This window comes from Rhea pennata, chromosome 13 (assembly GCF_028389875.1).
Source record: "Rhea pennata isolate bPtePen1 chromosome 13, bPtePen1.pri, whole genome shotgun sequence".
In the NCBI taxonomy this organism is placed as follows: domain Eukaryota; kingdom Metazoa; phylum Chordata; class Aves; order Rheiformes; family Rheidae; genus Rhea; species Rhea pennata.
The window spans coordinates 4,047,648-4,111,345 of NC_084675.1; the positions used below are offsets into that span (position 1 = coordinate 4,047,648).

Sequence of the window (63,698 nt, forward strand, 5' to 3'; positions counted from 1 at the left end):
TGTGTCCCCAGCCGGGCCCTCGTCCTAATTCAAAGCAGGCCAAAACTATGAAAACAGGGGAAATCCTGCCAATGCCTTTCTGGAGAGGCAGGAGCTGCTGGGAAGCCCCAGCTGCTCCCCAGCATGTTTGCCAGGGGGAAGGAAGCGATGCAGAAACAGGCTTGTTGGTGGAGCGCTGCGGGAGCAGCCTCCCGGGCTGCCGCGCCGGGCGCAGGACACGGAGCGCCCGCCGTGCTGGCGCGAGGGAGCCCCGTCCCTTCGGATGTGCGTGGAGCAGAAGAGGAAACGGCAGCGCATTTGCATGCAGCGGCTACACCCTGCTGCAACCAAATCACCCGCCCTGGAGAAGAGTTGCCCCTTGGGTCCACTCCCTAATTTATGGAAGCAAAAGCAGGGAGGGGATGGTGAGGAGGAGGAGGGGAGGGAGAAGCAGGCATGGCCATTATACATGCAAATAGAGCACTTGCGTGCTGCTTGTGCACTTTCCCACCATCAACGAACTGCTCGTTACTCTCTTCGTGGGTCCTGAGAGCTGCGGCAGCTCTGCCCCCCCCCCCCCCCCCCGCCAGGCTGCAGTTTTGCGTGCCCAGCAGTCCCCGCGCAGAGCGGTGCTGCTGCCTGGCTGGACCTGCCTGGGCGCCCGTGGGGCCGGCCGGTCCCTGCAGGGACCCCGCCTGGGGCCGCGTGCCCTGGTTGGGCTGGGGAGCAGAGCAAGCGCCTCTCCTTCCGCCTTCCCCAGCCACCTGCCGAGGCTTCCTTGCTGCAATGCTTTCCCCGGAGCAGCTTCCCATGGGGCTGAGCTAAGCCAAGGTGCCTGCAGGCTCAACCCTGCCGGGGCCAGGACCCTCCTGGGTTTGCCTCCCATGCTGACGGAGGAGCCCCAACGCTATAACCAGAGGATGCACTGAATGATCCTTCTGCTCTGACTTGGTCCCTGCTGGCTTTTGGCTAATCCCATGCGAGAGGGTGAGATTTGTCTGTTCCTCTGCATCGGGAGCAAACCTGTTGAGCAGCTTTGCTATTAAAACAGTGACTGCAGAATGAAGCACTGGGAGAGCAGGATCCGTCCGCTTGCGTCTCCTCCAGAAAAGCTCGGTAATGAACCAGTCCTTTGTGCGTAGTGGGAATGGAAACAACAGCCCTGGAGTCTGACCCCAGACAGTTGTTTTCAGCAGAGAGGACCAGGGAGGCAATTAATAATGCTTAAGTGAAAGAAATAAAATAGCAATACTGTATCTAGAAATTCTTCTGAGGGCCAGAGGCATGACAGAAAGATATATGCTTTAGCATTTCTGTCAGAATAAATGACCCTCCTGAGAGGAGTATTTTTTGAGACTTTCTGCCCCACTGGACATAATTTAAGAAATGCATTACCACTAAAAACAGCTAATTTTAGCCAGCAGATGAGTTGCAAAGGGTCATATTTTTCCTCCTGCACTTGAAGGACAGCGGATATGTTATTAGAGAACCATAATGCAAACAGTAGTTTCTGATTAGAAGAGAGCATCGTCAGCGCTTCTCCAATTAGGCATGGGCATCAAGTTCCCCGGCACACAAATGGGTTGTTAGCAAACCTCTGTCTCCTCTGCTGGGAACAGTGATGGCTTGCGAAAAGGCAGCCTGCCTATTCAGAGCTGCTGTGAAGTTTCTTGGCAAGAGCCCACTCTTCAACCCCTTCTGTCAGTGTGCTCCAGCCCTGCTGTGAAGGGACCACCGCTAAGCATAAGAAAAGAGGGCATTTGTCACATCTCCTTCCAGGCCTGGCTCTTGCAGAGAAACGGTGTGGTGCCAGTTTCCTATGATGTGGATGCTTGTCCCCTGAGAAATGAGCCAAGACCTCCGTGTCCATCTTTTGGAGACTACCAAATGGCCATCTGAGATCAATTATCTTGTCATTACTCTTCCTGATCAGCACTGAACTGGTGAGCTACAAGTGAAAGTCCGTAAGTTGGGTCCCCAACAGTGTGCAGACCTGTCGAGCTAGCAACGAGGAGTGTACTCCATAACCTCAGCGCACGCAGTCCTGCACTGCCAGCCACCAGCGGCTATTACCTCAGACCCGAGGGCCAAGCTGAACCAAGCTTGGAAAAAGAGGTGGCAGCCTCTCGGCTGTTCAGCTCTGTGATAATGGGCTGCTGACTGGAGGAGAATGGCTCCTGTTAGTGACAATTTAAAACTATTTTATAACTTGAAATGTTGTTTTAACTTTGCATTTGAATACCAATGTCTGGTTGCTTTGTTGTTTTAAATTATTATTCATAACTAGTTAGTAGCTGAAATCATAGCTTTATTTATTGAAGATGCTGAATATGTAATCCCGAGGCCATATTTATTGGCCTGTGTATATTGAAAGTTCATTATTTAGATGAGGATATTTAACACAGGAAAAGATACAGCCTTTTTAAGTAAAAGAATGTGGCCTTGACGGGAGCGTTTGCTGCCTGTGAGTCTGTAATTACTTCACATGATTCAGTTCTTTAGCTTAAATCTGGAAGATCCACAACTCCTTTTCTCATTCAGATTTATGTGTTCTTGCATAACTGCTTTTGGGTAGTGTACAGGGAACAATGGGATTCATCATTAATCCGAAAAGTGGATTATTTCAAGATGGCTGGGATGCACGCGTAGGTCTGACACAGTTTGGGAGAGCTGCTTTAGGAGGTCTGGCATGTGCTGACACTGACCTTCAGGTGCTGCAGGGTGTTGTGTAGGCATGTAGATTTGGGAGCTGCCACTGCTGAAGGGATGCTAGGGCTTCTGGCTGTGGTATTTTGAAATGCAGTTCTGGACCGTCAGCCTGCTCGGAGATGTCTCAGGACAGCAGCCAGCGTAGGCAGGCCGTTGGTCCTGCCCTCTGTCCGTGGCTCCCTTCTCCTGAGCGTGGTCGCAGGAGACACGCTCCCTGAGTTTACTACTGTTTAGTTTTCAACCTAAATATAGACCAATTGTTTCTCCCCTCAGAGCACTAGAGAACTTTATTGCAAACTGCATTTTCCAAAACCTTCTCAAGAGGGTAATAGTTATCACTGAAACTCTTGTTCCAGTGGATGTTTTTGTTTTAAACTTCCTTACTCCAGTATGGGTGGGATCTAATGTCAGCCCCTTTCTGATTATTTTGATTAAACTACCCGATGCCAAAGGACTGTACAGCAGCCAAGGCTACTTGGGTGTTAATAGTTTTGCACAGTAGAAACCTGAAGACGGCTATTCTGGGTTTTCAAAACCATGTGGCTAAGCCTACACTGTGTTGACATAAGGGGAAAGCTTTTGGGGAATTGCCACAGCTTGGAAAATAGTTGGTCCTTTTTTTTTTGAAAATTCTGGAGTTAATAAAAACAATATTCTTTCTGATTAAAACTCTTTAAATGTTTACTTTATGCTTTTAATTTCCATATAAATCAGTGCCTCTATGGAATTATTCAATTGACACAAATTTGTTCCACCTAAAATGAATAGCAAGCCTGAGAAAGCAATGGGAAGCTGAATTCATCATTGCATGACTTCCACCAGTATATATTTCCCCCTAATCAAAATGCATCCAGATATTCAATCCAAGGAAAACATTTCAAAGTTTGTCATATGCCACAAGCTTCCAAAACTCTGCTAAATCTGATAGCAAGAAAATATCATACATCTTAGTCATTCATATATGCTATGGAAAGATAAATGTAAGGCTCAGCTCTTACCACAGTTGCAGCAACCTGTAACTGGGGTCCTTTCCACAAGATTCATGAGCTGGTGGAGCAGTGGTAGAAGAACATTTCAATAGACTGTGTTACAGTCTTGGGTTTCTATGTTTAAACAAGCAGAAAAAATACGCAGCCTCTCAGGTCTCACTTCAGGGAGGGAAAAAAAGAATTGAGGTGCAAGCTTGATTCTCCTTCAGGTCAATGGGTTTTAGGCATGTGCTGAATAAAAATCTTCCTGGGCTGAGGCCACACATGTGAGCGCAGTGCAAAATGCAGGAGGAGCCCCAGTCATTTGAAACATATTGACAAGTTAAAGAAAATGGCTGCTTTAGATCTATTATTTCTGTCTTCAGCAGTTGGGATAAAGCTGTGCTTGAGAAGTCAGCTCCTCAGGGTGAGGACAGTACATCTTGCAAGAAAGGCCCACAAGAGTAATGATACCTAAGAAGAAAAATTAGGCTGAAGCTTATGTTTCCCTGCTGTTAGAAAGTACCTTTGAGCTATGTGCAAAGTGTGTGTTATTCTGCTCAACAGATTACAGAAGCTTGCCAGCTGTGGGCATCTGTCAGGCTAACAACCCTGTGACTGCAAGGGGTGTTAACTTCCTACAGTACTTTGCTAGCACCACTGGAGTGTCTTCCTCATGGGCTTCCAAATAAAGCTGAACTGAACATCAAGAAAAGTGGTGATGGGAAAAGGGTCTCGGATGGAAATGTGAGGGCTCACTGGAGCATGAGTTGGTGCAAATATCTGCAGAGGCTTTGCCTGAGCAGCAGCTCTTCTGTTGGTTCCCAAGTAATCAGCAGTCTGAGTGCTTTCTGACCCAGATCACTGTTTTAATCGCTGCTGCTGGCTCAATATTTCAAGCATGTACATAACTGCTCTTTTGAACCTATATCTGCTCACAGGTGCTCAGCTCTAGTTAGGAGTTAAACTGAAAAGAAACCAGAAAAGAGCTAATGTTACTTGGCAGTAACATGCACCAGCCCTGCAAGTCCTGCAGGTGAGTGCTTGTCACGGCGAAGGCTTGATGTGCTCAGAGTGAAAATTAGGTAGTCAAAAAGACCATTAAGAAATTGATTTACTCAGAAATATCTTTAAATGGAAAATATAGGAAATTAAAGGAGGCAACCTGTTCTCCGCAAGAGTTTGAGTTGCTGAAGTCCTGGATAAAATGAGGAGAGGATAGTGCATGGAATGCAACAGAAGAGAACTTAAGGCTGGGCTGCTCCTATGAAGCTCTAGGCTAAGCTTCATGTGGTGGGAAAGGCTGGGAATATAACTAGCTGCTGCAGGAGATAAAGGCTGGAGACTCAAGATCTTTGAGTTGTGGTTGCTGCTTTGTCTTATGCAGCTGGGCAGGAAAATAAGCTACACCTCAATTTCCCTACCTCTGTTTTCGGGATGTTGGGGTTTTTTTGATGGTCTGTAAGTGTCTTCTGAAGTCTTTGAAGAGACAGCAGGATGAAAATGCGGGCAAGTACTTTTTGGAAGTGTTAATGAAGATAGTGCTGCATTTTAGTCCCCTTTTAATCTTTCAGCAGTCATAAGTTCCCTGGATACATACGTTTTGGTACAGAGAAGAGTGTAATCAGCTTTGCATCCTACATTGCCATGAGCACTTCCTCTTCAGTTCAAAGGCGATTTGGAGACTTGTCTTCATGTCTTTATTTGTGTACACCTCTGCTTTGACTGTGCCTGAAACCTGGCTCCTTGTGCTTAATTACTTGGGGCTCATGATCCCGTTTTCTCACTTGTGTGTTGTGGCTGTGTCATTCCTTCAGAAAAGCTCCTGTTTGTCATTAAACACCATTATTTGTGAAACACAGTGGAAGCAGCTGGTGTGTGCAGAGGCAAGTGTTGTGTTTAGCTGCTTGCCTCTCTGCTCAGGACTCTGCAGCTTATCATCCCTGGTAGAGTTTTGCCTACATAAGCATGAAAAGGTGGATTATGGGTGCTTCAGAGAAAATGTGTGGAGCAGACTTTCAAAGCACCTTGCACAATCCTCATGTGACACAATGTGAAAGATGGCATATGGGCCACCTTTCAGTCATGGCATAGTGCTTCTGGACTTCTGTTAGACCTTCACCAATGAATTCATTAGTACTAAATACAGTGTTTCTCATAAATGCTGGTAAATGGGTACTTCTGGGCCTGGGTGGGGACTGTAATGGTGTGCGGCTTTGACTCTGAGCTCCAGTTACCTAAAAACCAGACTAACCCAACCAGCTTTGATTTCATCTTGCTCCAAAGTAATTGCTGAGTGTTTCAGAGACTGTAATTGAAATTAAAATGAATAGGGATTCTTTCAGTGGATAGAAAGTGGGAACTTCTCCCAGCTTCATGGTTTTGGGGGAATGCGTTTCTTGGAGATGCTTTCAGGTGTCTGGCATCTCCAACAGGAGACAAACTCAGCCTATGCGCTGCGTAGCCCCACTTCCACAGTCTCTAAGGGAGACGAAGTACACAATCTGATCTCCTGGCTGGCTGATTCAGAGAGGCTGGTGGTTTGTTTTGCAAGGGCCGTTGCTACAGACCATTGCTTGTGCTGACTCTGCACAGTGAGCAGGTCATTAATCCTGCTGCGGATCTGGCAGTAAGGTAATTCTGGGGTGCCATGAGACGTTGTCCTTGGTACACGTGCGTCCAGATTAATAGTGAAGCTGATGGTGTGAATCTTCTCGATTCGTATTGGGCTTTTACTGTAAGCGGGAGCCTAAACTGAGTGTTCAAACATAGCCCTTCTAGACCCTAAAACAGTAGCACAATGAGCACACCTGGTTTTCATCCTTGGGAATTAATGTTACTTGGGTTTCCTGCCAGATAAAGACATATTAAAAGGCAAAACTCAGAAATGGTAGTACACTCCTTGTAAGAGCAGAAAAGAGCCAGTAAGATACCGTGGACAAGAGCAGAAAGGAGCCATTAAAATACCACAATAGAAAACAAAATGAGAGCAAATCTGGTAGAGGCCAGGATCCAACACAAGGAAATCTGAGTCTGCGGAACACAAAGTGAGAATGGAACTTGAATTCATGGTAGTTTCACATCTAGAAGCAAACCAAAGAAACAAGCGAACAATTTGGTGCTACTGAGAAAATTACCATAAATGTTAAGGATATGAAAACAAAGTCTACAAGATGATCTTTTCTCAGGGGTGTGGGGGTGCGGGGAACCTACTTCTGCATCTCGAGATCGCTAAAGCTTCAAAAGAAGCTTAAAACTGAGTCAGATTTGCTGGTCCATGAGAAGTTGGAGGAAGCTGCTATCACCAGAGCAAAAGAAGTGATGGGAGACACCCTGTTCCTAGGGCTGTGAGCTGCTTCCCTAGTGGTGTTAGTTGGGCAGGGGTAGGATGTTCTGATCCATCTTCTAATGCTGCCAAGTGGCTTCCACTGACTCAAAAAGGATTTCTGTTTGAGTTTCTGCTATTGAAATGTGACCTTGAAAAAGAAGGAACAGGAAAAGCAAATAAATGGGAATCCCAGTTTTATGAAGTACTTAGACATCTGGTGTAGCTTGGAAATGGAAGGAGAACATTGAAAAGGAGATCTGAAATGAGAACTGCGGAGGAAGAACTCAGAATCCAGTCCTTTAGTCCTTTTTTTTTTTTTTTTTTTTTTTTTTTTTTTTTTATTCTTCTTCAGAAGACAGTATGGCAAACTGCTAGGTAAAAGGGATGTATGCAACCTTGGATCAGAGAACAGAGTGGAAATCCCCTGGCTGGAGAAAAGAGGAGAATGAGGTAGCTGTAAGGAGGACCTAGGGTACTGTGCTCAAATACACCTTCACAGCCACTGATTGATGTAGTTTTTTTTTTCCCTGTTCTTCTCCTGCTCTAGGGTGTACGTGTGAACTTTTCTGAAATTATCAAGGGGAAAGAATGACTTGGAAGAAGTCAGGAAGGCAGGAATGCAGAACTCTAGTGTCATCAGCCCTACCCAAACTAGCTTTCTATGAGCATGTCACCAAACCTCCATGTGCCTCTTTCATCACTTCTGACAGATGGGGGTAACGATGTTGCCTCAGCTGAAATGGGCATGTTAGCAACATTCTGCTTCAGCAGTTACAAAAACCCTCTGTTAAGGGAAGAGCGTTACTGCTGTTGTGTGTGTGAGTGACTGGGCAGAGGGTGATTGGGAGGAGCCCTGACAAGTCACCTGGCTTGTGCTCTATGTCCAGTTCCCTGCCCTTGGCTAAGGGCCAGGATGGTTGCACTCCATCCATTTCCAGCCTACTGGTTGGAAATCCAACAAATCTATCCAACAGCCTCCTACGATGAACAATAATTTTGGCCAGGGAATCTGCACCAGGTTTTAACTCTTTACAGTTCAATGCTCCCATGTCACCTAATCCAATCTCACTTGTTGTGACTCAGACTTGCTGCTGTTCGTCCTATCCACTATGGAGCGAGGTGTCTGCATTTTTTATGAGGGGATACGCACCTATCTTGCTTGCCTGATGGTTCTCATTGGAAGAAGCAGCTTTCTGACTGCTTACAGCTTTGCCAATTCTTACCTATTTAGGCTAAAGCTTTTTTTTTATGCCAGGTGTTTTTCTCAAGCTGTCTCTCTGTCCCTCTCTGCCCTTTTCTTCCTCTCTCTTCGTTTTAAAATTCAGCTAAAAATATAAGCTGTTTGAGAGGGAGGTTAGGGTGATTGGCAGCGGGGCGGGGGAGGGAGGGGGAAGCATAGTGCATGGGAGCCACAAGCTGCAGCCAACAATGCTAAGGCAAGAGATGGGACGTGGGGAAACTTCACCTTTGGAGCTCTGCATACCTTTAGCAAGGTACACTTGTCAACCTGAAATACAGCTTTTGCATCCAAAAAGTCTCACTCAGCCATAAACCCATTTTGATGCTGGATTCTTAGCAAAACGACGTGTGTGAGATCACTACACCTTTTTTCCCTGTTCCCCCCTGCCCCAACGCTACAAATCCTGGAATCCACAGGTCATCTTCAACCAAACTTGCAAGCAGGAAGGGAGGAGGGTTTTGGAGAAGGGTCTTTGAATGTCCTTAAATGCAGCAGTGTGGGTGAGAGGGCAGAATGGTGGTACAAATCCTTAGGAAACCGGTGCACATTTGTTTTGCTGCTTCCTGAAGCAGCTTGGGCTTGTGCAGAAAAATGCTGTCACTTGTGAATGCTCCTGCAAGCAGGTCTGCTGCTGTGTTTCAGCTGTGCTGTTTCATCCTTCAACTTTCAGGGGTTCTATGTTTTGTGTCTTTTTTCCTCTTCCCCCCCTTTCTCAGCAGTTAAGACTTTGTTCAAAATTGAGCATCTCTGAAGAAACCAGCTCTGGCTTCGCTACGCATTAATCAAAGCTAGATTATGGGGTTTGAGCAGCCACTGGAATTTCTTTCCAGCAAAATGGTGGGAGTGACCTTTGTTTCCGCTTGTTTTGCGGGTCAGTCTCGAGCTTCGCTGGATGTCTGCAAACGCTGCAGTGGCTGCAGGAGACCACAGAGGTGACTGCAGGGTGACGAGAAACCTTGGCTTGCCGTGGGCCTCCCTCCCATCACTGCTGCTGTAGCATGAGCTGAGAGATGTTTTGCTCATCTCCTTTTTTGCTGGTACAGGAGGAGCAAAGCCCCAAAACACAGAGAAGAAATTACAGTGCTAATGACTTAGAGGGAGGAAAAATCCCCATGTAATAGGAAAATCCTATGGTAGAGAGCACTGAGGAATCTGGCTTGGGACACAACCAAGGAAAAAGGGACAACTGTAAATACATCCTTCAACCTGGAACATGCAATCAAAGCCTCATGGGCAAATTCTTGTGCCCTTACGAAGTCAAACCGAGGCCTGAGACTGCGTTTTGACCCAGGGTGTGCCTGCTCGGATTGGGTTGGAGGATTGGAGACATCCTGATTTCTAGGCAGTAAGAATGAATAGCTGAAGCAACACAGGAGATGCACCAAAACAAGGCTACTACCAACACCCTGCCTCTTTGAAATGCCTTCCAAATTCTCCAGGGATAAGATCAATGTGCACAAAAACAATAACAGCACTGTATTAAAAGAAGGTGAAAAGGCAGCTCCCTCAGCCGTACACGCCCCAGGAACGGGCTTTGCTTTGCTTTCTTGGAGCTCACATGAAGCAAGTGGTGTTAGGCAAAGAGCCCCAAAGCAGCAGCTGGATTTTTTCTTTTTCTTTTCTTTTCTTTTTTTTTTTTCTTCTTCTTCTTCTTTTTTTTTTTTTTTTTTTTTTTAAAAAGCATTATTTCCTTGTGGACTTGTTTTGAGAGGCAAATTTAAATATTGCTGATTTCCAGTGTCAGCCTGAGCAAGTGATTTAACCTCTCAGTGATCCAGCTCTTAAATGGTGGCAGCTCTTCCTATCTTTGAATATCTAATAAGACAACAGGCTTCGTGACTTAGTCTCCTGGTCCCTGTGCTCATCTGAGTGGAGCCTGGCTACCCCCAAAGCATGATAAATAGCAAAGGATTCATTTGGCACAACATGATGTGATTGCATGGTGTGTTAGGTGTATGGAAATATAAGCATATTTATGATTTATTTATGCATTTATGATGCCTTTAGTGTCTAACAACAGAGCGGAGCTTTGTTCTGTTCTGAAATGCTGACTTTCAGCCTGGAGATGATCTTCTTTTCTTTAGGAAGAGTAAAATTTTATAAAAACCTGTTGCTTAGAAAGTTGATGTTTTTGCTGACTTTATTAAGACAAATCTAAAATTGAGAGTGTCTAAAGTGCAAGTGCCTGAGAGGACTCAATGGCAGTGGAAAAAATTTAACTTCTAACTTCAGGATAAATTCCTAGAAACAGAATGGGTTTTTAAATAAATAATTACCACTAAGGTTAATGTAAGTTGTCCTGGTAAATGCCCTGGAGTTGTGTGTCCCAGTCTTCTAACAAAACATGGAACTTTGGAAGGGAAGAATTTTTGTGCTTAGACTTTTCTTTCCAACTAGCAAAACATTTTCAGCTGAAACGTGCCCATGGCAAATCTGCCCAAATGTGAAGTTTATTTTTATTTCAGTGCACATGGCTTAAGAACCTTGATTAAGTTGCAAGTTCACTTCTGCTTTGATCATAGAGAAGGTAGCAAAGCTTTATGACTGCAATGCCTGTCCATCACTGCATCCACAAGAGAGAAGTTAGAGCCAAAACTTACAGGAATAACCTCTTTTGAGTCAGACTTGCTTGGACGTTATCTATAACAAGACTGAACCACCTCTTAATAGTTGTGCTGAATATAAATCAAATACATTACAGACTATAGTGCTAAGCTTACTCGGTGGCTTTCACATGAGAAAGAGGACAGAGACTTGGCTGGGCAGGAGCTACTGGACCATATGTGTTTGACTATTCCTTACGCTCTGTGTGTAGAACGACTTAGTGTCACTCTGATTCCCTCATGCTGAAGAACCTCAGCTGTCCTCCATGGACAACTTCATACTCTCTGTGAGTTGCCAGAGTGCTATAACTGGGCTGTGCTAGGCCCGAGTAACTGAAACTGTACCTATCGTCCGTTCTTGTGTCACTTTGTGGAAGCCCTTAAGATCTAAAAGCCTGCAGGGACTCTACAAAGAGCTACGAGATTGTAGGTCTTGCTTGGCCCTTTTATGTCTTGTCCATAATATTCTTTACAATGTGTAAAAGGCTTTCTATTATAGCATCCTTTCCCCCTAAAATGGGTTTATCTTTAAAGGAATTTTTACTATGTTAGGAAATACAATGTTATGGTGCAATGTTGCTGATAGAACAGTAGATAAGACATAAGAAAAGCTGTACTTGAACAACATATACAACTTAGTGCCATTAATGTTGTATACATGTGGGGAAATGGCATGACAGCATCTTCAGAACTAACTTTGCACAGACAGTTTTTAAACACTTCCTTTTATGTATGTAGGCTTGGGTGAGTCATGCCTTGTGCTCAGTTAAACTTTCCCCTCATTGCTCAACATCATGGGCAATGACAGCCCCTGGCTCTGTAAAGCGCTTCATCTGTACATCTTTGGACACGTGGTTGGCGGGGAATCGAGGCACAGGAGGTGAAGCGGTGTGCCTGGAGTCACTCAGCATGTCAAAGGCAAAGCTGGATGAGGTACCTAGTGCTGTGCTATGCTCGCCAGGTGATGGAGGCAGTCTAGTAATATTTCTTTTCCCAGTTTCTGTTGCTTTTAGTAAAATGAAGAGGGAGTTTCAATGTGAAAATTGCATAATTCCATTGCCAAAGAAGAAGATGGCACAGAAGCTCTGAAATGTATACCTATATCACTCATTGATGTTTCTAACAACAAAATTGTATGAAAATCAAGTAGTCTTCTGAGATTATCTGTTTTAGTTCTCTGACAAATTGTGTAGTTCAGCCCCAGCTGCATCATCAGAGGAACAACTGGTTCTGATGTTCTCAAGTTCGTATTTCATGTTGGTTTCTAGAAAAGGTCTGCATTTCTCTGCTTCACTGAAAGAATTTGAACAGACTTTGTTTATGATGCGTTTTCCTAAGACGGTGACAGGCTCATTAACCGGAGGCCTTCTTTTCTACATCAGACTCATTCTACCTTGTATCACACTTTATTTCTGTAGTTGCATGTGCCCCTGATGTTTCCATGGCCTTGTTTTTTGTATGCAAGTGTCAAAGACCATATCGAGGTGGGTGTTATACATTGTACAGGCCATGATTGTGGGGACATGCAGCACATGTATATTATTAAAACAAAAGCTATTTCTTTGTGAAGCATACTATTAAATTGTCATTGCTCAAAATCAGAAATAGGCCTGAGTGCAGAACTTGTCCTTACGTAGTGTCCAAATCAGGCTGTAGAAGGATGGCTGTTTTTACTAGCAGCCCATCTGTTTGGGACAACACATCTAGGTTCACCCATGAGGTCTTAGGTCTCCTGTCGCACTGCGGTAGTAACCTAGGTTCAAGCAGATGTGTGAACACGGCTGGCCCTGCTCTGGGGTCACAGTCTGGTGATGAGGGCACTCTGGGAAGGCTGGGAATGTGGGATGGAACAGTTTGATTGGGAAGGGTCTCCTATGCCCTGGCTGCGTACCCCGAACACTTGGGAACAACGGTGGTGGGCAGGAGTCGTGTTCTAGTAAGAATGAGTCCCATTCAGTTATTTCAAATACTGCCGGTAGGCATCTCTCTTTAGGAAAAGGGTTCTAGATGTGGTATCTGGAGTGGATGGATGCATCTCTTGTAGGCTCTTGTAGGTGCTGCTTCCTCCCTCATACCTACCATGCCTAGCATTTTTAACTAGTAGGCAGCTTCCCACTTGATTTAAAATTGGCCTATTTTAACTGTTGTGGTAGAGCTCTTATCTCTCTTTGTGTGCTGTGTAAGATGTTTAGGTATGAATTTTGGACCTACAAAGCACAACCTCCAGCACTTGGGTGGCATTTGGGATACCTGCATCCACCTCTGTATAACATGCTCCCACAGGCAGGAGTTGATTTGGGTAGCTCATGTTTCTGTATGCTGTCTGCACTCCTCCTAAGGGTGGTTTGGGGGGTCATGCGATCACAGGAGAGATCTTTGTGCTGATTTATGCAGGCTGGGTGCAAAAGGCTGCTCCAGAGGTGAGTTGGACTTCTTCCATGTCACTGACGGGAAGAGGTCAGTGAGGGTATCCTGGTTGGGAGCATCAGTTGTAGCAGTAGGGAAACAAAGTAGTCTCGGGGAAAGAAGTCAATTCATTGCTCGCTTTCTATCTCTCCCTGAATTCTGTGCAACTTGTCAGAGACCTTGCATAAGTGGATTGCATTTCACATTTAATATGTATAATTATATCTTACAAACAGTTTATTAATGGATCTTTAATCACAGAGTATAGCTTGTATACACATAACACTGGTGTTTGATTATGCTGCAGCTGCCATAGATCAATAGATACACAAGAGTCTTGCTTATTTGTGTCTCTTACACACAAAGTCTAGAGAGCAACATAACACTGGTACTACGCAGTGCTCACCAGACATTGCTGCTTAGGGGAAACTGGGGATTTAAAGACATGCTGGAGAAGGGGTATAGTAAGTATAGTGTGTGTATATATAGGACTTGTCATTTGAAGAAAATGCTCTTCCTCAAAAGCTCCCATCTGTAAATCCTTAAGCAGCATTCTTCCTCGGTTATCCCTGCACTGTAAACACTTTAGATCTTATTTTGAAAGGGGCTCTGTTCTGAGAGAGTGCTCAAAAAGTGGCATGCTTACAAGTTTGACCACTTCTATTTTCTGAAAGTGACTCATCCCGAGGCCTGATGAACAGACTAACTTATCTTGTGAATCAACTGCAAAATGACTTGCAGACCGAGGTATGCCTGCTAACACTTGTGCAGCCCGAACCGCACTGCGAGGGTTTGCAGAGATATCACAGACTTGTTTAGGAAGAGATTGTGTTTAGTTACGCGGGAGGGAAAAGGGGCTTTTGCTCATTTTGATGAGTAGATGAGACAGTAAAAGCAAAAAATAGTTCAGGGAGCTGCAGAATTCCTGTGAATCACCCACTAGCCTCAACTTTCCCTCCTATGTCGCCCAGCTACCACCTGCGTAGTTGCTTCTGAGCTATGTGTATGTTGACTCTCTGGCCAGAGGCCAGTGACTCTGGCCAAGCAGAGTAAATAACTGTTGAAATGATGCTCTAGCCTTTCTTTCAGCAAAGATGCTAATTAGTCTCTTCTGTCTAGCTAGGAACAACAACAACAAAAAAAAAGTAACTCCCCTAAAACCTGGATCACCTTAAGTGCCTACAGCTGGCAAAGGACCCCAGTGTTATTGGATGGGGCTGGGGGGAGGGAGCTCCTCCGATTTTACAAGCTTCCCCTGATTAGCAAACAGGCCTGAAATTGTTTTGTCTCAGTTAAGTTGTGTCTGTTCCTATATATACAGGAATTGGATCCCTTCATTAAGGAGGTAGTCTTCAGAGAAGTCTCAGTTCAGCTTAGAAGAAGAGGATAAATTCAGAAGAATAATGATACTGTGCCCCTGGTTTCTACCTCCCCCCTCCTGGCTAGCCTGTCTCTGCATGGGACCAGAGGCCACGAAGGTCTTCGAGGCCACGAAGACGAGGCAGCGGCTGATCCGTGACGGACTTTCCAGCAATGTTATTTATAGTGAAACCTTTGCAGCGGGGAGGAGGTGAGGGCTCCGGGAGGACAACCAAAGAATGCAGGACCGGGGAAGACAGCGCTCAAATTCGCTATTGCTTCCAAAGTCTTGAAAAATACACGCCAAGGTCAAAAAAACAAACTTCCTAGGTGATTATGACTCCTGTCTTATTTTAGGGCTTTACAAACACTCATTTCGCTTTGCCCTTGGTAACTCTTTTTCTTTTCTTTTTTTTTTTTTTTTTTTTTTGGGGGGGGGGGGGTAAGCGTTACTTGGAAGGCACGTAGGGCTTGTAGGTGGGAGGTGTAAGATCGGTGGCGTACCAGCGCGGAGCGGAGGATTACGCGAGGTCAAGGAACCGGCGAGGCTTCTGCCGTGTTCTCCTAGCCCTCCTGCAGGTCTGCACAGCTGGCGCTGACCTTGCCACCAGACCAACGGGCAACACGTGCCTTGTTTCCCCCCCAACTGCTTATTTTTGGAGACCTCCGCGGGTGCCCGACGCTGGGGAGAGCTCCCCTGGAGCTGGTATTAATCTCTGTTTAGCTAAGGCAGCGTGCAGCATCTCCGCGTTTTCAGTCGCGGCCCGTTTGCCTTTCCCGCTCGGCCGTCGGGGAGGAAATCGCTTCGAGTCCCCGCTTGGGAGCGAGGGCGCGAACCCCGCGAGGCGCCTCCGCCGCGGCGGAGCGCCGAGCAGCGGCTGCTCGTGGCGAGTGTGCTCAACTTCGCGGGACGCGTTTTCTGTGTTTCGGTGTGTTTTTTAAAGGAAAAAGGTAGGCCGGGTGCGCTGGGGGAGGGGGGGGCTGCGCGCCGCGGCGCCCCCCGCGCCCTGAGGGGAGCCCTGAGGGGAGCCCTGAGGGGACGGCGCGCGCCGGCGGCCGCGGCGGCAGCGCGCGGGCGGCGGCAGCGCGCGCAGGAAGCCGGAAGCGGCCCAGACGGGCGGGGCGGGGCGGGGCGGGGCGGGGGACCCCGCTCCCCTCAGCGGTGCGTGGTGCGGGGGGGTGTGTGTGTGTGGGGGGGGGGGTGACTCACCGCCCCCCTCCCGCCGCGGGGGGGGGGGGCGGCGCGGCGCATGCGCGGCGGCGGCGGCGGGGTTGTGAATGGTGCGGCTGTTCGGCCGGAGTTTGCGAGCCGGGGAGGAAGTCGGCGGGGCGGGGAGGGGGCGGGCGCGGGCGGCGGCGGCGGCGCGGGGCGGGCGGCGGCGGGGGCTAACAAAGGGCGAGGCGAGCGGCGGGGCGGCCGGCGGCGGCGGCACCATGCCGCGGGTTGTGCCCGACCAGCGCAGCAAGTTCGAGAACGAGGAGTTCTTCAGGAAGCTGAGCCGCGAGTGCGAGGTGAGGCGGCGGCGGCCCCGCCGCGGGGAAACTTTCCGCGGGGCGGGCGGGGGGGGGTCGGTGCGGTGCGGTGCCCCTGCTCGGCGGCGCTGGCCCTCGCTGACGGCGCGCCCTGCTCCCCGCAGATCAAGTACACGGGCTTCAGGGACCGGCCCCACGAGGAGAGGCAGGCCCGCTTCCAGAACGCCTGCCGCGACGGCCGCTCCGAGATCGTAAGTGCCGCCGCGGCGGGGGGGGGGGGGGCTCGGAGGCGCGAGCGGGGAGAGGGGCGCGCCCGGCGGGCGGGGGCTGCGCGGGAAGTTTCTGGCCTCCGCTCCGGGGCGCAGCCCCCCCCCCCCCGCCCCCACGGTGAGGGGCGCGCGGCGGCGGCGATCCGTTGCCCCCGCGTGCGCGGCGGCGGCGATCCGTTGCCCCCGCGTGCGCGGCGGCGGCGATCCGTTGCCCCCGCGTGCGCGGCGGCGGCGATCCGTTGCCCCCGCGTGCGCGGCGGCGGCGATCCGTTGCCCCCGCTCCCGCGCGGCCGCTCCCCCCCCCCCCCCGCCCGCCCCGCACACGCCGCGGCTGGTGTGGGCGTCCAGCGCTTCTCCGTCCTCGCCCGCTCTCCCTGGGGTAGCGCTGGAGCAGCCGCGGTGCACCGCGCCGTCGGGGCTGTGCAGCCCAGAAGCGCTGAGCGAGCTGCGCCGGGGGGGCTGAACCGAGCCCTTCTGAAATCAGGCTTTACCGCTTCAAACTTCGGCGCTGGTTCTCGTTAGTAGGGTTGGTTACAGACCACTTTTATTTTTTTTTCCATTTTTTCCCCCCGAATTAGAATACAAGATTAAATATGGCTCGGAGTAGTCAAGAACTGACTAGTTATTTCCTGGTTTGATTTGTGCTGCGAGTTCCTTCTACAAGATCGGTATCTCGTAGCGTTACGGTTAGGGATCTAGTTATTAACTCTTCGCTGTTCCTGAAATGCAGAAGTAATTTCTTCTGCATTTACAACGTGAAAGAAAGGACACGGCAAACGCTCCCTTCTCACTGAAACGATCCCTGCTTCCGCTAAGTTCGGTTTATGACAATTTGCTGCGGTATGGTGAAATTTAAAAAAACTCCTTCAATGTATACCCATTCATAGCAAAATTATTCATGTGCACATCCGTACTGGAATATGATTGAATAGCAACTGCTGCAACCGATCCGTTTGTATTCGTGAGTAAAAGGATATATGCGCCAGAACATCCTTACTTTTTCGTAAGCGACTTTAAATCTTACCTGTGCTTGTCCTGCAGGGTTTCAGAACTGGTAATGTTATTTTGTGCGAAGCCTCCTGTAGTCAGTCTCTTGCTTTACTGCATTTCAAAAATTCTTTTTTCACTGCATGTGTCTCTTTCCTTTAAAAAGTCACCAGGGAAACAATGGGTAGGTAAAGAGAACATGATTTACTTGCATTTGTAGTTCCTGAACGGGTGAAACTGCATACTATACCTGAGTCCTTCCCTTTAGGGGAAAAAAAAAACCACCCTTTATTTGTTTGTTAATGCAGCTTATGCGCTTATCTGCACTTATTTCTAAAAGTGGGAAATCACTGTAGATCTGTGTTTGTTTTTCTAAGTCTGCTCTGTAAGAACTACATCCCTCAGAGAAGCTACCAGTGATGGCTATTCTGCATATTTTTTTCATTTATTTAATTATAAAGCAACCTCTAAATTTCTTAACCTGAAACATCTGGTTTTGTTCTGTGAGTAGGGTATAAGTAGTCAAGATTTATTTAGAAATGTAGTATGCGCAATGACTGATGCTACTTCTAAAAAGAGCTAGCTATTTTTTTTCTCAAACATTTTCCTAGAGATAAAGGATTTATTCTTTTTACTTTCAAAGGGAACCTTTGTAAATGATCTCATATATTTTAAGCAGACAAAAAAAAAAAAAAAAAGAAAAAAGAAAATGGCTTTAGGAATTTAAGTGTAGAGCTTGCAGTAGATTGGTTATCTCTGTCAAGTAACTTGATGGAGTAAGAAAAATAGCAGTATTACTGAAAAATAACTGAAATACTAAGCAAGAGTTGAATTTCACTTGCAGTAAATTGCTTTGATAACTTGGAAATAACTTCATGTATTAAATTTGTTTTGAGGGACTTTCTAACTACCTACTTGGTTGGAAGGTACTTATTTGTGTTTGCAGTGTCTAAATGTAGGTCAGGTCACCCTTGTACTACCTGATAAGCTTTTTGCAAAATTTGAGGCACATGTGTATGATAGTGTTTCTGCTCAGTTTTAAAAGGTTGCATGGAGCAAATTATAATCTTTATTTTCAAATTTAAGACCAAACTGGTGGTGGCTTGCTTGTTGCTTTTTTTTTTTCTTTCCCTTTTTTTTGTTTTTAAACTAGAAAGAAAATTATTGGTTCCACTGTGGTTCTGTGTGGTTCCCAGTAAGACTGTTCTTGGATTTTTCAGTATTGACCGATGATTTTCACTTAGGGAGAGTGTGGGGATTTTAGTTGGATGGTTTTATCTATTTAAAAAGAGGATACACACTTCAGAAATCCAGAGAATAAATACCTACATAACTTTTAAGTAGCCCATGATCTGCATGTTGGCAGCATGATTCCATGAGGATGTGGGAATTTGTGTACATTTTTGTTTCCCTTTTTCTCCTCCTTGTGCATGGAGAAACTTAAGCGGTCTGGAAGGCTGAGATGTCAGCTGGTTAACACTCAAAGACCTTGCTTTGGTATAGTTGATTTTAAGCGTAAAAATGAAGCCATCTAAAACACATGATGCTTGGAGATGGGAAAGTAGTTCTTGACTAAGCTAAGTGATAGTGACTTGATGAGTCAAAAATATTTAGAGTTAAGGATAGTTGTTTTTCAAGTGATTTTATTTAAATAAAAAAGGGGGTGTAATACAAGCTAATCAATAGCCTGAAAACTGATGGGCTGTAGTCCTTGCAGTTTTATGCTTCCTATTTGTGCAAATGTATCCCTGATGAAGTTTCTGTTACGTGGCTTTAATTATTTCTTTTGAGTATTGTATTCAAACAAATATTAACATACCAATACAATATTCTCTGTACTGGTAGGACTGACTTGTCAATTTTGATGACGTTGCACATGTGCTTAGTGGGGAGAATTTTTAAAAGAACTGCTCTTAAGGGCAGTTTGTAATGGAACCAGATTGCAGAGTATTAATCTCACTTGGAAAAAAAAAAAAAAAAAAAGAAAGGGCAGCAAAACACTTCTACTTTCAAAATGGGAGGTATTAGTCTTGTGACAATGTTGCAGTACAATGACCGGAACTGTCTTAAGTGACATGTAGAGCTACTGTGTCACAGATAGCGGTAGGGTGATATTTCTACCGTGAACTTGCGGTAGAGTGATATTTATACCGTGAAGTTGCTGAATTCTGGGTTGCCTGACAGGAATCTGCTTGTGAGGAAATTCCAGCTGTTAGAGTAGTATTTACGTAGCTTTCAAGAAAAGCTGTTTTCTGGATTAAGGACTGTTTAAGCAATCATGGTAATCACTCCAGTTATTTGATTGCAAAAAATTGATGCTAAGATTTTGAGTATAGCTATATTCTGGCAGTGTGTGTGAGTATTCACGTGCTTACGGGGCACATTGTAGTGTACCACAGAACAGAAATGCTATCAGTCTACAGAATCACATTTCCAAATATTTTTTCATTCCACTTCTAGCAACTGGTGTTCTTTCCCTCTTTGAGTTTGAGATGTACGAATAAATGCAAAGGGCTTATAGAGAAAACCTGATTTTATTTTCATTGGAGACAGCAGCAAATTATTTACTTGAAAACAATGTATGCTTTTTCTAATAGCCTTAAGTCAGTCCCGTTAATGATTTTACAAAAGGGTGCAGCTAAAAATTCCTATTCCTTCCTGCTCTTGTGGACACATTTGCCGATCTGTGTTTCAGTGATGTCTTAATGTGGCAACGAGATTACATGTCTCGTAACATCTAACAACATGTATGTAGAGCTGCATATGTATGGATGTTTATTTGTCTATAGACAATGGAATAGGAATAAATACATTTCTATTCAGATTAGTGTTCATCTAGGTGTAAATAGATTGTGAAAAGAATTGAGTGCTTTTTTTTTTTTTTTTTTTTTTGGGGGGGGGAAAGAAAAGGTCCCTGGTAGCAGATATCGGGAGTTCATTTTTTCTTTTTTCTTCAGAGGTGCTTTTGGAGAAATGCAAGCGCTTTGAAAAGCATAAGCAATTCTAGCGCTTCAAATACTAAGTTGGTGTAGGGTGTCCAGACTGAACTGAAATGACAGATTCTAATGTCAGCAAAACTGATTTGAAAGAAGTATTGATTCCATGTTGTATTTTATATCTGAAGCAGCCAATGGCAAATGTTGTCAAAATGGAATCAGATGTTTGTAACTTAATACTTAAGAAAAATGATGAGTGCATGCTTCTGACTTTAAGCATTCTCTATGCTGCCTGGCTTAAGACATAAACTGATGTAAAAATAAATGACTGCCTGCATAATTTATGTAATGTCTTGCTCCCTGATCCTGTTTGTATTGATTTTTCTAAAAGGCTTTTGTGGCCACAGGAACCAATCTGTCTCTCCAGTTTTTTCCGGCCAGCTGGCAGGGAGAGCAGCGACAAACACCAACCCGGGAGTATGTCGACTTTGAAAGAGAAGGAGGCAAGGTAAGGAGGAAGTTGTTGCAGCTGAAAAATGTTTATCCTGTGCATGTGGTCTTATTAATATGGACTGTATGATGCAAAACTAAGTCTTTCACATCTCAGTCATATGAGTGCAATTGAATGCTGATATGATAAACTCTAGTATCACTTTGTTTTAAAGCCTGTTAATATCTTGGAGGGAGACATGGGCAATACTGGTGGCTTTTTTTTATTATTTTCAGGAGCAGAACTTGATTTCTGTCATCATATTATGGTAAAACTTTGAGGGATCAACTGAAATTGGATTATGGTCCTGTAGATGCTTCTAGAATGGCACAGAAATGAGATGTCAGCCAACAAACTGTTGGACTAATGAAAATTTGCATTCTGAAAGGTTACTGCTTTGGGTGTTAGGTTGTTAGCTGATAGACAAATGCTCAATTTGCTGTTTAGTGGATCAAGGCTTTTTTTCTTTTACAGTTTCATCATGGCAATAATATAGGATAAGCATTGTTCTCAAAACTAGTTTCTGATTTCCTCCCCGCCCCCAAGAGTTATCCCATGAACTGATACCAAAAGCTAGAATTCCCTGAAGACATAGAGATGATTACTGTGAAGCTGTATCAGAATTAAAGTCAGAAACCTTGCTTAATCTCATCAGAATAAAGTTATTGGAACTACTTATGACTGGTCTTATTTTACAGGAAAGGCATACGTTTAAAAATGTAGATACTGTGTCCTGTCTATGCTACTTAAATGCTTTGGGACTGATCCAGTCGGTAGGAGTCTTTCTGCTGACCTCAGTAGGTTTGGACCAGGATTTAAGCTCCTTTAGCAATTTTTTTTTCTTTTGTTTCAGACTAGTTTCTACATAATTTTTGGGGGGGTTAAAGATTTTAATAGATTCCAAAACTCTTGCTTTGCCTGAAAGCTTTTGCCCTTTCTGGTAAAAAGTAAAAGCTAATATTACCAAATTTGAAAGGCTAGAGGAAATATTTGAAACATAGTCAGTTTTAATGGCATGTTGGGTCTTTTAAATGCTGCTAGGTGGAAGATAAATATTTCCTATAGTAGGAGAGCCTGAAAGGAAGAAGAAGAAAATACCTGAGGTACAGATATGGTGCTTGGAATTCAAGTTCATGAGTTTTTTGGGAAAAATGTTTTCCATTTAGTCCTGTAAGGCTTGCAGAAGTTTGACAGATTAGGGGAGAAGGAGTGAAGTTGGCTATGCTGGGTACTGAGTGCTTTGCTAAGGAAATCAAATTGAATCTGGCTCTCACTGAAAAATATTGATTCTGGCTCACAATTGAATGAGGAATTTTTCTTGTAATGTGTAAGAAGACTGTAGTCTCTCTTCTTCCCAGTTCAAAAAATAATTTTATTTACTTTCATGACTTAACTTTTTTCCTCTGAATTAATTTTTGAAGTACTGAGCTGTTTCTTCCATTTTTTGTGTTATCTTAATCACGTAGGAACCTGGTAGATAGATTGCATATTAAAATAGAACATGACTCTCGTTAATGCATGCCACTCCCTGTTTTATGTGTGTTTACAGTAAATTCTAGAGTGCTTTGCTGTGTTCAGAATGTTTCATCTGAATCAGGCTAGAGGTAGTCAAACTAGTAAATGAGAATAGTGCTCTATTCTAATGTGAATGAATCAAAAATTCATAATTGTGACTTTACTACTGTAAAGCCTGTGTGAGTGCAAGCATATTTTGCACCCAATTGAGCTTGCTTGAAAGTAAGGCACTCCGATAATTTCAGAGGAGAAGCAAGCAGGATGGGAGAATTTCTTGTGTTATCGACAGTTAGTTTTTTTTTTAAGCATTTAAATTGTCTTGAGATTTTGTTCTCTGTAGATTTTTTAACTTGTTTTATTAAAAATTTCTTCCATAGGCTTCAGTCTCTTAACTCAACACCATGTGATTTTTTTGTAGTTCTGTGCAGCATTATTTTATGAGCTTTGATTCTTGAGGCAGTGCATAATGTGTGTTTGTTCATCACTGGATTTAAGCCAGCAAGGCATGTTTTTAATTATATGAATAAAAAAAATGCTATAGGGGGAGCTGTCAGTTAATTATTATTTTAGGCATTAGTTTGAGATCTAGAATGTAGATAAAGTTACCAACACTAGAATATTTTTGTTCTGGAATTCTGCTCAAGTGTTTGGCCATGCAAGTGATGGCTCCAGATAGTTTATCCGGAGTTTAAGTATGTCACCATTGTGCTTAAGCAGTTTTGTACATAGATTAACAAGATTACCAATACTGCATCTGCTAGAATTGCTGCTTAATGATTGTATTTTGGAGAGAGCCATCCTTGCAAATGCGCAGGAAATTCTGGATTTCATGAATAAAAGTGAATATTTACTTCATAGAGTCAGGTTTTTTTTCATTCTGATATTTAAGTGAGGGATTCTTCTCGCGCTTAGTTTACCTTTGTATTTTGTATATCTGATTTTCACAGGGGGTGGGTAGGCCTCTAGCAGACACCCTGTCTTCATTAGTTCAAGAACTGGATAGCTGTGTTAAGGTTGGAAGATGAGCAGAAAAATTGTTAAATTTAACTTTTTTTCAAGATGGTTTTAGCATTGTGCTTTGTGTAGTAAATATGCATCCTTTAGTTGTGCATTTGAGCAGTTTTTCAGGTTTGTCTCAGCAAAAGTACAAACATTTGTAAAAATGGTGCTCTTGTTTGTAAAAATCATTGAATGTTGTGTTTCCTTGTGATGTTGTCAGGCAGTTGCAGGGGACTCAAACTGAATGTATGTTGTGTTTCTGGATCTCCTAATCATACTAAGGCTGCTTAATCCTGTGGATTGTCATCTAACGTCTAGTTCTTTTTTAAATGTAGAAATAGAAGTTACTAAGAAATTCAGAAGCAGACACTGCAGTGTCATCTACTGTCTGAAATCTCATATCGTTGAACCCTGGAATAAGTTGAAAGGTCTTATTTTCTCCTTGATTCTCCAGTATCATTAACTACTAATGCTAGTTTTGTTGTGCTTAAAGAAGTTCTTTCATTTTTGCTTGAGACTCTAGTGTGTGTGTGTGTATGTGGGGACAGATTTCTTTCACTGCTTATTTTAAAATCTAGCTTTACTGGGAGTCCCTTTCTTTTAAAAACAGTGTGATCAGCTTCCTTTGCTTCATTCATTTTCTATACCTTTTACTGTGAGATAAAATGTCTCACTGTTCTGTTTCTTAGAGGTGTTCATCTAGCTATAGTCTTTCTTACCTGAAAGCATTTTACTTCTCAGGTCTTACTTCTTATTGTTTAAATACATTGACCAGTTACTGCGCACAGGACCCCTCGTGAAGCCTGTGAAGTTATTTTACTACTACTTCCCTTCCTAATACTATTTTGCATCTCATTTCTAGTGCAGCTTAACTTCCTGTCTGCTGTTTGGCAGCAGCTGCCCGTAAACCAGCGTCTTTAGCACAGGCTTATTTCAGTGTAATGTGCTATGAACTCCAAAATTCCAGAGGGAAGCACATCAGACATCGTATAAATTGATTCAGTGTCTGGTATGCCACATGTGTGATGTAGCTAGGTTTTCTGCTCAAGAGATTAAACCATTAACTCTGATCTAGACTTAAGTAGCAGAATGCATTTTAAAAGAATACTGGAGTTCATTTTCCTTCCTCTGAAGGTGCTGAGTTTCTCCTCATGCCCTGTTACAACTAGGAAATTTGTTGTCTGTAAGTAGTTGATGTTAAATACTCAGAATATGTAAAACCAAAGAATCTCTGTCACAGTACAGAGGCTACAAAAATTAAAAAAAAAGCAAGGGGGAAGCTAAATTTGAATTCCATTCAATGTTGCTGGTTTTGCTTTGGGGCCTTTTTTCCCCATAGTTAACTATACAGCTTGATAACTAAGACTTGTACACAAATCAGCTTTTTCTTTTCTGATTTTAGTAATAAGCTGTCACATATTATTAAGATAACTGTATTGGCTGGTTTGATTTTTGAGCATACATAATCACCAGTCAAACATAGGATCTCAGTGTTTGTTTGGAAAATGAAGACTTAATTTATGAGAAATGCCTGAATACCGGTGAAAACCTGTTCTGAACTGGAGGTTTTACTACCCTGTTGGTCCACGCTACTTTCTGAAGAATTCAAGTTGAAAGTCTTCATTCATTCATGCAGATTTGGATTAGCAGCTTCCTTGGGTTTTTTTGGGTGGGGGTGGGAGGGGTTTGTACACTCCTGAACAAAAAAAAGGATGTCTGGGAAACTGTTACAGTTTCAGCTCTTGTTTATCTGCACTGTAGTGCTCAAGAACCATCTTCACTAAGTTCCTGTATCTTAAATCTGGCAGTGTACGTTTATGGTTAATGCATAGAGATTGCATTGTCACCATCTGAAATGTCCCCACAGCAGAATTTCTTGCATGTGTACCTTGCAGGCCACTGAGTTTCTGGGCAAAAGGATTTTTTGGTTTAATTTTTTTCTAGTCTGTGGGAAAGGATGCCTGATGCTGTGAATTTAGGTAAAACGAATGCTAGAGCCATAATATTAACCAAAGATTGTATAGTGGCGTACTACCTCGTAGGGTGAATTCAACCATGAGGTGCATGTGGTCATCACTTTATCTTGTGTGTAAGCAGAGGTGTTAACAGTTGTCAGGACTCTGTTCTTTTAAGCTCTAGTAATCCCATGCACTTTCAAATTATTGTGAAGATCTGTTCAAGATGCTTCTGAAGACACTTAGTGCTATGACCTTGAAGCTGGGTGTCACCTGAAGAAGTTCAGAGCCATTTGTACATGGGGAGGACACATGGGCGTGAAGGTACGATACAAGTGAAAACCTGGCAGATGTCTGCATTTAAGGGGGACTGTGTGTTCTTTGTGGAGTGCCTCCTAATATGCGAGGGCATCTGATGAGGATGTTCTGTTTCCCAGGAACTGTCTTGCTCATGAACAGTTTCTCTTGCAGAATAGTTTTGGTGCTTCAGAAATCTAAACTCAAGGCTGAGATTCATTGCGTAGCTCTGCAGACTCCACGACTGTTTTTTAGGTTAGTTCTTTAATCCACTGGTGGATTAATAAAATAGTATTTGGTAGCAGGTTTTTGTTGTTCTCCCCCTTTGTGCTAGCAGAATGATACAAAATTTCTCTTCTGGTTTATTCTCAATTTACTTCAGGAATGCAGAACTGGCGAGATCTAGCTGGTGCCTGTTCTCAGTTTTGGTGTTTTTTGAGAACTCTTTTCTAGACTGCCTTGGAAATCTTTGGTGTCAATATCTGCTGCTCTTGGTCTGGCCATGTCGGGTCAGCTTAACTGTTCAGCTTTCTACTCGGCTCTCCGTAATGACCCACAACCCAAAAATGTTGTGGTAACTGAAACAGCCAGAAAGATCGTTCTGTAGAATGCAGCTAGTGGTCAGTGCAGGGATGTCAGCCGCTTCACTGTCCGTACGCCCTGGCCCTTTGAGGTGCTTTAGCCTACTTCAGCCTAGAGAAGTGGTGTGGCCTTGAGGAAGCCCACAGTCACTTTGTCTTTCTCTTCCTGTAAGCTTTAAACAAAAATTCAGTCTTTATTCTGACAGCGGGTAAATCAGTTTGGTATTGTATCCAGGTTAGGTCTGGCTAAACAGCTTAATGCCTCTTGTTCAAGAGCTGTGTGACAGGGATCCTGCGAAGGCAGAGAGAATAAGAAGAAACCACTTTCCTGGACTGTCCCTTTGATCAGTTTTCATCCAGACATCTATGTAATTGGAGCAAAATAGTAGGTTTCAATGGATGCTTGTGATTCTAGGTTTTTATTGTGGTATTTGTGATCAAGATGTCTTTTTTTTCCTTTAAGCAAAGACTGCACTGTTGTTTTTTTTTTCCCCAGATATGATTTCCTTTTTTTTATGGTCCTCTACAAAGTATAGATACCCTTTTCCCTTGTTTTGTCTGGATGCTTTGGGATGGTATTCATTATGACTGGCTATTGCATAGAGGAAAGCTATTTAATTGAAGCTTGCTTGGAAGTTAAGTAGTCATAGCATATCTTTGCTTATTCACTTTTCCACAGAGCTGAGAGATGCCTATATCTATATCTAGTTTATATACTTTTAATAGTTAGGATCTTGGTGTTTGGGAAGAGAAATCTTACAGAGCTCGTAGCTCATTAGGTATGTATTGTCCTCTACTGGCAAGCAGCCAAAGGCTGAGGTTTGGACAGTTGCTGAAGATTGATTTATCACCGGGTGCCCTCTCCATGAGAGCATGAGTCACACCAGGCATCTCATGTAACAGGTATCCACAGCCTTTTCCCCTTAATCCTCAAGCTCCCCTCCATCCTCCAAATACTTCTGTTACTGCACGCAGCCGTATTCATGCGTTGTGGTGCACGCAGCAACTGTGCCGTTTTGAAACAGAGCTTATGAACAGTACTGAGAGTATTCCTGTGCTATTCGTGATGCCTACCTGTCAAGCCTTTCTAGTGCCTAAATATTCCGGATCTGTCATTGGTACACCTGTTTTGGATCAACTTTTATTATGTGTTGTGGAAGCAGTTATTCAGTCATATTTTATATATTACCTTGAGCTTTTTCCAGTGGTCAGAAGACATCAATTACAGTTATATAGACACAACTTCACATTTACTAATACCAAGCTCCTAAAGTTTGTCAGAAGAGGAACAAAACAAGAGCAAGTTAGTGAGCTAAATTTTACATTTGGGAACCAGCTATACGTGAGGACAAATGAGTGTTGTGTGGATGAAAGCAGTGCTTAAGATCCCTGCAGCATAGATATTGGAAGAAATCCAGACATTTGGATCGTTGAATCTTTTGTTTTTGCATATCAATCTCTACTTACTAAGCAAAGTTGTTAACATTATGCTCCTATGCTCCTCTTATAAATGAATGAGAAAAGGAATGCTGCTGTTGAGGATTGGTCTGTTCCTTTGAGCAGATTGGTTAATATGTCATATTTTCCGAAAGTGTTCAGTAAGATGTCTGAACGCTTGCTACAGGAAACTTTTCAGAAAGTTATTGAAATGTTTCTTCAAGTTTTATTGTCCAAACTGCAAATGACAAAATCAGATAATTAACTTACCTAATTGCATATTTGATGTTTTAACAAACTGACCTGGTAGAGCATATATTGTGTTAATATGGAAAAAATAAAGACTTTTGTCTTGCAGGCCACTGCTATTCCAAGCACTTGCAAGTAATAATAAAAGGGTCATCTTTTGGGTGATAGCTGATGTTGCCAATCTGTCTAGGCAAAAAAAAAAAAAGTCTCTAGACTTGTATACAGGATCCAAATCATGGCTCTTTGGGGAGACTATGTAGAACTTGGGTGTTCTTTTTTGTATTTAAGATACTTCAGCCGTTGCAGGCACTAACTCTTAAACTGTAGGACTTCTAGGTGTGAAACTTGTTCTATCTGTTCATCTCAGTAGAGATATAGAAGATGATAACCTGTGGAAGATGGTGGAAGTTACTGAACCCAGCATGAGTTTTATAGTAAGGGTTGTTACATTTTAGTTTTCCATTGAAATGGAGTAACGGAGGACAAAGTGTTATTTGTCATGCCTTTCAGTTTTGTTTTTTTGGTTTTTTTTTTGGTCTGAAATTTAGGGAAGAAAGCAGCTACAGAACACTTTATAGGGACTCCTGATAAAGTATCTGCTGACGGTGATTGAAGACGGGTGACTATCATTTGACAAAACAGATTCGAGGTGACCAGAAGAAACTCTTGCATACTTTTTGGCCAAAGTATTAATTTAAAAATTCTTTGGTGGAGGCATGGACATGATGCTTTTTTTTTTTTTTTTTTTTGGGGGGGGGGGGAAGCGGGGTGTTGGTTTTTTAACTGACAAAGCCTAAAGAATTCTTCAGAACAAGAAAACTGAGGCACGAAGGCATCTAGGCAAAATGAAATAACTGTAATAGTGAATTTTTCTCATGCTTCTAAAGAATATTTTGAGATTTCTTCATAAAGCTTGCATGCTGCTCTGATTTTTTGAGGGTGTTAGGATACTGAGGTCAAGCATTTTCATTTAGGTGGAGGGACAATGGGCAATGAACTTATGTCCAGATGACTCAAACAAGGGGTATCTGAATACGCAGCCCTGTTGTGCAATTACATATCCTAGTAGCCTACCAAATTTTCAGTGAGGAAAATATCAGGATTGTAGTTATACCATACGAGAAACCTCATGTTTGTGATTGCTTCACAAAGTCTTACAGACTGTTGGTGAAGTGTATAGGATGGTACTTTCTCGACCACAGCATTCAGAGTAGCATGGTAGTGTTTTTTGGCCCTTTGCTGATTGTTTGGAACTTGAGACTTGGGCTTTTGAGGAAGTATAGCTCTTACCAGCTATGAATTTTTTTTGGAACTTAAGAAAATGAATCAGTAGGTGGTTTAAAGGGGTAAAAACGCACAGTGCATAAGAGTTTGCGTTAAAATCCCTTCCCCTCTCCCTCAGACCATGCAGTGTTGGTTCTGTCCTTTTCTTGCGTTGGGAGAATTCTAGTCATGTTTTGGCTAACCAAAACTGAAATAGTCTATTATGTTTATAACTGACTTTTCTATACTTTTCAGGATTTGGCAGTTTGGAGAACTTGATACTAAAAATATGTCTGAAAGTGCTGCTTTCTGTTCAAGAAGATGCCTAGACCTTGCTAATGACATTTACCTGTAGAAGCTAATACTCTCCTACAGAATAGTTATGACACCATAAAATTTTACTGGGTGATGAAAGCTAGGTCATTCTTATGGTATACAAAAGACAAATGAGTAACTAGCATTAATTTAAGGCTTAACGCAGTGTGACTCATTGAACTCACGTTCATGCATTAGTCATTAACTGCACTGTTTACTGTATGTGCTTAATTTCAGTGAAAGAACTGATTCAGCAGTGTTTGAAACTAATCAAAGGTTTTTCTAATCTTTTTGCATCTATAACATCCCTTTTCTTTCTTCCTCCACCGAAGTCTATGCCCATCTTGTTTTTGTTCTGTGGAAATGTAGAACTTTCTCAAGCCAGTTTTCTGGGGAAGAGGAATGGTCTAGATGGCAAAGGAGCCACTGTTGTCACTGTACTTTGGTACTTTGGGTGGTTTCAGCAAAAAAGCCAAGGAATTTGAGTGCTGTGGATCCCGTGGCTCTTCCGGAACAACTTTGGAGGATAATGACCAGAAAAACAAAGACAGAAGAGCCCCACCCAACACACAGGAAGGTCTGGTGTCTGTTCTGTCAAATATCCTAGTTTTGCTCACTTAATTGCATGTCAGTTTTAGTTAATAAGAAACAGGGTTGTTTCTCTTACTGCTTCATGTTCAAGTGCGGGTAGTCTCTCAAAAACTAACTTTCTTTGTGAGTTTGCCAGTTCTTCTATTGATTCACTCTTATTTTTAAGTAGGGGGACATCTGGTCTGCTTTTATGCTTTTTTCCTTTTTCTGCTTTCCTCAGTGAGGCCTGGTTTAATGGAGTTTATGTAGTTTGTGGGGTTTCTTCAGTTTTTGTGGACTTGAATCCTGCTTAAGTGGGAATCGTGACGCTGTCAAAGCATTCAGGAACGTAACAGCAAAAGGGCAGAAGAGGTAACTTTCCTTGCACTTGCCTTGTTTGAGTTAGTTTCTGAATGTTTTTTTTTTTTTTTATTGATTGCTTGCCAGTATTGTCAAAATTGGGTACTTTAGTAGGTATATTTGCATTACATACTTCTGGTTGCCCTAGAAGGGCTGTGCCACCAGGAGCAGGGCTGTGTCTGCTCTGGGACCAGGTCAGGGCCAGTCCAGCTGTGGTCTTCTGCAGTGTCCTGCCCCTGAGCCCTCCAACCTCCCCTCCTGTCTTCTCACCAGTGCACCTGATGCATCCTTCACATCTTGGCTGTAGGAGACCTCTGTGTGAAGAGCTGAGGTTCAGGTGTGTATCTCATTGCTATAGGACCATGGTGCCGTGGCAACTGTTATTGGTAAACTCTGATTTTTGTTGTGTGCTATGTTCTTCTGGAACCAACAGTGCAGAATAGGGACGTGCCAGCTGTCAGGCATGGTTGCCTAGCCTGCTTACAGGACCTGGAGAGGCAGAATGGTACCACATTGGTAGATTAAATTCCTCTTCTGAATCTGTGCTCTCTAGGTTTGATTTTGTTACTTTTTTGCACTCCAGTAGCATGGGATAATCTGTATTCAAATAAAGCTTTCTTTCTAAGCCCTCTTTAAAATATTTGGTTACAACCATTTTGTGGTACACTACTTTTGGAAAGTGTGAAAAAACTAATTTTCCCCCACTGATTTTAAAATTTTTCTGGAAAATACGTTCTCTCAACGCTGCAGAAAACAGTGCATGTTGGTGTTAGTTGACTTGTTTTGTGAACAGGAGCATTTGTCCGTTGTGTGTACACATGCTTAGAGCAGGACAGCAACAGTTGCCTTGTAATACCTTTCTGCAACAACATTATTCTTTTCAAATGTTATGCCTAATTATAATAAAAACTGGGACTTTTTTCATACATGCCCTTTTTGGCGTGGGAGATGTAAAATCCAAATGCTTTTTCATATAGAATCTAGTAGTAAAAATGTAATGAGAAAAGACCCTCTGAAGTATTATGGGGGAAACCCCAGAACACAGTTGCCTTTCAGATTATCCCTGTGTTCTGCTTCTTGCATTTTTGTTGACTCTGTTCCAACTATGTAGTTGGTTCTGTCTTTTTGGAGGCATATGGGTTGAGCCTGAGGATGAGACACGTTTCACACTGAGAAGCATAGACGTCTTTATAGTGACATTGCAGAAACAAGGCACCTGCTTGCTTTGTGTTCTGTGTTTATTTTTTTAAAGTGGCTTTGGTCAAGTGTAGTGTATGTTTATTGCTGAGTTTAGCAACTTAGCAACTGAAAAATTTTCAAAAGGTGGACTGTGGGAGTTGTCTGCAGATTTATTTACTCATTATTTAATAATAATAAATTAAATGGCTATTTCTGTGCAATAGTAGTTTAGGTTTTTCTCTGCTAATTTCTGAACTTAATCCTGATTGGTGATTTTAATCCAGGAGTGAAATCCTGTAGTCTCACAGATGTTAATCACGTTTGTTCTGACATCCTTAGTGCTTCGTACCTGACTGGTTTTAGTTAACTGGAAGCAGTAACCTGCATAATCTAATGAAACGTTGACCTCCTTTGCAAAGGGAGTCATAATTGCATAGTTAATTTAGCTAACCAAGGGGGAGAAATTTTAAGTGACTTGTAAACTGTCTCTTTTTTGATGTTTGAGGAAACCAAAACTGAAAACATCAGTGGAGTATCTTGGTAACATTGAAAGCTTGTTGAGAGAAGTTTTGTCACAGCTGTGATAGAATTTACAAAAACTTTTAATGGAGACCATGCAGGGATTTGTACTGCATAGAATTGTAAAAATGGATAGTGCTCTGACTTTTACTTATCTAGACAGACTTTCCCCAAATTTTACTTTTATTGGTAATAAACCCAGGTGATTTATGTAAGCGTACGTAAGAATTGGCCAAAGTGTGTAGTAGCAGACTGTCAGCTTTTACTTTAAAGATTGCTTTTAGGAAATGTAATTTATGAATTTGTAGCAAGTATTTCCTGAGATGGCTTTTTAGCTCTGAATCTGAGTGCCTCTTTACTGAGGGAAAATGCTGTGGGAATTCTGTCACTTGTTATCCAAACACTCCTTTCTATAATTAGAGCTAAAATAGGTAGTTGTGTTGTCAGTGTTTTGGAATGGAAGTTAGTGCAGAAGCCCTTTGAGATTTTTTTTTTTTTTTTCTTGACAGTAAAATGCCTGAAGTTAATATTTGGAGGTTCATCTTAATCACATTTGTCATTAGCATAGGTAAATAGGTATATATAAACTCACGGGTTTTTGTGGAGCGGGTGAAAGCATTTAGCAGCCTAAAACTTTTTAAAAAACATAAGTATTCTTCTGGTTCCTGAATCTGACAGATACTATATTTTGATAAAGGTCAAGCTAAACTCAGAACTTTTCTGAGAAATTAATTTGTATCTGCAACTTCCGTAGTTTGCTTTAGATTTTGAATGTATCTTAAGTTCCAATGCATAGAACTCACATGAGCAAAGGATATATTGTTGTACGGGGGGAAAACAACTGAGATTTACAATCTTAAACAGCAATTTTAATTGCTTATGCAAAACCTTGCAAATAATAGTTAAATTTGTTAGCTCTGTGCTCAGCTATTTTTGTTTTACTTGTTGCTATTAAAATTTTAGTACGGGCTGTTAGCAATCCATGGGATATTTTTGTAATTCAGCAAATTCTTTTCTTTAAGATAATTGGTTCCTGACAGTCAGAACTCTTATTCCCACTGCTTTTTGTAATCTTAAAATACTGTATTATGTAAAGACTGTCTTAATCTTTTTTTTTCTTTTTCTTTTTTTTAAGCATAACAGTCTGGATTGAGACTATCAACAAGCAAGCATCTTTGCTTATGTTTCCATTTTGCTTGAGGAATTGACTTTTTATCATAGTCTGATGGAAAAGAGAAACCTGATTTCGTTTTGAATGTTAAACTTTGTCTTTCCAGAAGTTCTGTTTGTGGTCTGTAAATGCCTGCTTCTCTTCATGGCACGTGTAGGTGATGTAGAGGGAAGAGGAAAAGGAAGAAGTTGAATCTACGTTCTGCAAAGAGTATTTCATGTGCTAGGATAGATGTGGTTGTTACTGATCTTACCAGCGTCTCATCAAATAGTTCATGGAGTCTCGAAGCCAGGAGGGAAGCATCAGTGTGCACGATCAGAAGAAGCCGTAGGAGCAGGTCACGAGCAAGACGATCGCTGCGCTGCAGGGCCTGCTGGGCCCCCGTGTTGTGTCCCTGGGCAGCCGTGCTAAGTGCACTAGGTCCCATCAGCAAAGTTGCTTTCGTGCCGGCAAGAAGCTGCTGCCAGCAGTGAGACGCAGTTGTGGCATAGGTGCCACCCTAGACGCTTGCAAGTTACGTGCTTCTTGAAAGCCGCTGTTTGGTCATCCATTTCAGGAGAGTCTTGTTTTGTCAGGAAGTGACATTTCCTTTGCATTTTGACAGAATAGTTTAGAGTTTTGACAAAATAGTTTAAACTTTAACAAAGCTAGTGATCTCATTTTCACGTACTGGGAGCTGTTTCAAGATGTACATTTTGAACTAAATTAAAGCAGTTTCTTTCTGTCTGCAATGTAATGGAGCTGTTTTTAAAATTATCTAGAGAAACCTAATGTTTAAAAAGCATGAGTAACTAGCAAAAATACAACTAGCTAATAGGTGCATGTAAGAACATGAGCAGAGGGGGATCAAGCTCAGGCTCTTAGATTACTGAACAAAACGTTTTTAGAGATAGATTAAATGAGTTTGCATAGTGTAACATTAAGATGACTGAAAATGGTCTTCTGAACCCTGAATGTGACACGACACCAGCTATAAATTCATTCTTCAGAACAGTATTTGATCTAGTTGCTCTGCTTTTGTTTTCTTAGTACTGTAATCTGTGATGCAGATAGCGAAAAGAATGAGACTGTTCCCCACCCTTTGAAGCACGTGATATGTTAGGATTGATTTACATTTGATGGGTTTTTGAGCTCTTAACTTCTAATGAATCATTACAAACTGTTAAGTCTATTGGTCTAAGATTAAAAATGCCATCTATGTTTCTAATTGTTGGAAAAATCCAACATGTACAGCACTCAGTTGTTGACGCAGGAGTCCTTTTGTTTCATAAATATCAGTCTGTATCAATTCTATTGACTTTCTAAATGGAATTTTTTTCTTTATCTCTGACTTTTTTTCATTATTTCTTTTAAAATACAAGTGATCAATATCTAGAAGTATAGCTGGAAGCCTTGTCGTCATCAGCTTTTACTGTAACTGTAATTATTAGCTAATATAGATACTGTTACACTTGTTACTATTCTGTTTTTTCCCCAGATCATATAGAGATAGATAGAAAATCATATATATTTTTTTCTGCCTGCTCATTGCCCTGTGTGCCTTCTTTCTGAAACATGGGCTAGCAAGCGCAGTCTGAGTTAAGATGTGCAAGTGAGAGTCCCGGTGTTGAGGATATTAACGGGGTGGAGGGGGCAGGGGTGGCTTCACTTTATACTTCACAGCAGTTGTGCCAAATTTGTACAGCAAGACCGCAGCATTTTATTTATGAAGATGCATATGTGTGCCCAGAAGATTTCTGTTAGAGATGAAGGTGTAATTACCTATTTCAATGTTTTGAATAGATATTCTCCTTCTCCTTGGCCGTGCATGCAGATCGTGTTATGAGAAGCTGAAGTGGTGAGACTAGCCTTGAAAATCTTTCTTGGAGTAAATGTTTACAGCTGTCTCTCTCTTAGTGGTCACTGCTTCATATATGAAGTCATTGGGGAGACTGGTTAAATATTTAAAGTTGGGTATGATTCAGGGGTCCGTGGGATCCAACTGGAACATAATTATTCCGATCAGCCCAGAGCCAGGGAACTTGTGTGAACACTTATGAACGGGCAGATGTGTGGTGAGGCGGAGGGTGAGTCAGGACCGCGAGAATGCGGGTGCTGGGAAGAGGAGCGCGGACCGGAGAGGGCCAGCCCGCTTGGCTGGGGACCCGCGTTTCCTGGCGGGGAGGCGCCTGTCCCTCTCGGCGCTGGCTGTTGCTGGTGTGCTGATTCATCAGCGGTGGGTGGTGAGAACTGTGTGTAATCTCTGGGGGAGGAAATGGCTTGGTTGCTTTAGAGAGAGAGAGCGCATTTTCTGTAACTGCAGGATGTGTGGATGGAGCGCACAGATAGCATATCTATAGGACATCAATTAAATACCCTGGTATAGTGAGATAAGAATTTACTAGAGAACTAAAATAGGATGTGAAACTGAGGTTTTGTCTTGAGCTCAAGTAAAGTAACTTTTAAAGTCATTGAGAATTGCTTTCTCTCTATTTCACATTTCAAAAACCAAACTTGATTTGAATAATGTGAATGAGTGATGTTATATAGAGCCAAGCCTCTGGCTTTTCTTTCTCTCTCCCCCCCACCCTTTATGCAACTAAACTAACTCTCAGTTGCAGGGGATGGTTATTCATTTGAATGCAGATGAAGCAAAATAACATAGATTAGTTGAGAGAGTGCAAATTGGAGTATGAAAAGAAAGGCAAGATACACTATGCACTGAAGGTGCAGCGATCTTTGGGATCAAGCCGGCTGGTAGGTCAGCGAAGCACAAGTACATCGAGCCTAATGGGTTGAGGCAGAACCTCCTTGAGGTTGCCTGTGTCAGAGGTGCTGTTCATCCTCAGTCCAGACGATCTGCCAGGAGGTAAGCATTTGCTATTGTGGCTGATCAGCCAGGGAAGGTATAGTTTGGAGTGAACAGCTTTGGCATAACAGATAAGTTTCTGTTCAGATGGCTGTTACAAATCAGTAAAAATTGCTCTGATATGTAAAGAAAGCTGCTTTATGGCTCAACTCTTCCTTTCTGCTAGGAGCTTTGGGGATGCTGTCGATATATTAAGTCGCTCTGGTGTTTGGCTACGGAAGCCAGTGCACCGAGGCAAACGCCCTCCAAAACCTCCTCTCTTTGATGAAGAGGTGCTAGACAACGGTGTGGCGTTGCTTGTGTGGCTGTATTTTAGTTATTTATTCTGCCCCTTGCCAAGTTGAGCAAGTTCAGAAGTACAATCTGGAAATAGAAAGCAGATTTCAACGTGTGACAGTTTACCCAAGGTCTCAAAACTAACAAACTAATGAGTTTTTGGCTATGTCAATGTGTGGAAAACCAGACTGCAACTGCATGTGTTAATTTAGTATGTCAGTGTATCAGCTAGTTCAGAGAATACTGCTGTCACCTGGTATTTTTCAGGTGAAGTGACAGAGGTTGTGTATTATAGTGTTAAGATGGAATACAAACTCTGTGGCTTGACAAAAAATAGAAGATGAGTGTGATAAAATTGTAGTTTTATTTTGGTTTAATCTTTTTGATGAAGGCTATATATGATAAGCGTTTGAAGTTATTTAGATAATAAAATACAGTATACAGGAAGATGTGAAAACAGCAAGCTGGGACTTCCCATGCATGCGAATGTATTCTCTTCTGTTAACATGAGTATGATAATGGCTAATTTAGTTGCACAACCATCTACTGCCCTGGTTAGGGAAGTTATGTCTTTCAGTGCGTAGGATGGACTCTGCTCTGAAAGAGGTGGCGGTGTGGTATATCTTTAAACTTCATCTTCTGTTATGTGTCCCTGTAGGGTGTTTTAGGTACCATTAAATTCCTGTACAGAATGTGAAATTGGTAATTGCCTGATTTCCAACCCCTCCCTTTTCCTACTGCTCTCAAGTGCTTTTCACCCAAGTGTCTCAAGTTTTACAAGAGTGACTTCCAGATGTTGTTGTAAAAAGCACCAGGAGGGTGGGAGAGGATTTGTAAAATGATGTAAATGCAATTAATCTGGTTTTAGCAACAAAATCTTGAAAAATTTATTCCAACAAAGGTATCTTTAGATGGAAAAACAAATAGCTCTGTACTATTAAGGGGGAATTTGGGGTCTTTATAGAAATAAAGCGGGTTTTTCCTTTGCCTTTTCCTTTCCTTTGCCATTTTACTGTGGCTTTCAGGCAATTTTCAGAATACAGAACTCTGAAAGCTTTTAAGAGAGAACATTATTTTGGATTTTGAGGTGCTCTGATGTCAATCATGTGATTGTAGACAAGAGCAGTAATTTAATAATATTCTGTTAAGTTTGGAAATTGAAAGGGAACCAACATGGCTTTATCTGAAAATAAGGAAATATGTGGTTAAACGGTTTTGGCTACTGCCTTAGGTGGTTTCCATTCTTCCAGAAAGCGGGGGGGGGGGACCAAATTCCTTCCTCTACAATAAAGGATAGAGCACTAGTGTGCTTTATTTTGTGTTTTAATGAGAGAAAAGTGACTGCATAAGTACGTGTGGCTTTCAGTATGAATTACTCCAAATTTGAATGATTATCTGAACTTGAGAACTCTCATAGCTTGTGAAGGAGCTCACCCTTTCAGAAGTGAAAAGTGTTTATCATCTGAATTGTGGTGTTGGTAGAAGCAAAGACCTCCTGAACCCGAAGGGGTAAGGCTTTAAGGGCTCTGATTCTGGAGCAGTGGCAGAGTGCTTTATCTTAAAAGGTCAGGCTCTGTGCCAAGGGTTTGTGAGCTGCTTTATCAGCAGCTCAGCTGTTGGTCAGGGTAGATAGTAGGGAGCAGTAATCACATCATTTCTGTCAACTTGTTTCCCTTTTCTACCCTGACTTCTCGAGACTTTGCATGGCATTTCCCAAACTGCTTGGTTTTCCAGGCGATGCTTAAGGTGCTGCGTTTGCAGTACTGAGCTCTAAGCGATCGCAGCTCAGCTGCCTGCTGAGAAAGCGCACGTGATGCCCTTGCAGCTACCACAACCAAGGCAATTGAACAACCGCTGCAGAAACACATATGTGGCGGCAGAACGTACCTTGGGGGTTGGGGGGAGAACAGGGACCCAAAATCCAAGAAATTTTATTTCTGGAAGGTTTCTTTTTGAAAAGCTAGATTTCATGGTCTTGGGGGAAGTGCTGTAGTGCTTTTTTGTCCCATGTTTTCGTTGTGGGCCAGAAGGGTTGGGGATGCAAAGCGAAAGGTAACCCCTAAATGAAGATCTGCAAAATGCTTGTCTGTTTTTGCAAGAAGTGACTGGTATTAGAGTGAAGACTGTCTTTACAGACCTTCAGTTCGCTTATGCTGCTTTTTTCCTTTCAATTACGCTCTCTTTGTAGAGGAGAATGAGTCTTCTAATGGCCTCTTTAACTATTTTTCACTTCTAAGCTAATTAGATGTGCCAATTTGATTGTATGTACTTCATTAGTTTCTTGTGGGATAAACAAGTGAAGACAATGCTGAAAGAGCAGTGTTGTATTTCATATTTTTGAAATGATTATTCTTATAATGAGGGTGGTGGGAGGTAGTTTCCCGGTATTCTCTGTATTACTCATGCAAGTTCTGACTCTTCTGTTCACAAAGGCTTTTGGTGGGTAGTTTTGCACCCTGCATGGAGTGCTGTCATTGCAGAAGGCATAGATGTGGAGCGATGATTGCATGGTTGTTCTGTGAATGCAAGGACGGCAGTCTTGAATCTGTGCTCTTAGTGCTCCAGGAGACCCTGGAATAGGAAAGGAGATGGGCAGGTGATGAACCTGAAGTAACCTTTATTTCTTGGTTGTTGAAATACTACATATTATATTGATTAAAACTTTCAGAATATGTTGCTTTCAGTGAATTCTGACAAATTGTAAGTCAAGCCCAGAGATCAACATGGAGATTTTCTTTGGCAAATAACATTACAAGTTTCATGTTATTTGTCCTCTTTCTTTTGCTTGTGAATTGCCTTTCATGATAGAGACTTAATCCTACCAGAACAACCTTTGCATAAGGATCTTTCCTTTCTCTGATCCAGTGACCTTAGCTGGGAAGTGCGGAACTGAGCAGGTAGGTGTCACCAGCATGGTTTGAGCTGCCCCATAGCTCTAACTGTGAGTTACAGCTTGCTGATGGTAATTTGCCAGAGGATGAGCTGAGAGCTTTCAGAGGAGGAACTGTCTGTAAATTCCCCGAGCTAGCTGGGGGGTTTCTGAAGACTTGAAAAGACTCAATAGGATTTTCAGAAGTCTTAAGTGGTCTCTAAATCTTACATGAGTGCTGGCTCGTGTGTGGCTGCTTTACCTCTGGCAGCTAAGCACTGACGGACTTTTACTGTATGGGTGGCTTGCAAACCAAATAGGCTAAAATAACAATTGAAAGCTGATTATTCCCATTATTTAGATAATTACTCTGTGTTGTGTTTCTTCATACCGAAGCCAGCAATTGTAAGATGTCAAACTCCTTTAGTATTTTATCTGCTGCTTTTCAAATTTCCTGTATGGAAATCCCTCTCTGGTCTTTAGGAGGGACACTTTCTGCTTTAAATCACTACTGGTTACTGCTGCCTAGGTGTAGGGGGCCCTGAGTTTGTGTGCTGTTTCTCTCATTGCTATTTAAGGCACAGTAGGCTGATGCACTAGGTGGTTTTTGGTGATCCCATGTCAGTTATTTCAACAAGCCTTTTTGAAATGCTAAAATACACAAAGATTTTTGTGATATGCATAATGTATTTTACTAAACTGACTTGTTTTTGTATTTGTGGAGGGCAGAAACCATGACTTGTCTTTTATTGAAGGAACTCCTGTGTTGGGTAAAATACAGCCCTCCTTGGAGAGTAGGAAGGCATGTATTCGTTTAACCATTTAAGTCTCTTGTTAAGCATCTTCGCTAGCTGGCAGCTTACTGCTTTTTGGGACTCGAAGGTAACCTGATGAGGAAAAAAGGTTAATTTAACTGAAAGCAGTAACAGACTTCTAACCAAATTGTGGTGTCTGCCAGTTTATAAAATGAGAACATGGCTTAAATTTATTCCATCCAGTATGGTAGGCAAAAGTTACAGCATTCCCTTGATTAAAATGAGTCCTTGGAAAGGAGGCAGGAGAAGCTGCTAAGCAGAATCTCATGTTACCGACTGGCTTGGATGGCCTTCTAAGAGCGCACACAAAAGCTTCCTGCGTCAGTATTTTCATTGTGCGTGCGTGTGTGTAAATGCTCTCTAATTCATAGCATATGTTCTGTTTTTTCATTTCAGGTGTACTTGAAGGCACCTATGATTCTGAATGGTGTCTGTGTAATCTGGAAAGGCTGGATAGATCTACAGAGACTGGATGGTATGGGGTGCCTGGAATTTGATGAAGAGAGAGCACAGGTAAGGCAGGGCTTAACTGTGCTGCCCATGGCTAGCGTCAGAAACATGTTTGTAAGGAATGTTAGTGCTCTTGCACCCTAGACATTTTGTTCTTCTGGAAGAAAGCATACAGCCAGGTAGCAATCACGTATTCTGCTTTGCTTGTTTCTGCCTTTAGTGCCTCTACTGTTTCTTTTGGGGGTTAGTGCCCCCTTGGCAAATTGCTTCTGGCAGTTGTGCATTGGAACTGATTAAAATAATGGTGTATTTTGTTTCTACTGCGTGCCTCTCATTCTCAGTCCTCCCTTTCTCAGGATTTCCTTCTTAGTTGTTTTGATACTGCAGCCAGTCACTAGCAAACAAGTGAGAACCCACAAAAAGATTCCACCTAAATGCAAACGGCATTCCTATTTTGCAAATGCAGACCTGGAGGGGGGGTATTAATTAATTAGTTTCTGTCCAGGAGTTGAAAATATTCAAATTGTATATACAAATCGTTGCAAGTTTTGTGTTGCCCTTGCCTCTCCCAAATTTAAGAAACCAATTTCCACATTAGTGAGGTCACGTTAACTGGAGTGTTAGTTTGAGCCACAGAACCAAGTTTTTGCTTGAACACCAGTATTTGGAATAGCATTCACTACTTTGTCAGCATTTGAGTGAGCTACGTTCCTGTTGCGGTGGTGTTTTCTCGGAAGAGTGCTGTAAACTCCACTGACTAGAACTCCTTTTGTCTAGTGGCTTACCCGGCATGCTCAAATGTAGACCCATGAGGATTGTGTAAGATAAATCTCCAGATTCTTTGAGTTGATCTATGAATACTGCATTTGAAATGTAACACTTAAGTCATGTGACTTAGGCCCTGCGAGAAGGCTGATTTTGAGTGTGCGCTCGGAAGGATGCACAGTTACTCTTTCCCAAACTGTGATGGGTCCTGTAAAAAAAAAAAAAAAAAAAAAATGGACACCATCCATAAAGGAGGATGGTGAAATGACCTAGATTCAATTTTATTGTGTTAATTTCATTATAAATGGGTTTTTACTACCCCGATGATTTGCATGATCTTGGATTATTTTAATTTCCTGATGTGCATACTCTTAGCTATGTTTAACAATTTTTTTGTCTTAAAGTATTTGTCCACTGAGCAAATACTCAGTGATTTAGTGTATTCTTACGTGGAGTTCAGAGTGCTGAATTAGAAGTATTAAACACAGTGCGGATTTAGAGACATGGTTTTTTTTGTACTCAATTACAGGTGTGTAATCTGTTTTCATTTTTCTGTCAGTATCACTTAATAGGAGGCTATTGGTCATGTTATTCATTACAGTAGGAGTGCCTAGGAGTTAAGTGTCAAAGGCACTATGTACAAGCACAGAAAAGCAGCTGTAACTTAGTGTTGCACTGGGCTTTTTGCATAAAACGTGAGTTAGAAAAAAACAAATTAATGAAAATATTTAAGTTCTATTTGCATATAATGTATCTGTTAGTCTTGGGTCTTTGGGCAATCTTCTGTGTTGTTTGATTTCCTCTTCCTGTGTCAGTTGTTTGCTTCTGTTTCTAAAACACTTTTCATATTGCTAGTGGAAATTGATCTAACTGCTGATTTTTTGGTCTCAAAATAAATTGCTAGCAGAATGGGTTCAAGTGATTTGACTCATGCTAAGCAGTATATTTATTGCCTCTGCCACTCAGGGTATCTTATAATATGAAGCCCTGCCGGCTGTCTCTTCACCATGCACCTTTCCCCTACCCCCTCCTCCAATTTGCTGGAAAGCTTGCTTTATAAAAGTCTAATAGTCTTTGTATTCTCTTGTGTTTTCATGTCTCTTACTGCTCCCTCTTGCTGGGATCAGATTAAATTGTTCTTTGCTGCCACTGTTTGAAATGCTACTGTCCTCTACCAGGTCAGAAATATCTTCAGGAGGAATGCCACAAGCCTTTTTCTTTTTTTTTTTTCTTTTTTTCTTTTTCTTTTTTTTTTTTTTTCCCCAAAGACTACCATGGTAATAAAGTACTTTAACTGTAACTTTGAGGCTGCTGTTTTTTCTGTTCAGTTCACAGCATGCTAATACCTTGTTACGAGGCAGCCTTGCCTTTTTGTCTTGGAGGCCCCGATTCCACTGCTCGTTCAGACTTCGGTGGGCTAACCGACGGGCACAAAGCTCTGTGCACGTCCTTGACCGCCTTCCCCATCTGGGGCTGAAATACCCCGAATTCGGTGCTCGGCTTGTGTCTCATTAAGCTCACATCTGTTCCTGTCTCCAGTACTTACAGATCTCCTCTGTAATAGAGCAGTTCTCGCTGGGTGGATTCTGCAGTTCTAACTTGTTGTTCTCATTAAAGCTTTTCCTGCCAGACTGCTGCGGTGTCGGCTCGAGCCTCAGCTCTGTGTGTGTGTCTGTGTGTGTAAGCCTCAATTTCTTTTCTTTTTTTTTGTTGTTGTTGTTGTTGTTTTGTTCTGTTTTCATGTTGATAAAACTCATGTTTTGCTTATCCTTCTATTTATTAGTAGGCTTATACCGGAAGCACACTTACTGGCTAAAAGTCAGATGGATAAATGGTCGGGTTGAATGTAGTGAAATTCATTAGGCTACATTCAGTAGATTTGGGTGACATTTGGGGGGGAAAGGGGTTATTAAACTCCCAAAGTACAAGATCCTGAGACATGTTGTTTTAATTTCTGTTACAGCACATCCTCAGAAGTAGAGCAGACTTTCTTTTTTAAACTTAATGTAATTTTTTTTTCCTTCTCTCAGACATTAGTAAACAGATTTCAGCTGTCAACATGTGATCATTCTGGATGTTAATGTATTGATTCTTCTCTGATATTCGGATTTAGGTTTTGCTGATTATGGCAATTAAATTCTGGCTGGGGCTATGTATTAGCCTTTTATTACATGACTACTTTAAATGATGGTGAAATGTATATATTTACAACACAATTTTGCTTTACATTTGTTTGAAAAAGATAGGGTGATCATGACATTTTGCGTAGCATCTGTAAATTGGAAGTAAGGCAACTTTCTGTAGTCATCATGGAGAGACAAACTTACCTATTTTATCTCTATCCTCCTGCATTATTAAGAACAAACTTGCTTTTCGCTCCCTGACCTCAGTTGCTGTGAACACGAGCATTAAAAGAGAAAGGGCCAAATCCCACTTTTAAAAATAGTGGATCGTGTCAAAATGTTTTCTTGCTGGCAGCTTTAAACATCGCCCTTCAGCATGGTGTTCCGGGAAGGTGGCTGCGGAGAGGTATTGATTGGCAGGTGTTTGCATTTAGCTGTGCTGGGCCGCAAGGGGCACTCGCTCGCATCGTTTCACGGCGTAGCTTCGGGGTGCAGAACTGTGCCTTGGGCAAAAAAAGCCATCTAACGTGTTCTCAGACTAGAGACGTTTTATCTTGAATTAAAAAATTTATGCGCTTAATCCCTTGGTGTATAAAAATTTAGTTGGGTTCTTGTAATGTTTTTGTCCTCTGTCAAGGTTACACTTTTTATTTTTCTAGGAGGGCTGTCAACTTGAAAATAATGTGTGTGTGTTTATGGGCACCCTAAGCAGAGTTAATGACAATTATAACTGAAGCGTTACAAGGAGAGAGAAGTGATTCAGTTTATTCTTCACTGTTTTATTGTTCTTGTTTAGAACTGGCTGCTCCATTGTGAACACCGTAAAATGTTGGTGGGGAACAGAACTTTGATTTACAACTTTGATTTTTATTTTCTATTGGAAAAATAAAGGGTTTTTTTGTGCTTTCATTAAAATTATTCCTGTGCATAAGCTATTGTATTAAAGAATAGAGCTATAGAAGACCTTTAGGTTTCCTCTGAACTGTGTGTGCACGTGCACGCATTAGTGAAGGAATAACTAGTGCTTTGCATTTTCTAGTGCAACTAAACTTAAATGATACATAACGATTATGAATGTTTCTGCTGATTCACCTTCAACAACTTGAGAAAATGAAGCATTTAATCTATAATTTATATAATACTTTTTCAATGGAAAGGAGAGAATTAATTACTTTTGTATTATGATGTCAATGAACTCTAATCAGATACATCTGTAAATACTGTCTTCAAAGTTACTTTTTATAAAGAGAGTAAAATGCATTGTCTCTTTCATATAACTTTTGAGATTTCCTTTAAATTCCTAACGTTTAGAAAATAAATACTTCTGAAAAGCAGTTTGTACTTAGAAAATGCATCCAAGTAGTGGCTGCGTTGCAGGTTTGGTCACCTCTACTGCAGTAATGAAGGGGAGCAGTAATTCCCTAACCTGTGTTAGCAGCTGCAGGGATAACTAACGCACATGTCGGTGTCCTGGCAGCTGCTGTAGGACAGATTAGCCTGACATTGTCAGGTCTATCGCGTTCAGAAGGAACACAGTCTGGTGGAGGTGAGGGTAGGCTGTTGTGTCACTCTGTCGTCTGCTTTGGTAGCAGGAGGATGCATTGGCACAGCAAGCCTTTGAAGAAGCTCGGAGAAGAACTCGTGAATTCGAGGATAGAGACAGGTCTCATCGGGAGGAAATGGAGGTGAGGGTTTCACAGCTGCTGTCAGTAACTGGTTAGTACTTTCCCAAAACTCTAGCTTGTTTGCAATAACTTGTCTGTCCGTACAATGTTGTGGTGTGCGTGTGTGTGTTTGCAAAATGTATTGTTTTAACACTCTTAAAAGAAATTTCAAGTTTTTGAAGCTTAAGTTAAGAATGCTCTTACATTACCTTTTTTTCCTCTCTGTAGGTGATCTTTTTGTGGATATTAAGGTTTAAGGCTAGATCTTTTGCAGAGCTGCTAGATTAAAAAACAAACAGTTTTGTTTGTTTGTTTTTTTAATAGCAGATAGAGGGCCCTTCTACCCCATACATCTTGGACACTGGAAAGGCTTGGGGAGCTGCTGGCAGATAATTTTGTAGTTGGCTACCTTGTGCTGTGGTAAACACTGTACCAACCGAATCTGTTCGCTGGTAATCTGCTCTGTCCGTTAGGTTTAGTTTTGCTTTCCTCTCACCTTTTTCTCTAGCATTATTCCCTACCTCCATTTTGCTGATCTAGTTCTCCCTTCCTTGTTCTTTGCTGCTTTGGGGCCCCACAGTCTTAAACCCTTTTTCCTTATTGATGAGAGGGGAAATTACTGGGATCAAGGAAAGAGGAGCCAGAAAAGGGAATGAAAAGCAGCTGCTCAGAGATGTCAGAAAGGGGAGAGCTGTAAGAAGACCAGTAGTGCATGGGGAAGAGTTGGCAAGTTGTAGATTGGGCAGAGAATTTTGAGGAAACTGTTTATTTGAATTTCTCTGCCTTAAGATCTTTCTACTTCATCAGATCTGTAGTCTAAACTTTCTGGTAATCAAATGTGACCAATCTGTTCCTGCTGCAGATTTTAGAAAACTTGATCATTGTTGTTGCTACATTCCTTCCCTTCTGCATGCTAACTGATACAGAGATGGTTACACAAATGTTCCTGCCTTCCAGGTGAAAAGGGAAGGCACAGAGCAATAAGAATGAGAGAAAAGGGGGAAAAGTCTCTTAAAACAAGAATAGACATTGTTCCATCTCTAAAACACTGTTAGAGATCACCTACAAAAAGGAAGAAAGGGAAAAATTATTTAAATTGTGTATAAGTGGAATGAAAATGCTACCAAAGGAACTTGAAGTTTATGTAATATAAAAATGCATGAATTTTTTTAATTGTGATAAATTTGTGTGCACTTTATTTTTTAATTTACTGTACAATTTTAATATACGTAACCAACAGTTTTTTGCCTCAACTAGTAGTAGTTCTGTAATTGGTTTTTAAATTTCAGTTTTCTTTTTTGTGTTTTGGGGAAATTTTTCCTGGCTACATATCTGGAATGTTTACAGCTGAGCTTTTGCACTCTGAATCTTAAGACTGCATAAAAACCAGGATCTTTTGGAGGAAGGAGGGCGGGGGAAGGAGCCTTAAAATTCATGCCTAAGGAGGAATCATGTTTTAGAACCATTCATTGTTTGCCTGACTTTCACTTCAGTTGTATTCTAATACAGAATTCAAGCCAAGTCAAATGTGCTTTAATCAGTAAGCACGTAAATACAGTACTCATGATCATATAAACGGAAAGGAATTTGTGACGGAGAGGAATGCACAAATCACTGCTGTGCATTCCCATGTTTCTTGCATTGTGACTTGTATCAAAATTTCCAGTGCTTGCACAGTCAGTCTATGGTTTGTCAGTTATTCCCTTCTGATGATCGCATTGCTGACGGTTACAAGAATGTTAGTCAAACTGTATTACGTACTGCTTGCGTAATTTCAGTAATGGAACTAACGATGCAGTTTGACCTACAGAGACGATATTGGAAGAAGTTCTTGTAGGGTGTTAGAAGAGGTGGGTTCTAAGTGTGCTGAGTGAATTTCTATGTTATGCTACTTACAGTTGGAGTTTCCTACAGCATAACTCTTTTTTTCTGTAGTAAATCTATACCTTTTGCCATTACTGGAAGTTAAAAATCTATCTTCCCTGCTAAGCATGGCGTGGCAGTAAAACTAGAAGCTGGTGGACTTTAACACTGGTGAAATCCTGTTCAAAGTTTGTTACAGGAATTGCAACGCTGTAAAATCAGATTTCAAAGTGATATTGTAGCTGAAATGCCTTTAATAGAGACCAGATTCTGGTTCAGTGGGGGAGAGAAGGGAAGGGGAATCTTATAATATTCCACCCACTCCTACCCAGAGCAGAGGCGCCAGCTCTTTGGAAACATTCATCCATCCAAAGCCTGGCAGCATATGAAAATGATCAGAGGTTCGATTATTTATACAGCTTTCTCTGTAGAAAAGATTCCCTATTTGAAGTCCCTGTGCAGACATTCAAAACACAGTGGTATGTTCTTGCCAAAGAGTGATCCCAAAGTAGTTTGTTGAAAAGATGAAGTGGTTTGTGTTATGTTTTTGATAGTTAGATGTTAGAATGGTAACTCTTTGAAGGGGAGGAAAACAGCAATTTAGGAATAATTATCTACTATTTTAATTTTCATTGTTAATCCTCCTTTTAAAAAGAGGAAAGAAAAGCATTGTCAGATTTGTTTGCCAACCTTGCGTTACATACTAAGCTTCCTATTCACAGCATCAGTACCATAACAGACTTTTATTTTAGTGAACACATCTTTTGAATCTGAGATCAGAGTCAGCAGTGGTTTTGATAGATTGTGCCTGAATTTCCATAAATGACCTTTTTTTTTTTTTTCTGTAATTACAGCACTCAGCTAGTGTGAATAGGATGGTACACTTTCAGGTGCAAATGGATTTACGAGTTTTAATTGTTTTTAAGTGCCTCTGAGTTGAAGTGTGTTCTGTTATATTTTAACATAGTTTCAGTTTTGAATTTGAGATGCTTCTGTTTTTTGTCAGCTTAGGTAGATCAGTCAAATCTGTGCAAATCTTGCCTCACTGCATTCAGAATTCCTCTATCTTAAAGATGCTTTTGAAGCTGGTGAGTGCTTTAAATTAATGCCTTCAAAATTAGTATTGTGTATTCACGTTTACAGAAACATTGGAATGTTGTGACAGTAAATATTTAATGATACACATGGAGAAAGACCTTATCCCTAAGGCTTGCTGTAAAAATAAATTGTACAAATTTTCATTTAGGAGCATTGGGCTGCTTAGCAAACTTGCACTGTTTAATGAGCTCATACTCGCTTAAAACAGTTCTGTCTTTCCATAAGTGAGTGCCAAACCATGGCAGACTGGGTCCAAGGTCATTACTTTACTGCTATATTCTGGATCTGATATGATTGAACCAGGCATATGAACTTGAAATATTTGTGCTTTGTTTCCTCTTGCCAAAATGGTAGAAGGAGAATGAGGAGATTGAAGAGCTGCTGGTGAGATGCATAGTTTTTTGTTATGTCTTTATCCCTACAATTTTTGCAATTAGTATTAGGAGCATAAATGAAATTCTTTTTGCATCATTTTTTTTTCTGTTTTTCTTCTCTAATGGTTTCGGTATGAATGACCAGCGTGCAGTGTTAGGATAAGAAGTGTTCTGCAGAAATTACTGTGAGGTTGCTGTCTGGTGGAAGACTCAAGAATGTGTCTAAAAAAATCTTTGTTTTTTATTCAGTATTCTGTCCTTAGTAATGTGATGGAAAGTGCATTATGCAGTCCAGAACAACTAGGATTCGCAGGCCTCTCGTTAGTGAAATCGGAATATGCTGGAAGTAGCAGCCTGCGTTCGGTCCAGAAAAGCAGCCCGCAGGTGCCTCCTGCCAGCCGTTCGCTGGCACGGAGGGTGCAAAGCAGTGGCCTTTCAGCAAGGGAATGAAGGAAGAGAAGAGGAAATCTTGTGTTGCTATTTCATCATGTCTGCAGAGTTGTTTCCATTTTCGAGTTAGTCTGCCTATGCAAAACAAACCTTCACAAAAGCAACCTATTTGAGAGCTGAGTTTTGTGCTTGTCTGTTACTCTTGAGCTAAAGATGCTCTACTGATTGCTTTACTTGCTTGGTTTTGTGCTTGATTTTTCCAGTGCAGTTTGTTCAATGAAGCGTTTTTGAAATTTAATATTCTATTTTGTGTTCGCTTCCCGTATTACTGCAGTGCTCTTTACTTGCAGCATTGCTAAAATAAAGAAGCAAAGTGGTTTGCTCTTCCCTGAAACAGTCTAGTCTAGCAATCTTGTCTGTTTGCGGTCTTGTGCTAAATATAAAGTGCATTAATGGGTAAGCAGAGCCATTTTAGGAAACTGCATGAAATTCCCAATTTTAAAGCTTCACATTTCTCTGAAAAAGTTCACTTTTGAAACTTTTTGTTGCTCTTTCCACTAAAAATTCCCTACAATAAAAAGCACCAAAAATACAAGGGAAAAAAGTATAAAAGTTGCTGGAATAAAAATTTACCTAAATCTTAAATAATCAGTTCTGCCCTCTATTTTCTACACATTCTGTGTACAACTGTTTGAGAATTGAGTTGAATTGGAAAATAAGCATTTCATTTTGCTCAAAGCTGTGGACTCCTAGAAGTTAAAGAAATGCAAACAGTTCACCAGGAATATGAAATCAAGTAACAGGACTAGTTTTCTTATTCTCCTCAATCTTCCAGGCAGAAGAGTTACTCTTTTTTTTTTTTTTTTTTTTTTCCTTATTTAAAGAAACAGAAAATTAAGTTGAAACTACCATCGTAAGCAGATACTCTAACCAATTATATATTTATTTTGGTTAAATACAACTTGCTTCAGAAGAAAATACAATATTCCAATAAGCTTTTTTCTTTTTTCTTCCTTTCCATTTGTAAGTATTTTGAGTTGCTTTCTCAAAAGCTGTTCTGGAACAAACTTCATTACTACTTTTTAATGACATGTATTCTCCAAACCTACAATGATTTAAAAAAAAAAAGTATGAAGCTTAATAAAGCTTTCTGGATGTGGGGAGGAGAAAACCAGTTTTTAGTTTCCCTTTATGCAGAGAATAGTGGAGGCTTGGTACATGCCCGTGTTTAGGTATAGCATAAGTTTGTTTATATTTTAGATATATACCTATTTTTTTTGAAAAAAAAATACTAAACTGTGTATGTATATATTGCCTTAAAAGATTTTGTGCTACGAGCATAGTACAAGTAGGACCAGTAAAGTTAGCACTAGATTGTTTTGCAAGAACTTCTAAATAGCCAGTATTTGGGTAAAAGAGCTATGAATGCATATATCAGAAAAAACAATTTGTGCTGTACAGAATCAATGCTGAATATAGTACAGAGAGGATCAATTTTGCAAATCAGAGAATACTGTAATATAAGCATCTTCTTTCAGTCAATGAAGGTTAGGAAGGGGCTGAGCAACAGAGGAATACTGTCTGGAGGCAATCAATGTTAATTATAAATTTATAACCTCTGTACCAACCTTCAAGCAATTCTTTCTAAAATGGTGCCTTACAAGCTTTTACCCCTGGAAAAAAAGTGTTCATGCAGAAGTGGAAATTTAACTAATATGTACTATAAACTTAAAAGCTTGCTGCATTCCCATGCTTTTCTTTCTAGCTTGCCCTTACTTTAATCCCGTTGATCCCTGTCTGTAGCTTCATGATACACTTTAAGCGAAGATGCAGACGCTGCGACGACTCGGGGCAGCAGCGTGTCGGGAATTCACGGCCAGGGTGTGCCTGCTTGGCCTGGCCGCGCTGCGCAGCTCCCTGGTAGCCGGTGGGGAGAAGCAGCTCAGCGCACGGAGCCCTCTTCGGTGCGGAGGTCCCTGTTCCTAGGGAGTCGTTTGGATGCTGAAGTGGAGGCTGCGAGGGAGGCTCTCTGCAAACCTGGCAGACCTGGGAGCGTACCGGCTGCTCCCGCAGGCTAGCCGCGGCGCGAGATGCCCTGGTACAGATTGTCACTGTTAGCGTCTGTGACTGGCGCTGCTTTGCCGACCTTAGTTCTGAGGAGGCCGCGTTTCCCCTCTTCTTCCCTTGAACATTGTATAACGCACGGTAATTGAAATGGAGGCGTGGACAGAATTCTGACCGTGTTCAAATATCTGCAGGAGGAGTTCTTATTAATCAGGGATTTGGAGAAGAGCCTTCCTATTCGTTGCTTCGTGCTGGTCTGCCTAGGTTAGCAAGACAGATAATTCATTAAAAAAAGAAAAAGAAAGAAAAAACAAGGTTGTCCTCACTTAAGTACTTAACTGCTCATTTTCTTTGAGTACTGCGTGCTCTTTTTAAATAAAATCATCTGCAATATGTTCTCAAGTTCAAGGGTTTTGTTGTTACTTTGTTTTTAAATTATTTTCAGTAGGTTGGCAGTCATTCTAAGAGAATCCAAATGTTGACTGTTTAGTTTTTCATAACATAGCCTGATTTTTTTCACTTATTTAGTAAATTATAGATGACAGATGCAAAGGCACATAATGCATCTCTTTTTCAGCAGTATGCAACTGCCAGAATGCAATAAAAGAATTGCAGCAGAGTTGTCCGTGAAAAGATATTATTTTGGCTACTCTTTGTGACAGACCTTCTCCAAATTCTGTCCTCCTCGATTCCCTCTCTTTCACTAGCATCCCAAGTGCATAAACAGGGCAGATTGTTTTTCTGATTTTACTGCCTTGTGTTCAGAGGTCCCAATTCTGTGTGCTTATTTTGAGTGATTCTTGTAAAGGGAGGGTCATCTTCATGCCGACCATGTTCATCGTTCATAGATTTAGCTCCAGCTTCCTCAGTTCTCTCAGAGCTATCAACATTAAGTGATGCTTTGGGACAGTGTTATGTTTTTCTGATGAACTCATATGGTGAAGGGAGTTTTTGTCAGGTATGTGCCCAAATCCATGCCCAACAGATGGAAGAATTTCTGTGCTTAGGGATCCATCCCATAAGGTCTGGTGTGTTGAGTTAGAGGCACTTATGTTTGACAAGTTGTATCTTCAAAGACAGTTTAAGAAAACGATACTGGTACTGTTGAAGATGTGCCAAAGTGCAGCATGGGTCAGGGTTGAGTGGGAAGAGGAGGAGGAGGGTGGTGTCCAGCTGTCCTGGCCGCGGGAGGGAAGCGCTTGTGTGCCTTCTTCCTCAGCTGCCGTTATTCTTGGAACTGCTTTTACCTAAGTGCCCCAGTAACAGATGGAAATGCTCCAATAACGATCCTTGTCCAAACGAGTCACAATTTCTCATTAACAATTCAATAACTTCAAGCTCATTTATTAAGAAGAAAATTAACAAACTACAGCTATTAAGTCATACTCCAGTATGACTTATAGCCCAAACCAGTTAGCCTGTGTTTGGGCTTGGAGAAGGCTCAGGTTGGAGGAAGGTTGAAGTGACCATAGGTGTAGGAGTACTGCAGTGGATAACCTTTGGTTTTGTTTGCCTTCAAGTCCGGGGTGATTTCGTTACAAACTTTCCTGTTCTTTGTTAGTATGTTATTCAACCTGTGGTGTCAGTAGACCAGTTCAGTGGGAATAAATGTAGAATAGCATTTTACAGGAGGCTTTGAAATGCTTTTTGCCAAATACGTTCCTGCAATTCTTTCAGTCAATCATCATACCATCTCCGAGTTTAGAGGTTTTAAATGGCTTGTGGCCAGTTATAATTCCTTCCGTATTGCAGAAGATTTGCGTGGCTTCATGTGCTGAAAGCCGAGTGCAGAGTATTTTTGGGTATTAACTCGATGCGTATCCATTGCATTAACCATTCAATTTCAGGATATTTGGAAGGAAACTGTTTGTGTTGATTAAAACACATTCAGTTTTAGGAACGTTACCAGCATGGTGGGATCTGTGTACTATTAGCAAGTTTTTCTCACGACCCAGTACTTGTGCCAACAGACTTCCTGCTGCATCACTTTGAAAACTCCAGGTTTGACATCAAGGGAATGATTTAGCAGCTCAGACAACTGTATTTGAGTTTAGAGCCTTTCACTGAGTAGCAGCTGCATAACATTCAACATATTCCTTCTTCAAATTTAAACCCAGCATTTTACTGAAAAATGAAATATGCTGAGGTAAGATGAATAACCGCTGTTTTCTCGTGACTCATTATGCATGACTCATGGCAGAATGTTCCATTTCCCAATTGAGAAAGATAGATGCATCTTTTTGAATCAAAGCAAGGCTCCTTTATCTTTGCAAAGCTGGGCTCATTACTCACTAAGAGTAATTCTGATGCTTCTGCATGGCTTCATAGTCATAAGATCTGCATTTCAGAAATTACAGCAAATGCTGCAATTCAGAGGATTGATTAGCTGTGCTGAGGGTATGGGAACCAAAGCGGAGAATACTGGAAATTGCCATCTTTACATCTGTAAAGGGGAACTTTTAACTTGTAGTATATTGGGAGGAGAACTTTCAGATAACACTATATGGGTTCTTCTGCAAGTGAACATTCAGAATCTTGAGGCATTTTTTAATGAAAGTTGTATTTTTGCCCTTTGTCAGCAGCCAAAAATATCACCTGCTTCCTGATACTCTGCAGTACACTTGCTTTCTGCGTATGAGGTGATTTCTCCTGTTCCTCATTTCAGAAATGGCCATGTTTCAGCACTGGAGCGTTTTTAGTGTTATATAGAGCTGTAAAATGTTTTCAACGTGTAAAGCGCAATAGCAGTCATTGCATACTGTGCTCGTGTGCTCTGGCAGGATACTGACTGACAGAATATGGATGTTTCACACGTATGTGTTCTTACGTAGTAGTATAGTACAAATAAAGAAGAGCTACTAAGCAAGGCTGAGCTGTCACTCCGCCATTTAGAAGTTCCACGTGTAAATCCCCCTTACTGAAATGCAAAATTGCACCTTTATCCGCATATACTAGTAAGATATTGTAATGATGGCTTTCAGTGCATTTGAGGGTAATTTGTCATGCCTTTTGCATATCCCTTGAAAGGGCAAATCTGGTAGTTGTTCAGTAGTGGCTTCTGCAAACCCTGCGAGTCGCAGTGATGTCATAAATCATGCGAATTCTTTCATATGTTCTGAAAGAAAAGGCCACTTTCGGAAAACTGTAAATGCAACCATATGTTCCTTGTGCGTTGGAGTCCTCGTTGGAATTTGACAATAAAATTGCTGTGCGTATAATTTGGGTTCTGAAGAGGAAACTGCTGCTTTTAAAGCAGAAGTACAGTAGCATTAACATGCTATTTTTTCTAGTAAGTATGAAAAAAGTGTATTGAGTACAGAACTAGTAACAAAATAGATCAGTGTAAATAGGATTTTGGTAACTCTTTAAGATAATGCGTGCCTTTGTTTCTCCCTAAAAGAAAAGGGAGACAGTTAAAGACAAAACGTCATTATAGTCTTGGACAATAGCAGAAATGTGTGCAAAGAGGAACTGTTTTCCTTCTGTTAATTTTAGTACAAGTCTTAAAATTGTCTGGAAGTATGAATTTAGGCTTGCAGGACAGCCATTTTGTATTAGGCAAAGCTTTACATCCTGGTTTACTTTCTTGTTGAAGAAAAAATTAAGCATGACTTTCACTCATTAACCTTTCCACGGTTATATTGATGGTCAAAAAGTTGTTTCGGTGGCTGGAAGGAATATGCCTTTTAGCATTTAAAATCTTTAGCACTGCATGTGATGAGACCTATTTATTTTAATGTGATTCCTCAGATTACTGAAAAATTGGGGGGTTTGTGCATCAACAGTTATGCTGCCTGGCAGTTTCTGTTTTCCTGCATGTAGGAGAAACATACTTTCCTTTAGTCTGAGTATGATCAGTGTAGATAGAGCAAGAGGTCTTTCCCCGAAGTCTAAACTCTAGCTGACTATACTATTAAATACATAAATGTCCTGGATAGCAAATGTGATATTTAAAACATGTGATTCTGAGCAATAACGGCAACATGACCCTAAAGAAATGTGCAGGAGGAAACAACCTTCCTGAAAACATGCTGATTACTAGAGGGATTTATTGAATGAACTATGAGAATGGGGTTATTTACAGGAAAAGAAAGCATGACTTTAAATCATCATTTAAAGAGGAGACGGAGGCAAAACTCCTCCTCCTTATGGGAGAAGCTCACCAATTGCATTTCCAAGCAGAGCAAAATGAGCCAGGCAAAAAGAATAGTAGATAAGGAAACGTGCAGAGAAAGAAGAGTCCAAACTGGAGAAAATGACACTGGCAGCTTGTGGTGGAGGGTTTGGGAGTTGACAGCGTTTGGCTTATTTGCAGCTTAGTGTGGGACAAAGCACGCAGCATGGTATGACCTGGGGTAACTTCAGTTGTGGTGGGAAGACCTCGCTGTCAGTAAATGACTCAGAAGCACCACAGGAACATCTCTGAGCAGCAGTCGCGTCACTCTTGGCCACGATTTAGTTGAAATACTTGTATTATCCAGTGCTGTTGTGTAAACTTGATACATACCTGAACTGCATGTTTTCCCTGCTGCAGCTGCCTGCGTTAGGCCTGTTTCTGCCTCTCTCAACGACGTGTGAAAAGGCTGCGCAAGGAAGTAGCACTTGTTTTGTGCGCTTTTTGGGAGAGTTTGTTTGTTCTAGCACTGAAGGTGGCAGGTTATTTCAGCTGGTGAAGCTAATGGGGCTCTACTGAATAGCGCTTGTGTGGTGATGACTTCCACCAGCTGAGAATGCGGCCCCTGATGCTATTTGGAGTGGGTTGGTAGTTACAGGGCAAAGTGCCAGCTAGACACTCTGCAAACATAAAAATATCAAGATACTAGCATGGCTTAAAAAATGGCTGGCATGTCTCAAATGTTCCCAGAGTAGTAGGAGTGCTTTGAAATTTAAGTGCATGAATGGTTTTTAAAGTATTTAGTTGCAGCATTTGCAGTGTATTAGTTTTAACATGTGCTACTTGAAAACTGAGAAAAATGTAGATGATCCTCACTGGGGGGGAGGGGGGGAATGTCAGAAGAGATAAAATGCGTTTTGTCTCCCCTTTTCTCAAGTCGGTTGTAGCTGTTACTACCTTTGTCATCCTCGTACAGGAAGTCATTAATATCTCCATGATTTCAGTTTGGCAGACAGAAATCAAGCCTTTTTAGGACAATTTCCCTGTAACTTTCAGGGAACAAACTCGATTGCTTTGGATGTGTTTTGAAGACCTACCACCCTGTTACCTAGTCCTGAGCTGTGAATGGATGTTGGATGCTTAAGTCAAAGCTCTTTATTCAGATTTGTGGGCAATACAGGCTACTGCTGCCCAGTTTCTGAGAACTTGAGAGTGGCTGGTGTCTGGAGATGCAGTTTAGCGTGGGACAAAGCACGCAGCATGTTGTGACCTGGGGTAACTTCAGTTGTGGTGGGAAGACGTCCTCGCTGTCAGTAAATGACTCAGAAGCACCCCAAGAACGTCTCTGAGCAGCAGTTGCATCGCTCTTGGCCACTTGTAGTCGAAAGAGGGACAAATAATGCAGCAGAAGAGGTGATGGAGGGGAGTATTTGTGTGCACAAAGGTGTTTTCACAACTGGCCAGTTCAACTGAGATTGTTAGTGTTAGAGGAGCAAAAAGAGGCAGAGGGCAGCAGGCAGCCTGGAGAAGTAGAGTATGCAAAGCTGAAGCTGAGCAGTGTGGGAAGGAAGCTAATCGAGTGATTAAAATCGAAGCTGTGATCTATGACCATTGGGCAAAGCGGAAGCTTAGAAGCTTTCTGTGCTTGGTTGGAGGGTGAAGAGGAGAAAACGGGGTTCTGAGACACTGAGGAAGCAAAAGGCAGCAGGCTTTAAAAACAGCCTGCGTGTGTACAGAGGAGAAATACTCAGGCTATGGGTTTGAATCAAGGGGAAGGAGCGTGATGTTCAGTTGCAGAAGTGGCACACAACACTTGTCCGCCCTCATTAAGCTCTGTCTGGCAGGAGACATCTTGGGCTTTCTCTTCAACTGTATTTTTCTGCACACGTTCCTGGTGGATGAAGGCTAAATCTTGCTATCAGCTAATCTATGCTGCCTTAGAAGAAATGCAGCATAGCTGTCGTCTAAAATGTGTGGAGATGTTTAATGTTGCAAGAAGGGGAGAACTTAGTTGCCCTTTAATAATAATAACAATATGCATATTTACCATCTTTTGCTAATTTCTTTTTTAAAAGTAGATGCTTTTGAAATCTTTAACATTTATTGCAGATGAATAGCTTTTTTTCCCTCCTGGAATTCATTTTTAAGCTGGCATATCCATAACATGAAGAATAAACTGTTTCATTCTTAAATAGATCTTGCTCTCCAAGCAAAGCAGGAAAGAATTCAGCGTTGCATTTTTAGAAGCGCACAATAAAACAGTATTACATGCCTAATACAGTGAAGGAGAAGAGAGTGCTCCTTGGTCATATTTCTGGAAGGATGGCTCTTTACTTGCTCAGCAAGAGAATAACAGTGAATCAACAGGCAAGAAACCTGTTTGTCCCAGAGGACAAATCTATATGTTCATTCCTCAGATGGAGATACTAGGTAACAGTCTGTTTTTACTATGACCGACATTGACAGTCCTTAATTTCCTCTTGAAATTGCTGTCAACTCAAGCAGTTTAACAGAGCCATTTATTTTGAAGGCAAACTGACATTATGAATGTTTTCTAATACAGGGACACAATCGTAAGCATCAGAGTGTTCTCAGTTTTGAATTATTGTTAATTATAGAGGTTTGACAAAAAAATGAAATATATGCTGCAGAGAAACTCCAACTTTAAGAAGTGTTTAACTGTTTCAGTCAAAACCTATGGATTAGATTGTATTGGGTAGTTAATGTATAAAAGTAGAAGTCTCTTTGTTCCAAAAGAAAGCTGAATTCAATGTTTGTCACTCAAATATATGGAGGGGGGATTTATGCGGGAACGATGCAACCTACCTTGCCACCTTGCATTGTAGCCTTTCTCCTCAAGATCCTGATCCTGAGAGCGTTCACAAAAACAGTTAACAGAAGGGAATTTCAAAGCAAAAATGTGTTTTGGCGGAAGAGGCACAAAACTGTTGCCTTACTGTTTTTCTCAAAGTCTCTTGTCAATTGATATCGAGTGATACTGAGCAGCATCCCCGCCGCAGGCTGAGTCTGGGGGTGCACACGTGTGTGCCCGTGCTGTCTCTGGGGTCTTTTCCGAGCAGAGAGAGCCTCCAGCCTTGCCGGCCCCGAACGGGATGGCGAGGAGCAGCCAAAGCTCGGCACCCCTCTAGAGATGGGATGGGGTTTGGGGGGAGGGAGGGAAGGGGATGATTTGATGTTAGAAGTGAATGCCTTGGTTCTTGCTTGAAATGTAAATTTTCTGCTTTAAAATTGTCTGTGGTCTTATGCATGTGCTTAATACATTTAACTGATAATTTCTAAATAATTTTTTGGATTCTAAATATGTTTGTTTACTGTAGGCAAGAAGGCAACAAGACCCTAGTCCTGGATCTAACCTAGGAAGTGGCGATGACCTCAAACTACGTTAATCGACAGTAGCAGGCATGCCTTGGGTCTGCACACATACATTGCTTCTACTTGGCAAAGGATAGAATGAAAGACCAGAAACTGTGATAACTGGGTATACTATGGTCTGTTTCCTGACCTGCGGCAGTCAAAATCACCATGAACTGCCATGGTTTGCACTATGTTTATGTTACGATACCTGCATTTCCCATTTTAAGCATGTAGCCAGTGGCAATTTGAAATTTTGTTTTTCTATGCAAACTTACTTTTGTTGGCACTATTTTAGTGAAATGGAAACTTATGCAGCTATGAAACCATTTTTCTCAACTGTAATAAAAATTCACTTAAAAATAGGTCAAGATATTACAGATTAATTTTTTGTTTTGTTTTTGTAAACTGCTGGAAGCCAATGCATTCCAAGCTTTTTTTAATATGGGCTTTTGGAAACTTTGATTGTCCTTATTGTGCTCCTGCTTTACTTTAGATATGTATTCTTAACCTTTCCTTCAGTTTTCTTTTTTCTAAATTTGCAAGACCTTTTGAAAACTGCTGACATTACTTTGCATATTTCCAAGCTAAAACCCAGTGATGCAGAGCTGTTGGAATCAAATTTCAAACCATACAGGTTTGTATGTTATAGTTGCAGTATTCTTTTAACTGCTAACAATTCATTGGTTCCACTTTTTAAATGGTATCTTATATATATAGATATATACACACACAAAGAAGTGTGTGTGTATTCATGCATTCTACCCCAGTATCTATCTTAGATTTTATTCTGTATTAAAGTGAGTTTGGGTGGTTGTTATACCCCTGTATATAGTACTTTACTGAAACTCATAGGAAGTCGCAGGCTGGCTTCTGTTTTATTCAGGGATTTTTTTAAATAGTTCTTAAAAGGGATACTGCAACTCTGATTAGATTTGACAGCATGCTATACTGGGAGCAAAAGTGATCAGCTGCCAAGGTGATATGTATTAAATCATGTTTAAGATAGCTGCTTTAAGTATATTTTATATCTTATGCTTTTTGTAAAGTTGTGCTGAATGGTGAAAAGTTGAGATGAGGTTGTGTGCAGAAAATCTCGTACTGTGCATAGGACACGTCTATTAAAATCTTACGCGAATTAAAACTACATTGCAGTATATATCGCATTTTCTAACAGGGTAAGATTTGGGATGAGCTAATTTGAGTTGTGTTGGGGGGTTTTGGTCAATGGACTTGTTCCGAGTTCTTCATTGTGTCCAATATTCTAAGAAAATAGGTTGGAAACGTGATGTCATTTGGCATTGTCAAAATGCGGTGCTTTCTGTACAGCCTGATTAAAAGTGTCATTTAAATACATTTTAAAAATGATCTAGTTTCAGTATTTTAAGAATGGTTTTTGAAAGCAGAAACTGTGTATGATTAGAACGGTTAAATCTTTATTAAATTAATTCTATAATTAAGATGATTACATTCCTCATTAATGGCAAAACAATTGATGCAAAAGAGGTCTTGCAAAAAATATAAACAAGTGTCAATGTGAAGGAGAATCTTTGTATGTTAATAGTGTGAATATTTAACATTCACTTAATGTCAATAACTGTAAACTGTGAGAAATGTCATCAAATATAAATATTTTGATACTTCAATTTAAATGTGATTCACCTGAAAGATAACCTTTTTCACTCTGGCCACGTATTCTTCTTGCTCTTCTTCCCCCCCCCCCCAGAGAAATAGTTTTTCTAAAGTGTTGCTGCAATGAGTTATTTAAGGGACACGCATGCATACACACGCATCCCTAGCCTTGCATCTTCTCTGCCATCTGTGTATTTTTGATGGAATAGTCTGAAGATTTATTTTAAAAGGTTTTCCTAATGTTTCAGACGGTGGTTTTAAACCATAAGTACACAGGAAATTATGCTATCAAATATTAACATTGCTATCTTTGTGTAAATACTGAACTTTCCCTATCATCATTTAGCATTCTGCTGCTTATGATATCTTAATGCTGGCGTTAAGATCACAAGCCCTTACCCTCTGCTGGTTAGCGCAGACTTTTTAAAGTGCATTTTAAGTTATTGATGCAATTTGATATTTTTCATAATTTCTATTTAAACTGAAGTTGCATCATCTTTCTTGAATTCATCTCCTGTCAGAGTTGCCTTAAGCTACACGATTGCTTTTGCTACTTTGTGTTGTATGTTTAACTTTCGTAATAAACTTCCATGTAGTGAAAACCAAGTTACCGTGGATTTATTTCTCACGTCCTGGTAATCTGCACTAACATGTTGTGTGTCTGGGGAGGGCCCGTAGACCGTTGAGCAGCATTTCCAAGCTGCTGTCACCGCACGGCTGAGTAGATGTCCATTTTCAAAGCAATAGTGACATCCAGCGGTCGTTTAAACTAACCCGAACGTCCCCCTGTGTTTATGGACTACGCAGGCTGTTGATGTCTCTGAAGAGCCTTAAAATAAGGGAATGCTGTCACTATGGGGGAAAACGCTTATTTTGCTTCCCACAACTCTTTACGTCTTTTTGTAATTCATGGCATCCTTCCTCCGAAAGCAAAATTCCACTTGAATAATCCTAAACGAATTTTCTTTCAGTCTTGCTGGGTTGTAAGAGCCGGGCCCACGGGCGGAGCAGCGTTTTGCGTACAGTTTTATGGCAGCCAGCAAACCCTGCCCTGGGGGAGAGAGGAAACCGAAAGGCAGTTTGCGCGTGTAGCTCGAGGAAGCCCAGTAAGGTGCCGGGTGGGAAAAGGCGAACGTTGCGTGCTACGGCCGAAAACCTCTTCTGAGGCTGCTGAAATTTCAGGTGGTCTAGCTGTAAGCATCTAGTACTGAATGACAGTGAAGGCTGTGTGCGTGAATAACATAGAGCAAAGTATAAGCTTCATTCGTTCCGCGAGCTGAACCGAGTTGTGCCCAATAGAAATGACACCGTTATTTGCAATTCTTCTGGATATGTTCGGTAATTTGGAAGGGAGGCCACGTGAAGGCACAGAAGATGTGAGGCACTTGAACCGTCCCTGGTCTGCGGTGTGTCCTGGGGCAAGTTGCTGCTGCTGGGCTTCATCTTCTCAAGGCACTGGGGTGCCTTGATTTTATTTATTTATTTATTTCCAAGGTGGCTTGGTTTCTCCTTCCACGTACTTACGTAGAAACACACAAGTGATCCTGTGACAAATGATGGATGGTGTGTAGTTCTGCTTTGCGTTCGTGAAGTCAAATGGTGTCTTAGCTGCTGTACGCTCTGGTATCGGATCGATGAATTTTCAAAGGTGTCTTTAAAGAGCAGTTTATAAAGCCATTAGATAACTTGTAGTCTTGCTTCTAAATTCCGTAGATGATTCGTTTTTCTGCCCATTGTGCCTCAAGCAGATGAGTATCGTTCATAGAGGCTTTCCTTGAGTAGAGGCATCTATTCCTCCGCCGATTCCTCTTAAGTTGAGCTTGCCTCCTTGATACACTGCACAGCACAGAACCTGAAGAGCTTCCTGCATGAGGCACTGACAGCGTAAGAGGGGTTTTTAAGACACTATGGTATTTTCTCTGAATTAGTGTGACTTAGGCATGGCTGTGTTCAGTTTGGGACTGAAAGACCCCTGGAAACGGCGGGGTTTCTTGGCCTGGAGAAGATCGAGGACAACCTGGAACACAGCCTGAGGAAGTGAAGTATGGTAACTTATGACATTTTAAAAAAATAAAATAAACCCACCTTCGAGTCAGGTGACCTCCTCCTAACCCTGAAAGAATTCAGAGTATTAACTGTTCGGTCTGTTTTACTCTCAGACCTTAAATGAATGGGTTTCCTAGTCACTCTTCAATGAAATGACAGTTATCAGCTGGTCTGGTCTGGGTTCTCGCTCTGCCTCTTGCCTGCAGGAAATTGTGAAAATGAGACTTGGTGAAAACAGTAACTTTTCTGTTCCTGTAACTTACGGAGCGTTTTGTCTGATTTGCTGATAATAAGCCTTCAGGTAAAGGGCTGGGAAGTTAAAGATGTTGGTTTTGAAGAAGTCTGCAGTTGCACAGTTTGACAGGACTTCTGCATTTTTTTTCTTTCCCTGCTGGTTCAGGGCTCCACTTCTTCTAATATGCTTCAGAATCAGTCCTGTCTGCATAGAAATATGACTGCTTTATTTAATGCACATTATTTTATTACAGCATTTCCAATGCAAATAAGTTATAGGATTAAAAAATGACTTCAAGGGTGAGAATTACAGCGAGAAGTTACAGTGGAGTTGGACATTTGCATAGCAACATTTCTTCTAACTCATTTGCCTTGCATCCTGTCTCCCCGCTGCAACGAAATGTAAATCCCCGCACATGCATATTCATGAGCTGCTGCTCAGGCTAACAGTTTTAAGTAACTTTATTAAATAGCTTTCTCAATTACAGCTCGAGATAAATGAACTTTGCAAATTGCCCCAGGCACGTTCCTCAAAGCTCGGGAGTGGGAAAAGCGTGCGCAGGGAAAACCGAGCTGGCTCGGTCGCCGGCTTGGCCCCGCGGTGGAGGGACGTGGAAAAAACCCGGGTGTCGGGAGGGAGGGAGGGAGGGAGCTGAGAAGGAGCACGTTTCTCGCGCGTGGTTTGGGGCCACGGCGCCCCAAGGCCGGGGAGCCTTTCGGCCGGGCTGCGTCGGCCCGTACCCGCCCCGAGGAGCAGCTCCGTGGCTTGGTGATAGGGACCCTGTGCTCCACTGCTGCTGCTCCAGCAATAATTTTCCGGGTTTTGTGATAGCTAATGACTCTTCTCTTTTCCCTTTATTTCCCTCTTTCTCTCTTCCATGGGAGGCAACGACTCATCTCACCATTTTTGTGATATTTACTGTATTTTTTTCCTCATTTTTTTCTCCACGGCCGTTTGAATAAGTCAGTTCGGAAGCCGAGGAGCCTCCTAGACGGGCAGCAGCCGGTGCCTGCCAGCTCCTCCTTCCTTGGCGCTGCTGAAGGCCCCGAGACCCCCAAGCCGCGAGCGCGGCCGCCGGCAGCACCGAGGTGGGCGCGGGAGGGAAGGCGACGGCCGAGGACGGAGCCGGGCGAGGGGGCTTCGCCGCGGAGCCTCCCAGGCCCCTTCGGGAGGGGAAGCGGATCATTTTGGGAACAGCCTGGCTGAAGATTTGCATGGTAAAAATTTTTTTTTAATTTTTTTTTTCTCTCTTTTTGTCCGGCCCGGGACAGTGGTCACCGAGGGTTTGCGTGGGGAGGCCGGAGCGGCTCCCAAGGGCTGCGCCTGCTCCCGTGCCCCCGGCCCTGCCATGCTGCACGCCATGGGGCTGGCTCAGCACGGCTGGGTCTCCTTGGTCCAGGGCTGCGGCCGCCTCCTCGGCCTCTGCCCCGGCTTCCTGCTGCTCCTGGTGCTCTGCACCGTCCTGCGCGGTGGCTCTGGCCAACGCCGCCAGGTAGGAGAGAGGCCCCGGGAGCAGCCCTTCTCCCGCCCGCAGCGGGGGTCA

General features: G+C 42.0%; 1 protein-coding gene across 3 annotated transcripts; it reads left to right on the top strand.

Moving 5' to 3' along the window:
* The first annotated feature begins 15,976 nt into the window (after positions 1-15,976).
* CBFB (core-binding factor subunit beta) lies at positions 15,977-60,476 on the top strand. 3 transcript variants are annotated; one of them, XM_062586259.1, is made up of 6 exons: positions 15,977-16,104; positions 16,230-16,316; positions 20,649-20,765; positions 40,362-40,478; positions 44,893-45,019; positions 58,209-60,476. In XM_062586259.1, the coding sequence occupies exons 1-6, from the start codon at positions 16,027-16,029 to the stop codon at positions 58,229-58,231; spliced, it is 549 nt and encodes a 182-aa protein (XP_062442243.1). In that variant the 5' UTR covers positions 15,977-16,026; the 3' UTR covers positions 58,232-60,476. The 3 variants fall into 3 exon arrangements, with proteins under 3 accessions (XP_062442243.1, XP_062442242.1, XP_062442244.1); XM_062586258.1 differs by having other exon boundaries at positions 44,893-44,988; XM_062586260.1 differs by lacking the exon at positions 44,893-45,019.
* Positions 60,477-63,698: the final 3,222 nt, after the last annotated feature.

Coding starts and splice junctions, on each gene's coding strand:
- CBFB (XM_062586258.1), top strand. CDS start 16,027: ATGCCGCGGGTTGTGCCCGACCAGCGCAGCAAGTTCGAGAACGAGGAG. Junction 16,105..16,229: donor AGCTGAGCCGCGAGTGCGAG/GTGAGGCGGCGG, acceptor TGCTCCCCGCAG/ATCAAGTACACGGGCTTCAG. Junction 44,989..58,208: donor CTCATCGGGAGGAAATGGAG/GTGAGGGTTTCA, acceptor TGTTTACTGTAG/GCAAGAAGGCAACAAGACCC.